The sequence below is a fragment of the Pleurodeles waltl genome, chromosome 8 (assembly GCF_031143425.1).
Source record: "Pleurodeles waltl isolate 20211129_DDA chromosome 8, aPleWal1.hap1.20221129, whole genome shotgun sequence".
NCBI lineage: Eukaryota > Metazoa > Chordata > Amphibia > Caudata > Salamandridae > Pleurodeles > Pleurodeles waltl.
Genome location: NC_090447.1, coordinates 664571916 through 664644004, shown reverse-complemented (window position 1 = coordinate 664644004; position 72089 = coordinate 664571916).

Sequence of the window (72089 nt, the reverse complement as noted above, 5' to 3'; positions counted from 1 at the left end):
TTGCAGCTACCCCTGTGCTACCTTGGTAAGTATCCACCATTTGATAGAACCACCAATTGGAGTTTACATGGATCACAAAGGATTTGTGTCGATGAGTATGTTTTCTACGTCACAAAGTGTGCTTCCAGACTTGGTATTGTGGGGAAATTTTTAGGTCGGACTGCAGTGTGATGTTCAGGGACATCTTTGAAGATGAGGTCTTGTTAACACTCTTGTCTTCTTGACTTCATAACTGACATAGATCATTTGTGCAAAAAATCAGCATGATTACCTATTTGGATGTTTACTCAGAAAGGTTGATTGATGCTGTGTTTAGTTGTGTTTGCTTAGATTAGACTGCATAATTCAATGTATTAGTATTGCATGTTGACAACATTTATCAGCCCCCATTAGTTGACTTTGATTTCTCTTGATGAAGCATTATTCTGTCTAACACAGCATGATTGTGTGTGGTTTCTCACTTCAGCAGTTATTCTCCTCAGGATGGGCAGGCTATGATGCAATCCTGGCCACTGCACAGATGTATCTGACTACATGATGTCAGGACAGTTGTATTGACAAGCTACATGGTTGTCACACAGGCACTTTTGTGTTATCTACTGCACAGTTGAGAGACATATTTGTTGTGCAAGTGTTATTTATTGATAGGTGCTGTAGTGCAATATGTACATTGTCCATGTTTGCTGAGTCCGTTCTAGTGAAATCTTACATGGTGATCCTACAGAAGGGGTGTGGATAATGCTCCTGACATGCTGGGGTGATGTTACAGACAGTGCAGAGGGACAGGATTTGCCAATTAGTAGGAGAGAGACATTCACTGGCAATGCTGACAAGTTATACAGTGGTTAGCAGAACAGTCATTGAGTATAGTTGTAGTGAGACTGGCATTTGACAAAACGTAGGACCTTGGTCGAAGTAGGCCATGGTGCAGGGACTAGTGCTTCCGGGTACTCTTCCGTGTGAATGTGATCTGTTCCATGTCTTCATCTTCTGATGTGTGTGTTGCCTGCTTCGTCCTTGTTGTTGTTGGTTGTGATGGGGCAACACACACCTCAGTGTTAGAAAACGTGGAGTCAGACATCCCGGTGGCTGCTCCGTGTGAAGTTCTTAAGGGCAGTACTGCAGCAAGGAGGGTCTGCTGGTTTTTGAGAATAGCAGCCACATCACGATGGTAGGCAGCCAGGTCGGCCCTGAGGGAGTCATGATTGCATTCGCGCATGCAGTGGAAAGTTTGGGGTGCGAGGTGTTGTGGCAACTCCCTTACTGCAGTGGTGAATTCCTTGACAGTTTCTTGTAGTCCTTGCAGTATGGATATTAAGGCTTGCATAGCTGCTGCCTGATCTGCAGATGACATCATGCACGAGCGCACCCCCTCAAGGCTGGCTGCCATAGTTTGCATCCCCACCCGCACCTCCTTGGCCAGCTCACGCTGTACTCCAACTACAGTTCTTTCAAAGCTGGTGCCAGTGTCGTCAGAGTCCTCAGCTGTATAGGAGCTGGCAGGTCTTGCAATTGAGGTGGTGGGTGGTTCTTCTGTGATGGCTGCTTGTTCTGTGCTCCTCCTTGTGACTGAAGGTGGGGTCTGGAGGGTTTCTAGGACCTTTTGGATGGTCTCCTGGGGAATGTTTATTGGCTCGTCATCCATGTCATCAGGGAAATCTGGGACAGGCATATCGGCAGGAGATCCATCTTCCTCTGCAATGAAACAGGGTACAATTAGTGTGTCTGTGTTGTGACAATTTTGACGTGACATGCCTGCCTTTTGATGAATTCACTTTGTGATCTTGTTTGGTATTGGTATCTGCTGTCCTTCAGATGGGCATTGTTTTAGGCCTATGGCCCACCTGTGTGTCACATGTATGATATTGAGTTATCAGACTTGTCTGCCTGATCGCCTCTAGGTGTTGCTTTATACCAAATAGAGAATTGCCACCTTTTTGTCCTACTCGACCCTCCGTGTATATCCATTCTCATGGTTAGACCTTTCACTGGCTGTGGGTGTTCTGATGGTCCTGGCAGCACAATTGCCTCTCAGGACCTGCCCCAATCCCTGATTGTTCCCATTGACTTAAATTTAATTGACATGTAGCATATCCTATGCATGGCAATGTTATGATGTGATATGGATGTTGACTTTGTTAATGTGTCCTGCTGATGTTGGGTAATGTGTGTTACATTGGATTGCCCTGATTATCGTATCAGTGTCCTATTTCCCCCTCTGACAGTGCAGGTGTATTTCAGTGACCAGTTCCATAGCTCCCCTCCTCAATGCTGTTGTCTGAGCAGTATGACTTTTGTGATGTTGCCTTGTTTGCCAGGCACAGGATAGACCCTGGCATATGCAGCATGGGTGTGTCCTTAGTGCTGTGTCGCTCCTATTGTTGTTTACATCGGCTAATGTTTGCGGCAACTATGGGCATTGACATTTGAGTGTACTGGGTGCTTTGTCTTGTTTCTGGAGATTGTTGCAGATGTCATCCTCACCCCCTAATTTATGTATGTATGTTCCATGGGGAGGTTGCTGCCATTGGCTTCTTGAGCTGCACACAGATCAGAAGTGGTAGTGTCAACTGTTGTGGCAGTTACATTGCAGTTGTCGTTTTGGCTAGAGGATTGCTGATACGGCCCTAGTTAATGTAGGAGATATGTTGGCTGACGAGTGCCAGGATGTAAGTTTGACGTAGTGGCCTTCCCTCCTTTCGAGGCTTTCCCTTTGCTCCATTGTTGGCATGACAGCATGCCCCCAGGGGACTGTTGTTGGTGTAGTGTAATGTTGTGCCCCAACTTCTGTTTGTGAAGGCCATGCCCCCCTGCCGTGCCCCTTTACCCATGCCACTCCATGTATATGATGACTTACATGCAATGTGTAGTAGGTATTTCCCTCCCTGCTTACAGTCAACATTATTGTATTTTATTTCCCCATGCAACTTACCCTGCATGTGCGTTGTCCCCTGGTAGTCTGCGCTGTCCTGTCCTTGAAACCCTGTGACGATCTCCTCAGGGATGACTGCTGCGACCATCTCCTCCATGTGGTCCAGGGCCTCCTGGTGTGCTGGACTCCCACCTTCAGTCTGCAGTGCCGCCTTCCTGTTCCTGGCCATTTTTTCCTTTGTCCTACGTTTGCAGTCATGCCAGCATTTCTTACACTCGGTGACTGTCCTGCGTACTTCAGCCACACTGTTAATCTTGTCAACAATTTGTTGCCATATGGCCTCTCTCCTACTGATTGGCAACTTAGAGGTGATAAACAGTTGGTGCTGGTGTTCCTTCACCTCTTTAACAAGGATTTTCTGCTCCTCTGCACTGAAGTGATACTTTCTTTTCTTTCTATAAATGTCCTGGTTGTTGTATGGATCGTCCTGGCTGGTTCCTGGTCTGCTGTCATCTTCCTGGGGTCTGTAGTGGCATCTAGGATCCATTTTGGCTCTCCTCTGCTGAAATGGCAGTGTTTGCGGGTATTTTTGACGCTAGTGCGTCAAAAAAAACGGCGCATATCCGGGTTGCGGTGTTGTAAATTGACCCACAGTCATTTACACCGCGTTAACGTAATTTTCCTTTACGACTTGATGCCGCGATGTGCATCAAAAATAATGACTCCCACCTGTTGATTGCGCCGCCGTGCGTCAAAGTATAAATTTGACGCCCGCACGGCGCTACGAAATGGCGTTAGCCGGCAGTAAATTTTTTGACGCAAAACTGCGGCGGCGCAGTTTTGCGTCAAAAAGTATAAATATGGCCCTTAATTTTTAGGCTTAATGGGCATAACTGTGTCCAATTTTAAATGTAATTAGGCCATCGTCCTGCCAAGCATAGCTTGCTTTCCCCCTGGTCAAAAGATGGACTTCTTTCCTCCTTGGATGTGGAAAGGGCAGTTCAGAGTTACTTGGATGTCATGCCTATGGTCATCGACTCTCAACCATTGTTTGCTCCCTTATGTGGGGAGCAAAATTGTTAGAAACCTCTAATTAAACTTTTGCATAAGTCAGTGCATTTATCAGCATCAAAGTTTTATGAGTAAATAGGATTTTAATTAGCAAGTTTAATCTGCGTTTGCTGTATTGAACAATAGGGCCACGTCAGTGAAACTTCAGTACATGGCTATGACAGATGTAAGTAATGATATTAACATCCAATAATATTTCACTTATTAACTGTAGAACTGCATTGGTCCAGCATAATTTGGGATCCCTGTCCTGGAGGTAGCGTCTGTCCGAGTGTTATTAAAATGTACCATATGGGTGAATAAATAGCAGTAAAGTATAGTAGATTTTTAGTGTTAGGGTATCTTCAGGTGAATGTTGTATTTTATTTTTTCAAAATACTAAAAATGAAATGAAAAGTATACCTTGATAAAGCTTGTAGAGTCTGCTTGATATGCTCTTATAGATAAATGCAAGAGTGAGGAAGAGGGAGAAGTGGGAATGCCTGGATTTTAATCTTTATTACACACAGACCTACTCCTCTTCGTCCTTTATTCACATATCATGCAAGTGTGCTGGCATTGCTGTTTGTTGAGAGATTGTTCACATTATAGGTCTAGAGAAAGTGAGCTCTTATTCTAGGATAACCAGAATAACCATTTTTAGGCTTGTCGGTAGACAGATTGACCTATCTGACGGACCTCATGTCATCAATTCTCCAAAACATTAAGGCCCTCATTACACCCCTTGCGGTAAATCCTGCTTTCCGCCGTGCAGAAGACCGCCAACATACCGCTGCGGCCACGAAATTCCACTACAGGTATTACGACCCACAGCTCGGAATCCACCACAATACAGACACCCACACAACTCCGCCACACCAAAGGTCAGTGATAAACTGGTGATCCCAAAACCGACACCGTCACGCCAACAGGAATACGCCCACAGTATCATGACCCACAAATCAACGCAGCGGTCTTTCAACCACGGTATTCCATTGGCGGTACACCCTGCCGCGCTCAAAATACACACACATTTACAAAACACAACCACATTGGACAATTCGAAATACACACACTTGACACACATACACATACCCACACACCCAATACAATATAAAGCACACACCCACATCACCCACAAACCCTTACTACCAAACTTTTGAAAGAAGGCCAGAGAGAGACACTACCTAAAACAACACCAGCATCCACAGACACACAACACCATCACTTACACAACATCCACGAACCTCAAACAACACACACCAACACATCCCCTCACACATCACAACAGACACCACCTCACATATCACCCACACCACATCATGGCACCTCAAAGACACCCCAGGTTCTCTGAGGAGGAGCTCAGGATCATGGTGGAGGAAATTGTCTGGGTAGAGCCACAGCTATTCGGATCACAGGTGCAGCAGACATGCACTGCAAGGAAGATGGAGCTATGGTGCAGAGTTGTTGACAGGTTTAATGCAGTGGGACAGCATCCAAGAACACGGGATGACATCAGGAAGAGGTGGAACGACCTAAGGGGGAAGGTACGTTCCGTAGTATCCAGACACTAGAATGCTGTACAGAGGACTGGCGGTGGACCCCCACCTCCTCCCCCACAACTAACAACATGGGAGGAGCAAGTCTTGGCTATTATGCATCCTGAGGGTCTCACAGGAGTAGCAGGACGACTGGACTCTGGTAAGACATATCTTTACTACTTTATCCCCCACACCCCAGCTGCATGCCATCACATACTGCCATCCTTACCCTCACACCCATCACCCCAACAACCCACAGATACTCCACTAACACAACCCACACATCCCAAAACCAAGCCCTGTATGTAACACCAATGCATGGACACCCATCACCAAAGCAAAGCATGTCCAGTAGAGAGACTCACTCATGTCCCAAAATCACCAATCACACAAGGGCCACAGCAATAATGCAAGCACAGGAGTACAGGGTCACTCACCCATTGCACAAGATGGCACACACAGATACAATACCCATGCATTTACACCCCAACAGGACCCATACCCAACGTCACCAGACATAAGGGGCCAGACATATCCAATCCCCCCACAGAAGAGACCCACAGTGATGACAGCAGTTCTGCACGCCTGGATCAAGATGACCAGCCCGGCCCACCAGGGACCTCAGGACAGTTGGTTCCCCTGACACAGTCACAAACCACCACAGAGTCTCCCCCCTCAGGAAACACCACCACAGCACCCACCCAGTGGGCCCATCCCTCTGTCCCCAGGACATGTCTATCAGCAGTGTGTCGACCACTACATGGAACCCAGGCAACCCCCCTAACACAGGACGATCAGGTACCTGGAGGCAGTGGCAGTGGGCACACGGTTCAAGGGACAGAGGCACAGGATAACAGGGAAGCTGGGAGGACTGCTGTGCGACAGGGGGAGGACAGGCCCAGGGAACCCACTCTCCACGAGGCACTCTCCAGCATCATGGGAGCTTACCACCATTCCCAGGAGACCATGGGCATGCTACTAGCCAAGTTTCAGGAGACCCAGCAGCTGAAGGAGGAACACTACCTGGGGATCAGGGAGGACTTGAAGTCCATTAACACCACCCTGGTCACCATTGCAGGGGTGCTGGCAGACCTTCTCAACACCAGGAGGGACACAGTGGCACACCAACGGGCCCCTGACACTAGCATGGACGATGAACAGCCCTCCACCTCCGCCGGTGCTAGTGGACAGGAGGCACCGCCACAGGAACAACAGGACACCTGCACCCCACCCCCTGCAGATGGAGAACCACCCCACAAACGGTCCCTGAGATCCAGGAACCAGACAGAGAATGTTGCCAAGACCCCCGCCAGGAAATAAGACCCCCCTGAATGTCACCCTTCTGTCCCACTATGTCACCCTGCCCATCCTTAAACTGCCATTGCTCCACTTCCTATGCCCCTTTGGACAATGCACCTGTGAAACAAATAGACTGGACTCTGCCATGGACATACCTCCATCATCACCCTAGCCCATTTGACAACCCTCTACACTTATTTGCACAGGAATAAACACACTTCAATCACAAAACAATCTGGAGTCAGTCTGTGCTTTTACAAATGTGTAATTGCAATATCTATGGAATATAGCAATGTCAATTTACTTGTTCACATACCAATGTAACACAGCTGTAGGCCAGGAGTAAACATAGAGGAGGGCACAAAGTGGGAACCAGATCTGTGAAATGGAAAGTCAAAGTAACAAGTCAGTGTCCATACACTGAGTGAAAATGACAGACTTATGCTAGCTCCAACAATAGAATGAGATGTGGGAAGCACTGACATCGTCTTACCTGTGTCTCACTGGAAGTATTGTATGATGATGTTGTTTCGGTTGTCGATATCCACTTCTTCTGCCTCCTCTTCTTCACTGTCCACAGGCTCCACAGGTGCCACAAGACCACCATCTGGCCCATCCTCCTGCAGAAAAGGCACATGGCATCACAAAGCCAGGTTGTGTAGCATACAGCAGGCCACGATTATCTGGCACAACTTCTTCGGTGAGTAATATAGGGAACCACCTGTCAGATGGAGGCACCGGAATCTGGCCTTCAGGAAGCTGAAGGTGCGTTTTATTATCCTCCTAGTTCGCCCTTGTGCTTCATTGTAGCGTTCCTCTGCCCTTGTCCTAGGATTCCTCACTGGGGTCAGTAGCCATGACAGGTTGGGGTAACCAGAGTCCCTCAAATGTCGAGGGACAACTGTTAGACACACACTAACCCTTAGGGACAACCCCATTCCCAGACACCTATGTCAACTGTATTGGGACCTTGGCCTCACCTATTAGCCACACACAGTGCCTCAGGAGTTGCCCCATCACATAAGGGATGCTGCTATTTCTCAAAATGTAAGTGCCATGCACAGAGCCAGGATACTTGGCATTGACATGGGAGATGTACTGGTCTGCCAAACACACCACATTCATAGAATGGTAGCTATTCCGGTTTCTGTACACCTGTTCATTCCTGCGGTGGGTGGGGGGGTGGGGGGACAAATGCCACATGTGTACCATCAATGGCACCAATGATGTTGGGGATATGTCCCAGGGCATAGAAGTCACCTTTCACTGTGGTCAAATCCTCCACCTGAGGGAAAACGATGTAGCTGCGCATGTGTTCCAGCAGGGCAGACAACGCTCTGGACAAAACGTTATAGAACATTGGCTGGGACATCCCTGATGCCATGGCCACTGTTGTTTGAAAAGACCCACTGGCCAGGAAATGGAGTACAGACAGGACCTGCACTAGAGGGGGTATCCCTGTGGGATGGCAGATAGCTGAAATCAGGTCTGGCTCCAACTGGGCACACAGTTCCAGGATTGTTGCACGATCAAGTCTGTATGTGATTATGATGTGTCTCTCTTCCATTGTCGACAGGTCCCCCAGGGGTCTGTACACCGGAGGATGCCGTCATCTCATCACCTGCCCCAGCAGACGTGCCCTATGGAGGAGAACAGCGAGCAGAGAGTCATCCAACACTGAGGTATCACAATGTGTTATTTTCAGAAACGTTATTAATCCGCAATGTGCCGGTATCTGTCTGTATTCCCGGCCTAGATAGGTGTGACGCAGTTATTATCCATCCCATGTGGCCCCCTGAAATGGCGGCTGCCTGACCTGTAAGGGGATATGAGGTAACTGCGTTGGCATTGTACACCGTCGCGGTGGGCGGTCGAAGACTGCAGCGCAATTCTGCATTGGTTAACATTGGGCCCTATGGGTACCAGGAGCTAATGACGATGTACACAGGCGGTGACGGTACGCACCGCTGCGGACATGACCGTCATTATCTGTCTGTTCACTCACTTGATACCTGACCTTCAACAGGAGAGGACCTACTCTGCAAGTGCTGCTGTGACCTGTATCTGGAAGCGACGATGGCTACAGTGTCTGGGGAAAGGGCCCCTGCCTTCACTGCGGAGGAGTTGGAGAAACTAGTGGATGGGGTCCTCCCCCAGTACATGCAACTGTACGGTCCTCCAGACAAACAGGTGAGTATACTGTGAGCATGCTGCATGGGCAATGCCTGCTTTGAGTGGTGTGGATGGAAGATACATGGGGGGGGTCAGGCCTGCATGTGCGGATGCTGAGTGTATGTGCGTCAGGTGCATGGGTAGGAACAGGTGGGCAATGAGTATGATGGTCCAGACGGGTAAGTAATTTCCTTTACCCCTGTACCATTCCTCTAGGTCAGCGCCCACCAGAAGAAGGGTATTTGGTGTGCCATCGCCAAGGACGTCCGGACCCTCGGGATCTACCACAGACGGAGCACCCACTGCCATAAAAGATGGGAGGACCTGCGCCGCTGGAGCAAGAAGAGGACGGAGGCCCAGCTGGGGATGGCCTCCCAACGTGGAAGGGGTGCCCGTTGCACCATGACCTCCCTGATGTCCCGGATGTAGGAGGCTGGCCTGGTTTGTAGTGGTACCAAGGGGTACTTACACTCTGCACCAGGTCCAGTTATCCCTTATTAGTGTAGAAGAGGTGTCTAGCAGCTTAGGCTGATAGAAAAGGGTAGCTTAGCAGAGCAGCTGAGGCTGAACTAGGAGACGTGTAAAGCTCCTACTATACCACTGGTGTCATATGCACAATATCATAAGAAAACACAATACACAGATATACTAAAAATAAAGGTACTTTATTTTTATGACAATATGCCAAAAGTATCTCAGTGAGTACCCTCAGTATGAGGATAGCAAATATACACAAGATATATGTACACAATACCAAAAATATGCAGTAATAGCAATAGAAAGCAATGCAAGCAATGTACAGTCACAATAGATTGCAATGAGAGCACATAGGTATAGGGGCAACACAAACCATATACTCTAGAAGTGGAATGCAAACCACAAACGGACCCCAAACCTATGTGAGCTTGTAGAGGGTCGCTGGGACTGTAAGAAAACAGTGAGGGTTAGAAAAATAGCCCACCCCAAGACCCTGAAAAGTAGGTGTAAAGTGCACCTAAGTTCCCCAGAGAGCACAGAAGTCGTGATAGGGGAATTCTGCATGGAAGACCAACACCAGCAATGCAACAACGATGGATTTCCAGACGAGAGTACCTGTGGAACAAGGGGACCAAGTCCAAGAGTCACACTCAAGTCGGGAGTGGGCAGATGCCCAGGAAATGCCAGCTGTGGGTGCAAAGAAGCTGCCACCAGATGGTAGAAGCTGTGGATTCCGCAAGAATGAAGAGGACTAGGAACTTCCCGTTTGGAGGATGGATGTCCCACGTCGTGAAGAAGCTTGCAGAGGTGTTTCTGTGCAGAAAGACCGCAAACAAGCCTTGTTAGCTGCAAGGGTTGCGTTTAGGGTTTTTGGATGCTGCTGTAGCCCAGGAGGGACCAGGATGTCGCCAATTGTGTGAGAAGACAGAGGGGGCAACCAGCAAGACAAAGAGTCCACTCAGAAGCAAGCAGCACCCGCAGAAGTGCCAGAACAGGCACTACGAAGAAGAGTGAACCGGAGCTCACCCAAAGTCACAAAAGAAGGTCCCACGACGCTGGAGGACAACTCAGGAGGTCATGCACTGCAGGTTAGAGTGTTGGGGACCCAGGCTTGGCTGTGCACAAAGGAAATCCGGGAAGAGTGCACAGGAGCCGCAGCAGCTGCAAATCACGCAGTACCCAGCAATGCAGTCTAGCGTGGGGAGGCAAGTACTTACCTCCACCAAACGTGGACTGAAGAGTCACTGGACTGTGGGAGTCACTTGGACAGAGTTTCTGAGTTCCAGGGACCACGCTCGTCGTGCTGAGAGGGGACCCAGAGGACCGGTGATGCAGTCTTTTGGTGCCTGCGGTTGCAGGGGGAAGATTCCGTCGACCCACAGGAGATTTCTTCGGAGCTAATAGTGCAGAGAGGAGGCAGACTACCCCCACAGCATGCACCACCAGGAAAACAGTCGATAAGGCGGCCGGATCAGCGTTACAAGGTCGCAGTAGTCGTCTTTGCTACTTTGTTGCAGTTTTGCAGGCTTCCAGAGCGGTCAGCGGTCGATTCCTTGGCAGAAGGTGAAGAGAGAGATACAGAGGAACTCTGATGAGCTCTTGCATTTGTTATCTAAAGAATTCCCCAAAGCAGAGACCCTAAATAGCCAGAAAAGGAGGTTTGGCTACCTAGGAAGGAGGATAGGCTAGCAACACAGGTAAGAGCCTATCAGAAGGAGTCTCTGACGTCACCTGTTGGCCCTGGCCACTCAGAGCAGTCCAGTGTGCCAGCAGCACCTCTGTTTCCAAGATGGCACAGGTCTGGAGCACACTGGAGGAGCTCTGGGCACCTCCCAGGGGAGGTGCAGGTCAGGGGAGTGGTCACTCCCCTTTCCTTTGTCCAGTTTCGCGCCAGAGCAGGGCTGGGGGATCCCTGAACCGGTGTAGACTGGCTTATGCAGAGATGGGCACCATCAAAGCATTTCCAGAGGCTGGGGGAGGCTACTCCTCCCCAGCCCTGACACGTTTTTCCAAAGGGAGAGGGTGTAACACCCTCTCTCTGAGGAAGTCCTTTGTTCTGCCTTCCTGGGCCAAGCCTGGCCGGACCCCAGGAGGGCAGAAACCTGTCTGAGGCGTTGGCAGCAGCAGCAGCTGCAGTGAAACCCCGGGAAAGGTAGATTGGCAGTACCCGGGTCTGTGCTAGAGACTCGGGGGATCAGAATGGCATTGGGGTGACAATTCCATGATCTTAGACATGTTACATGGCCATGTTCAGAGTTACCATTGTGACGCTATACATATGTTGTGACATATGTATAGTGCACGTGTGTAATGGTGTCCCCGCACTCACAAAGGCTGGGGAATTTGCCCTGAACAATGTGGGAGCACCTTGGCTAGTGCCAGGGTGCCCACACACTAAGTAACTTAGCACCCAACCTTTACCAGGTAAAGGTTAGACATATAGGTGACTTATAAGTTACTTAAGTGCAGTGGTAAATTGCTGTGAAATAACGTGGACGTTATTTCACTCAGGCTGCAATGGCAGGCCTGTGTAAGAATTGTCAGGGCTCCCTATGGGTGGCAAAAGAAATGCTGCAGCCCATAGGGATCTCCTGGAACCCCAATACCCTGGGTACCTCAGTACCGTATACTAGGGAATTATAAGGGTGTTCCAGTATGCCAATGTGAATTGGTGAAAATGGTCACTAGCCTGTTAGTGACAATTTGGAAAGAAATGAGAGAGCATAACCACTGAGGTTCTGGTTAGCAGAGCCTCAGTTAGACAGTTAGTCAGAACACAGGTAACACATACAGGGCACACTTATGAGCACTGGGGCCCTGGCTGGCAGGGTCCAAGTGACACATACAACTAAAACAACATATATACAGTGAAATATGGGGGTAACATGCCAGGCAAGATGGTACTTTCCTACACCGGATCCTGGCGGTGGCATATCCGGAGTTGGATGGGCACTTGAGGGCATCACAGCAGCCACAAGGGGGTGAGTTCAGCTGACTCTGCACGCATAACGAGGTGTCTGGGTGGAGGAGGTGAGCAGTGGGTTCCCATAGGCCAGGGTGAACTTGGTAGTCAAGGTCCCTTGTGAGGCAGACTATGTGGCACCCCAACCCCACTAGTGGTAATAGCTATCTACACCTAGTCAGGTTCCTGTGACTTCCAGGTGTGCAGCAATTGGGCTTAGGCCTCGTACCCCATGGTCAGGTGAAATTGCTAGGAACTGTTAGTGCATGGCGTAGTGCAGAGGGCTGCTCCATGTGTGTTGTGTCCGCCAACGGTAGTGGTGTTGCATACACTGAACATGTTTTTCTTCTGTCTCCCCCCCACCTTTTTGTGGTCTCCCTGTTCTTGTTTGAAATAGCATCATAAGGCGGAGGAGCATTGGCACCAGAGCAGGAGGGAGCTGCAACCCACTTGGCCCTGGAGGGTGAAGCAACGGAGTCTGAAGCCATCAGTTGGACAGAGGGTGAGGGGAGCTCCACAGCAGGGACAGGAGCAGACACCAGTGACAGCGACTCCTCCACTTATGGGAGCTCCCTTGCGGTGGTGGGCACCTCTGTGCCCACCGCAACAACAGGTACAGCTGCCACCCCCCCTACCAGCACAGCCCTCTCAGCAGCCCTTCAGCGTGTGTCTCGTGCCCGCTCACCGAGGAGGGTGGGCATCTGCTTCGCCTCAGGCACCTCAGCCCCTGCCCCAGTCAGCCCTGCTGCCCTCAGTGAGGAGGCTATTGACCTCCTGAGATCCCTCACTGTTGGGCAATCTACCATTTTGAATGCCATCCAGGGTGTTGAGAGGCATTTGCAACAAACAAATGCATACCTGGAGGGCATTCATTCTGGGCAGGCTGCCCAACAGAGAGCATTTTAGGCTCTGGCATCAGCACTGATGGCAGCCATTGTCCCTGTGTCCAGCCTCCCCCCTCCAACTTCCTCCACCCACACCCAATCCCCTGTACCTCAGCCTATCCCAAGCACACCATCAGACCAGCATGCACACACATCAACTAACAAGAGTGGCTCAGGCAAACATAAGCACCACACATCCCACAGGCACTCACACAAGCACCATCCCCATGCGGACACAGCAACATCCACAGCCTCCACTGTGTCTCCCTCCTCCACGTCCTCCTCCTCCCTCCCTGTCTCATCTCCACTCACACCTGCATGCACTACATCCTCAGCCACCACCTCCAAAACCAGCACGCCCGTCACCACATACCCCTCAATGCAATCACCACCCCACTACCATTCACACATCCCCTGTGTCCTCTCCCAGTGTGTCTGTGAGCCCTCCTCCCAAAGTACACAAACGCAGGCACACAACCACCCAACAGCCATCCACCTCACAACAGCCTCCGGCCCATTCACCTTCACCCAAATTCAGCAGACATACACCTCCTACACCCATTACCTCTTCCTCCACTCCCAAACCCCCTCCATCTTCCCATCCCAGTGTGTCTAAGAAACTCTACCTGGCTAACATTGACCTCTTCCCTACACCTCCCCCCGTCCTTCCCCTAGGGCCAGGCTTTCCAGTTCCCAGCCCAGCACCTCAGCCATCAAATCTCCAGGCAGAGTGGTGCCAGCAACTGCGGGGTCATCGAGTGTGCCACCCATCAGGGCTGCCAGTGTGTCACCTAGCGAGGGCAAGGACATTCCGTCACCTGCCAAGGTGAAAAAGGTGCCCCCATTCCGGAGGGAGAAGCCAAAACTACCAGCCACCAAGGGCTCAGCAAAAACAAAAAGGGATAGTGGCAAGACAACTGCGGCACCATCAAAGGTGGGGAAGGGCCAAAAGCAGAAGAGCAGGTCAGGAGAGGGCATGGTGGCACCGACTGAGGGACCAGTGTCACACCTTCTGTCCACGACCACACCAACCTGTGCGGCGGCGAGCACTGCTAGCTGCCCCGCCACCACAACCGCCACCTGCACTGCCACCTGCACTGCCACCGGCACGTCTACAGCCTCAGCGACAGTCCACAGCCTCTTCCCCAGTGGGCAGCCGTCCGAGGCTGTAGGAGACGTCCTGCTTTGTCCCTCAGCAGGTGCTGACCCATGCACCGCTGCCACAGACACCGCCGCAAGCACCACCACCGGCCCCGGGACGTACTCGGACAGTGGCATCACCGCTGACATGGCTACCATCCCCAGTGGTCAGTCGTCCGAGGATGGAGGAGAGTTCCTGGACCCTGGGCAGGTTCCATGAGGCATGACTTCCATCACTGTTTGCACATGCAGGTAGAAGGCAAAGCCGCAGCAGTTTGGGGTATGTCGCTGCCTCCATGGCGTATCATGCTACCTGTTCCCCTGCAATCTCGTGGCACACACACCCAGGTGAGGGAATTGTACCGGCCACACTGCACGTGGAGCACTCTGGGCACCATGCCCCCTCCAGAACCAGTGGAGAGATACATCCACTACCTCAGTCCTTGGCAGGATGAAGCACTCTGGGCACCAGGCCCCCTCCAGAACCAGTGGAAAATGACATCCACTAACTCAGTCCTTGGCAGGATGAAGCACTCTGGGCACCAGGCCCCCTCCAGAACCAGTGGAGAGATACATCCACTACCTCAATCCTTGGCAGGATGAAGCACTCTGGGCAGCAAGCCCCCTCCAGAACCAGTGGAGAATGACATCAACTACCTCAGTCCTTGGCAGGATGAAGCACTCTGGGCACCAGGCCCCCTCCAGAACCAGTGGAGACTGTTATCCACTTGAGAGACTGTGGCTTTGCACTCCCCAGGATACAGCAGTGGGCAAACCACCCACTGGAGAGACTTGAGAGACTGTGGCTTTGCACTCCCCAGGATAAAGCGGTGGGCAAACCACCCACTGGAGAGACTTGAGAGACTGTGGCTTTACACTCCCCAGGATAAAGCAGTGGGCAAACCACCCACTCGAGAGACTTGAGAAACTGTGGCTTTGCACTCCCCAGGATACAGCAATGGGCATGGAGCCCCCTCGTGCAGCAGTGGCGTTGTGCGTTCATCTGGCTGAGGTGCCACCCCTCCCCCTGAGGTGCCTGTATATTTTCAGTCTGATGCCCAAGCAGTGTTCTTTCCGTTTCCAGTCAGGTATCTAGTGGGCTTCGCCAATGCATTTTGGGACCAGTGGTCCACGGACAATGATTGGTACACTATCCGGACTTGTGTAATTGGTGTACATATTTGTATATACTGAATTTTGATTTTTGACTATTAGATTTTTCATGATTACACTGGTTACAATCATTTACTTTTTGTCGATGCGTTCTTCCAGGGGGTGGGGGGTGTATATGTAATGTTGCTGCATGTATTTGTGTGTATGGTGTTGTGGGTGAGGGTAGGGGTATTGCGTGTTGCGTGTGTGTGTCACTCTCTTCTCCCGTATTGTAGGTGCTGTACTCACTGTGGTCGTCGTCCCTGCCATTCGTACTCCTGGTAGATGAGAAGATACACCAACGTTGGTAACACCTGTAGTTTGGGCTCCATGGTGTCCTGGTTTCTCGTTGGGTGTTGAGAGGTGAGTGTTTTCCCTTCTGTGTACTGTTTCCGCCGTGCTTTTGATTGCGTTGGTTCTGCCCCGGAAAAGGTGGCGGATAGGCGTCTTGAAATTCAGTGGGCGGTACTTTGTCTTCGCCTGTCTGTTGGCGGTTACCGCCGCGGTGTTTGTTTCTACTGCCGTGGCGGTCGGAGTGTTAAGGTGGCTGTCTATTTTGGTGGTTTCTGGCATGGTCGTGATTCCATTTTTTCCGCCGGCCTGTTGGCGGTATTACCGCCGCTTTAACACCGACCTCCAGGATTATAATGAGGGCCTAAATAGCTACCATCAGAGGGCCGCCTTTGAGTCAGCCACCTTCAGCCATTGTTTTCTATGGGTTTATTTTCGTTTGTAAATTGTTGCACTGGCTGTCCATCGAGGCTGTGACATTTCACGGGGGTTTACTTTCTCCCATTTACGCTCCAATTGGGATTTGTGGATAGAGCTCCTCTTTGTTGTATTTACTTTGCTGACAGAATTTAAATTGCTGGTCTATGTCTTTTTTATTTGGAAGTGAACGCAGTTGGATGCCTTAGCCTGTTATAAAGACTCAGTGCTAATAAATAATTGCTCTTGCACGTTCATTGACTTGTCCAGGAGTATTAAAAGCCTATCAGCTAAAAATGCCTCACAGTTTTAAGAAAAAACATGAATACGATTAAGACATATTCTGCTTGGCCGAGATGAGAAATTTAAGATTCTCACACTATTATAGAATATAACAACTGCACTAAGAAACAGCAAATATTCGTTTATCGCTTTGATAATGTAACAGAACAAAGAGAGATAAGGCATGCATGAGCAGAAAAATGACGAGCAATTTAAAGCAATCCTGAAACTGAGAAAATGGCTAATAAAAGGACATGAATACAAAGGGTTATGAATGCAATACGGTTTTAAAACAGCACTTTGGGGCCCCCTTTGTGGAAAAAACACAAATTTCAGAACTCAATTCCCCATAATGTTCTTTCACAAATAAATGTGCAGTATTTGCATACTTCTGATATTGGATGGGAGCATGCAAGGTATTTAATGCATCAGTTCTATGTCATCAGCGGATGGCTTATGTAAGAATGGGATGCTCAATACTTCAGAAAGTAAAATAATTTTTTGTACACACGTTCATAGTCAGCAATAATCAACATGTCAAACTCATCACACCATGAATGTACAATTGCCAAAGCTGAACACAGACTGTATTAAGCTCAGGTGGTAAAAACTTACTTATGAATTTTTATACGAGAAGTTCTCTCTTTCATTAATGAAGGAAATTATACAAAATATGACGAAGTGTTCGTGGCAATCATTCAACAAGAAGTAAAATAAATCAATTTTTTTAAAGGAATTTTTCAGCTGCAAAATCAAAAATCGAAAAAACACTCTGGATATAAGGAACCCTATTGAACATTGAGGAAACCAAACAGGATTTTGTAGGACAGATTATGACCAAGCCAAGGACGATCAGAGCCAAACGTCTCATTTTTGTGACTGCTTGTGTAAACAACAAGAGCCATCAAGTAAGTGTTCTGAAAAGAAAAATGATTATATTTTGTTTAAGAGTGGAGCCCTGCAAGGGTCATCTGGTGTCATTCGTGAATGATCTTGCCCTATAAATGTGATTTACCCACCCCGAGGCAACCTGAAGGTGAGTAGCTGCACAAAAGTTCAGTATAAGCAACCGCCGAGATATCAGATGGCAAGATAATGCACATATCGTCGTATTTTCCTGCTAATTAAACGAGTCATTTAAGAGGATATTGTAGCAACTGTGTAGCTGCTGTTGTACGGCACAAGAAACAACCCCACGGGGAATACTTTACTATATCAAAATGCTGTCGTCCACAACTCCACTCGACGATATTATAACAGCTATTTGTGCCTTGCTGTCAGACTGGTACAAGAAGTAAACAAGTGAGATGACGCTGTGAACAAAAGATAAAAAGTAGTCCACAAACGTGACAGGAAACAGTGAGCCTCACATATTTTCAGTACTTGCCCGCTGCGCTCGTGGAGTGCTAACCACCGGAAAAGGCATGACGTATGCGTGCCTTCCACTAATGAAAGCAAGCAGATTTTAACAGGCAGGCCCACGAACCAATGAAAGACACTGACGTGACGTGGACAGGGCTCCAAGCCCTTTTCTAACTACTAAAGCTTCTTGCAAGCGAAACGCATGCGCAAGCGCATGCGACTCAGGCTCAACCCTAAAAATGGCAGCAAAAAGTTAGGGGGCTTCTGCATTCAGACCAGTTTTCCCACTATTATAAGGTGAGACTAGGGATGAGTAAAGGAGAGATGGAGGAGGGAAGAGTTTATGGAAAGGGATTAGGGAGATCATAGTAGTAGAAGGGGTTTTGGATGAGTCAAAGGAGAGATAAGTGAGGGAGAATTTAGTAGGGTTGTTTGTGAGGTCATAGTAGTAAACCAAGGTTTGGGGTGAGCTAGGAGCGGTAGAGGAGGGAAGAGCTTAGAAAGGGTTATTTTGGAGATCATAGTAGTAGAATGGGTTTGGGATGAGTCAGAGAGTGGAGATGGAAGATAGACTGATAGAGGTATAGGGTGATGGTGAGACAGAGTAAAGCTTATGAGAGAGTATGTTTTGTTCTCGTGTACAGTGGAACTAATGAAATAAATAGATATGTGATTGCATAATAAGGAAATATATACGTGTAAGGAATATAACAGTGGATATAATATTTTGAGATTTAAAGTTGTAAATAATTAAAGTTAATTTATTTGAGTCCCTTTCTAACATTATGTTTTATTTCCTCAATATTTCAAAATTAAGTTAACATTTACACATTGCGATAGATAAAATGAAAACAGAAACTCATAAGTATCTAATCAAAATATATAAAAACTATGCAATAACCTATGAAGATGTGAAGCATAGAATAATGTACACATATATATATATATACACACACATATACATGCAAATATACATATTTATATATACATATATATATGCACATATATATATATATATATATATATATATATATATATATATATATATATACACATATATACATACACATTCATACACACACATATACATTTATATATTTAACCATGAGTAAAATAAACGTTTGTTAAACAGGCCTAAAGAGTATGCATACACATTTTAGTATTATAATACATAATTATACAAAGAAATACATGTATCTAGATACATACACATAATCACATTTTGCATGTTTACCAACACACGCACATGCTGTCCATTGCTGTCTGGATATGATGGTTATGTAAGAAAGAGCCAACACTTGAACAGTCTTCTGAATATAAGACAGTTATCAGTGGATCTTATTTTTCAGGGTAATGAATTCCATAGTTTGATCACTTGAACAGAGAAGGATGTACCATCTATTATCTTTATCTTGTATAGCAGTGTCTTGAGGCCGGTGCCAACCTTGAGCGGAGGGTTCTTTGTTGAATGTATTTGGTGATTTTATTCTTGATGAAAAGGGGTCCCATTCCATGTATTGCTTTGTGTGTGATACAAAGCAGCTTGAAGGTGGATCTTCTGGCAACCGATAACCAATGTAGTGCCCTTGAGGCATGGGAGATATGGGCTTGTGGCTTTACCTGTAGGAGTAGTCTGGTAGCCGAGTTCTGAATGTGTTGTAGTTTTTTTCATAGTAAATAGAGATGATCCATGGTAGAGGCCATTGGTGTGATCCAATTTGGGGAACATGCATCACAGACTTTTCATGATGAAGAAACTTAATTTTGCTAATTTGTCTACTTGGGCATTCATTGTTAACTTGGAGTCTATGGTAATTACAAGGTTTCTAACTTCATTAGGTACTTGAGGAGGTGGTCCTAGAACATCAGGCCAGGTGCAGAGTGGGTCATAATTTTTCCATTTGCCACGTGTGAGTCTTTCTGATTTCGAAGCATTCAGTTTGAGATGACTCTTTGTTATCCACTGATCAAGGGCTCTGAGGCAACTGAAAATGTGTGAGTTTCGAATATATTTGGGGCATTCCAGTTTGGGTCATTCTACATAATGCACCCCATTTCCTCCCACCAACGTTGCAGCCTGACAGATGTCCAGGACTGGAAAAACGTGTGCTAACACAGTGGTCACAGCCTTTGATCTGGAGGATCTTGACCAGTGCATTGCAGGTCTTAGTATTGAGCACAATCCAGTGTAAGATGGTTTGTTGCAACATTGGCCTTCCCTTTATTAGATCTGACATATCCCACCAACAGTTGATCGTCCACCCTGTATGGTTGTGTGGTAGAGGTAGAACTTCAACTTGTTATTTGGGTCCAGCCAGTCAAGTCTCTCCTCTTCCTTAGAGGGATGCAGCAGTGCGTAAAAGGTAGGGAAGGTGGCAAACTGGTCTATGTGGAATGGGGTGACTACCTTTGGCAAGAAGGATGCCGAAGACAGAAAGACCAGTTTGTGTGGCTAAACGAAATGTACAGAGGCTGAAAAGACAATGCCTGCAGTTCATTGACCCTCTGGGAAGTTGTAATTGCCACCAGAAAGGCCGTCTTGATGGTGAGGATCCTAAGAGGGCAGTTATAAAGCAGCTCAAAGGGATCGCACATTAGAAAAGTAAGAACCAAATTGAGGTCCCATTGAGGCATAATGAAGGGAGCTGGAGGAAACATATACTGACATAACTTTAAAGCATCTATTTACAATAGAGGACTTGAAAAGGGAGGGCTGATGTGGCAGCTGTAGAAAAGCTGAGATAGCAGACAAATAATCCTTTACCATACCCAACACAGAACCCTGCTGGGGCAGGGTAAAAATAAACAAAAGAACTTGGAAAAGGGGTGCAGGTAAAGGATCAACCTGTTTTGTGTGTGCACCATATCTTAATGCAGGGACCCCTGACAGCCAAGATAACATTGCATACTTTGGGGAGAAGGATGAAAGAGGTCAACTGTTGCAGCTCAATCTCCATGCATGAAGGTGGAGCTTTGACAGGTTGGGGTGGAGAACCCTCCCCTGCTGCTGTGACAGAAGATCCTCCCAAAGGGGTAGCCTGATTGAAGGACCAATGGCCATGCTTAACAACTTGGGGTTTTAAACTCCCCAAGACCAGTCCAGAGCTGCAAAGATGACTTGGTCCCAGTGTAGGAGGCTGGCCTGGTTTGTAGTGGGTGCCAGAGGTACTTACAGCTTATACCAGGACCAGTTATCCCTTATTAGTGAAATGTAGTCTGTGTCTAGAAGCCACGCTGTCTAGGGGTAGCTGTAGCTGAGCAGCCAAGGCTCCCACTAGGAGACATGCAAAGCTCATGAAATGCCACTGTAGTCACACAGTACTTACACACATGAAAGAAAATACTCAGTGTTACAAAAATAAAGGTAATTTATTTTGGTGACAAATGCCAAAAATACCTTAGAGACTATACTCCCTTAGGAGGTAAGTAGTATGCACAGTATATATACTAGAATGCAGTAATAGTTCTAAATAAAAAGAAGGAAAACAGTACAAACAGTGAAAATCACAGTAGATAGCAATGGGCCTAGGGGGAACACAAACCATACACTAAAATAGTGGAATGTGAAAGTCAGTTTACTACCTGGGCAAGTGTAGTGTGTAGAGGGGTGCTGGGAGTGTAAGAAAACACCAAAGGTAAGTAAAGGAACTTACCCCAGAGCACAGAAAAGCAGGAGTGAATCACAGTAAGTTTCCTAGAAACACACAAGAACATGTGATAGAAGATTATAAAGAACCAGAAGAAACTGCAAGACACCAATGATGGATTCCTGGACCTAAAGACCTGTGGGAGAAGGGGACCAAGTCCAAGAAGCACTGAAGAGTCCAGGGAGAACAGGAGCTCCTGCTAACCTGGATAAAGGTGCAAAAGAAGAACCAATGGTGAAGAAGAACAGTCAGTACTGCACCCAAGAAGATGGATGCAGGTTCCTGGCTAGTGCAGATGATGTCCCACGCCGGATGGACGATTCCAGTCTGGTTTGTGTCTCTGGATTCCTCCAACAAGCCTTGGCACACGGCAGCTCGTGGTTAGCAAAAATGGTGCTGCCCCAGACCAGGAGGGACCTGGTGGCCTCTACCCAGAAGGGAGAGACAGAGGGGGCTCACTGCAACTCAGAGAGCCCTCAGAAGACCAGGCAGCATGCACAGGAGTCCCGCAGCATGGGGACAAAGAAGGTGCAAATGGAGGCCCATGCAGCATGACACAAAGGGATCCCACACAGCCAGAGAACCACTCAGGAAGCTGTGCGTCACAGGAAGGAGCGCTGGGGGCCAGAGCTGTGCTGTGCATGAAAACCTCAGATGGCGTGTATGGCAGTTCTGGGGGTCCACTGTGGAGCCCCCAGAGTGCATGGAATTGTACAATTAATACTACAATCAGTATTGGGGTACAATTCCATGATGTTAGACACCTTACATGGCCATATTCAGAGTTACCATTGTGGAGCTGGACATAGGTATTGACCTATTTCCAGTGCAAGCGTAAAATGGCAACCCTGCACTCACGAAGTCCAGAAAAATGGTCCTGGATGATGTGGGAGCACCTGTGCTGGTGCAGGGGTGCCCTCACACACAGGTACTTTGCACCCAGCCTTCAAGGTTGGAAAGCCTGACATATAGGTGACTTCTAAGTGACCTGGTGCAAGTGGCTGTGAAATAGTGCATGCCCCATTTAATACCAGCTGCAATGACGGTACTGCAGAAGCCTTTGCATGGGCTCCCTATGGGTGGCAAAAGTAATGCTGCAGCCCATAGGGATCCCCTGGAACCTCAATGCCCTGGGTACCCCAGTACCATATACTAGGGACTTATAGGGGGTGACCAGTATGCCAATTTGGAATTAAATACTGGGTTACCAGTATGCAGTGACAAAATTGAGAGGAGAGAGAGCATAAGCACTGGGGTCCAGGTTAGCAGGTTCCCAGTGACACAGTCAAACACACTGACATCAGGCAGAAATTGGGGATAACATGCCAAAAAGAGGGTACTTTCCTACACCTGGCCATTATTGATCTCATTGAGAACTCTGGGCAGGAGTGGTATGGTCAAAAAGTCCTGCAGGAGCCCTAAGTTCCACTTGAGATGAAAAGCGTCTCCAAGCGAGAGCCACTTTGGAAACTCCAGCGTGCAGGACTACAGTTGACTACAATTGAATACAATGCAATTGCTGTGACCAATTTTATGAGAATACCTAACCCATTTCACCCTTCTCACCATTATTATTTCATGATACTAAAAGTTAGGGTCACAAATACGGTCCGACATGCAATGTACAAAGTTGTCTTTTAAGTCACCCCAATTTTCTATGGATTGTGAATCAAGCTTGGGGATATTTTTCAAGATGTTGATGTAGGGAGTAGCATCGGTCAGTAGATGTAATGTGTCCAGGGGGTTCACCGGGGCTCCTGAACTGGTTTCACCCTGATGTTGTACAGTGCCACCCCCCAAGATATTAAAGGAATGATTAATGGAATAATAGGTGCACCTCAGGAATGTCACTAATATGGTGCACTTTATTGGCCCTGATGGAAGATGGCATATATTCTGGGTCCTTTGGTGCTGGATGCTTTATTTCATTAACAGCTTTCTCTATGATAGCCTTGGGTTCAATTTGCAATTTAACTCCATTCTGAATATTGTCAGAAAAAGCTTTAACAGTACTCTCCAATGTTGTACCTCTTTCCTTAGTTTCTCTTATCTCAAGTAAGAGCTTCCTTTCTATGTTATCCAGTTTTGGGTGGACTCTTTTTATCATCGACTCCAAATCCTAACCAAATTCTGCTCCTTTTCAAGACCTTTATGATTGCTACCCTTTACATTAGTACCTGCTAGCCTAGTAGACTTCTTTAGATGGAGGTCGTATTTCCTGCAGGCTACCTTAGGTGGTGGTGATTGAGACTCAAGATTAGGAGAGAGTTCAGTTATTTCCAATGCATATTTTAGACATGGGGTGTCTGTTCAATATTAATTTGATTCTTTGTGCTTGGACTGTCAGTAAAGTTAACCTCTCTATGATGGATGTAAATAATTTGCCAGTTCCTTTTATACAGTAATAGTACTGCACAAGGCTTCATGTTTGGTCGCGACCATTTTTTTTCCACGTTGACAATCTCATTATTTATTAATCCCATTGCATCAGTTAAATAATTAGTTGTAGCATTAGTCATTTTTAAGGACTTCAAACATTTCCCAGGCAAGCCTTGAGTTAATTTCTGCTTACCCATAGTTGGATTCCCATTGGTTATTAAACCAGACACTTTACCCTTAAATATAACAAAAGAAAGTTCTTACCGCAGTCACAAGTCCTTGGGCTAAAAGGGGGACTCAGCCCAGCCTCGTTCAGGTGCAAATGGGTGTAGATGGGCCTGCTCTTGCCAAGGCATATCCCATACGTGTCCGGCCTGTGGGAGCACAGCTGGTAATTTATTTGCCTGTCTGGTCCGCTGGGCAGCCTTCTCTTGCTGCAGGTGCTACTGGTAGATAAAGATGAAGTGGCCCTCATACACAGCCACTGCCTGGAAAACAACAGACAAAATCCTTACCTTTTAAAACAACATATACCACAAAAACAGTTCTTTCAATGACTGATGACTAGTACTGGCCCTACTGGCTGCACGGCCTAATGACAGATTCAGCCACATAGTAAAATAAAGGAATATTGCAAATGTAACAAATATGGAGAAAATGTATTGAACTGTGCAACATTTTTCCTTTTGAAAAAATGAAAAATTTAATTAACAAAAAATTAACTAGACACCTACTGAAACTCCAGGCCACCCACCAAAAATACAATCAAATTTAAACATTGAATAAAAGTACAAATAAATACTGGTGCATGCCCTCTATCAAACAAACAACACCCTTATATAACAGTTTTTAAACTTAGTTCTGATATCAGAAAAGTCCTTAAACCAATGGTATATATGCAGGAGACAAAAGAGTGATCTGCCCACCTCATAATCTGAGTAAAACGTGATAGGAGATGGCCAAAGCAGAGGGAGGAGTCTGTTAGACAGGATCAAGAAGTCAGAGTCTCTGGGACACTTCCTTCTTCTTGAAAAATAATAAAATAAAAAATGTGTTCTTCCACAAAAAAACAACTTGAACTGTCTGTTGGAGTACAATATCAACTCGAAAACATCTTTTTGAGTAGAGTTTCCTGCTTCTCGAGAATCTGCTCTTTGTAAAGCCGTGTTCTCTCGCACACGCAAGTAGCGCAAAAAAGGCTGCAGAAGGTGCCGTTGTGGCTGGAAGCTGTACTAGTGGCCGCCAAATCTTGCATGCACTCACTAGGAACCAAAAAGTATTGTGGTACTTGGCAATGTGCATGAAAAAAAGTCATGCACATGTCAAAAGAGAACAAAAATCCACTACGTGCCAGATGGAAGAATTGAGCTGAACTTCCACATTACACACATTAAGCAGGTTCCCGAATTTTGCTAACTCCGCAAAGGGGGTGGTGAATTTTTCTGCCCACTGTGATAGATAGATAGATAGATAGATAGATAGATAGATAGATAGATAGATAGATAGATAGAAGGATAGATAGATAGATATTACCTAGTAGAAGTCCCCACTAGGTAGATATAGTTCTTCTACAAGAAAAAAACTTGTATTGTGGAACAGATGACTTACCTATAACTACCTAGGTAATGTGTGTGTATGTGTGTGTGTGAGTGGCAGTGCGTGTGCCTGTGTGTGTGTATATATATATATCCGAACAGTCTCTACTGGTGCCGAGAATTGTCTCATGTTCCGCAATCTTTGAATATTGAACATTCTTACACGCTGTCTCCTTTCAATTTTTAATTACCATCATGATCTTCAGACACTAAAATACCGAACAAATTTTTAGGATTGAAATACTCAATTGATGTCTAATTGAATTACAGGTGACCAACATGAGATCTGTAAATCATTGCAGAACGCAGAGCACTTTGGGAACAAGTGGCAGCGGAAGTATTTGATGTAACTAGGGAGGTCCACGCACCCCAAGGCACTCATGCTCGTACAACATCCATTATCATTCATGAGCTAGAAAAAGCTTGCATTTCAGAATTAGAGAAGTGGTGGGAGATTACTTCACTGACTAAATATTTAGAAAATGGAAGGGTACCACGAGGTCTACGAATCTTGATATTACCAACTTTAGGTGACATGGACCTGGAACTGCTAGAACAATGGAATATCCATACAGCTGACTGCTCTTTCAAACTCATGGGCACCTTGATTACTCAAGTGACAAGACGCATGGAGGAACAGAGTAAAATTATTGAATTGTTGATTAAAGAACTTGAGAGAGCAATTGATCAGCAAGAAGCACAACACCTATTAATGAAGATGGAGAAATGAATCAAGAAAAAAGAAGATGAGATTAAAACATGCAAAGCACACAAATTCAACAGAGACAAAATGGATTATGAACATGGGAGAATACACGTTTGCGCGTAAATTTGATACATTAAGACTAAAAGACAAAATAAATAATGGAGGAGATGTGAACATACAGCCGAATCAGACTGATGATGGCTCCAATCCGGTTTCCTTGGCTGATGAGGCACCATTCAACAAATTGGGTTTTCGTGTGGAAATGCGACTCATGCAAATGGCTAAGCCACAATCAGGCAGAAGCAGAGGATGAGGTCAGGGAGGCACAAGACGAGGCGGGGGAAGAGGAAGAGACAACAGACACAAAGAATAGACACAGATTTGATTAATGCTAACATCATTGTAAACATTTCTAAAATCAGTTTGACCCCGAATCAAGAACGCATTCTCAATTTAGGACTCAGCTTTTGTCCTACTATTCATTGGGACTATGTAAAGACATGTAGTGAATTGTACAAATTTGCCTGCAAATTGCGTCTGATGAAACACTTTTCTAGTAAACCCCCAACTACACAAAGCCACAGTGTAAACAGTGAGGCCACGTTTTCAGGATTTAACATTGATGACACTTCTGAATTAGTTATAATCAATGAATTAACTAATGAAGGGGCCACTGATATACATCAGACAATTGAGAGTGGATGTAGAGATGTTATCACTTTAACTGAGATGGGGTTTACCACTAATCGGTGTGTCACTAGTTCCTTAAAACCCACTAGCAAATTCAATCCTCAGCTACCAAGTGGCAATTTGATTGACACCTTTTACGAACTAGTAGTTGGTGATATTGATAAATTCCGGACTAACCCACGTTCTAACAAATGCATGGCCACTAATTTTACGGCTAACAATTGGATAGAGTTGAATTCCCTCGTGTCCAATTCTACCATTATCATTAAACCTTCAGATAAAGGTGGAAATATTGTCATCATGGATGCATACAATTATGACAAAGAAGCCAACTGACAGCTAACTGATGCAGACCATTATGACAAATTACGTAGTAATCTCATAGCCCAATACCTGCAGATTTATTGGGAAATTTTAGATGGCTGGCTTGGTGAACAACTCACTGATCATGATGAATATCTATATTTAAAAATAGATTTTCCTAAAATTCCGTGCATCTATTTCTTACCTAAGATACATAAGAACAAAGGCAATCCTCCTGGTAGACCTATTGTCAGCATGAACCAATCATTGTTGGAAAACACCTCCAGATATTTGGATCTGTTCCTATGTCCGTATTTCACTGAACTACCTCCCTATTTATGTGACACCAATGACTTTCTATCTAAAATAGACAATATTCCATGGCATGAAAATTACATGTTGGTTATTATGGATGTAACTTCCCTGTATACATCGATCAAACATCACTATGGGATGGAAGCCTGTAGATACTTTTTAGGGACTAGACCCATTGAGTTCTTCCAACATACCAATATGCTCATGTCCATGTTAGAGTTCTGACTCACACACAATGTCTTTCTCTTCAACAATGAATATTACCTTCAGAAATAGGGTACAGCTCTCGGGCATATTTTGCTCCCACATATGCCAATCTCTATAGGGGATGGTGGGAGAAAGAAGTAGCCTGGCCTGAGGCCCTTGATATCTATACAGACAAAGTAGTATTATGTGTGCAATATATTGATGATCTCCTTCTCATATGGGACGGTCATGAACAGTCTCATGTTGGAATACATTGGTGTGTTAAATAATAACGAGCTAAATATCCATCTTGAATTATCCTACAGTAGACATATCATTGAATTTTTGGATGTTAAGTCAGAAAAGACAAGTTGGAGACCACAGTAGACCGCAAACCAACTGCATGTAATTCTATATTGCATGGGAACAGCGGGCACCCTAAGGCATTAAAATGGAGCATACCATATAGCCAATTCCTGCGGGCTCGCAGGATGTGTTCAGATGATGAGGGGTTTGAAGCTGAAATTTCAACAATGTTTGAAAGATTTGTGAAGAGATGATATCCACTCAAAAATGTAATTGATGCACATAATAGAGTTAGAAGCAAAACTAGAGAACTACTTTTCAAAAATCTTGACAGTGAAGAAAATTCTAACATCAATAGATCTCCCCCGCGATTATTCCTAGAATTCAATCAACAGCATGTGGCACTCAAAAAAATTATAAGACGTAATTGGCATGTTCTGCAGCGAGATCCACACATTAAGGACCTTATTGGTCAACATCCCCAAATTACATAGTGGAAATTCATTAGGTGATTATTTGACTAGGAGTCTTTTCATTATGAAGGATAGTACATCTTGGCTAACAAAAAGAAGCTTAGGCTTATGGAAGTGTGGTCATTGCAAAGCCTGCAAATACGCCTTTAATACACAGAACTACAAAATATTTGATGGAAAAGAATGTGAGATTACTGATCAAATATCCTGTGAAACGGACCACATTATCTATGTTATTGAATGTGGCTGTCAGAAAAAATATATAGGCAGCACCATTCACAAACTTAAGATCAGATTCCTACAACACTTCAGAGCAATTAAAAATCAGGATAGATCATATCCTCTGGCTAAACATTTTTGGGACATACACACAGGAGATTGCAGTACTTTGACATTTTATGGAATCAGATCTGTCAAACTAAGTCCTAGGGCAGGTGACAGAACATTAGAACTAAGAAGGGTTAAATCTAGAATGATAGTATTACTTGGTTCAGAGTACCCGTGGGCACACGACATAGATGCAGAATTGTGTGTTCATTTATGATCCTCTCCTCGATGCAGTTGAAATGAGTTCACACTATGGCTGTCTATAGTTCCCCCTTCTCTCTAGCCATTGAGCTAACGAAAAGAGCCTTAGGCTTCTGGAAGTGTGGTCATTGCAAAGCATGCAAATATGCCTTTAATACACAGAACTACAAAACATTTGATGGAAAAGATTGTGAGATTACTGATCGAATAACCTGTGAAACGGACCACGTTTTCTATGTTATTGAATGTGGCTGCCAGAAAAAATATATAGGCAGCACCATTCACAAACTTAAGATCAGATTCCTACAACACTTTATAGCGATTAAAAATCAGGATACATCATATACTCTAGCTAAACATTTTTGGGACATACACGCAAGAGATTGCAGTACTTTGACATTTTATGGAATCAGATCTGTCAAACTAAGTCTTAGGGCAGGTGACAGACCATTAGAACTAAGACGGGTTAAATCTAGAATGATATTATTACTTGGTTCAGAGTACCCGTGGGGACACAACTTAGATGCAGAATTGTATGTTCATTTTTTATCCTCCCCTCGATGCAGTTGAAATGAGTTCACACTATGGCTTTCTATAGTTCCCCCTTCTCTCTAGCCATTGAGATAAATGATTAGAATGAATTTGCATATTGCTACTGTCACTCAGAGACGATGTACCTCATTGAGTATTTTTCGATAACATGTGGAATTGTGTATTTATGAAGATGTTGGAAAACTTGAATTGATATATATAGTTTGTTTTCATAGTCTTTTTTCAAATTTTTTTATCTTTAGAATTTTAGTTGGGTTAGCACTTTTACACTAGACTCTTTAGATAATATGGCCATCATTTGATACTTCGACATCGTAATAATTATTTATATATTTCATCAACATGTATGTTCAAATGCCTGTCATATGGTGATCTATTGATTACTATTTTATATCTTGAGTGACTGTTTTTTTATACACTGCTGCTATTCAACATTGTGCTTTTTTTAACAATTGCACAGATGATTGATACACTAGGCACTTTAGCGACCTGATTATTTGTGACAAGATTGATTTTTTTAGGTTTAAAATTATTCATAACACCAATTATGTAAATATTAATAAATGTGGTTTGACCTAAATATTATTCAAAAGGTAGTATTATGCTAAAGAATGACTGATAAGTGACCCTAGTGCGTTTCTGTTTAAACATATGTCGCCTCTGTCACAGTGCTGCAATCTATTATTATTGATTGTAGGCTGTGTTTGCAACAACTTACATGTTTCAAGATGGCCGCCACAGAATTTTTCACTAGTGTGTCACTGTAACAAATGAAAGACAATTATTATATTTAAAGATGTGTTAAAGATGGTTGTCAATGTCCAGTAGAAGGCGGTAAACGCTTAGACATTTCTGTGGAGACAGTGTTGTTTTGACTTTAATCAACAATAAAGCGGATGAATTATAATTGAAGAAATTGTTTTTTTTTGGCGTCCTTGGTGCAGCCGTTTGATGAGTATCCTCTCGTCTTTTGTGGATCATATATATATATATATATATATATATATATATATATATATATATATATTTCACCAGGTGCAAATTATTCAAGAATATTATAGAATATTTGCAAAAATAGTGCCTGGTAAAAAAAAAATATTCACAGACTAATTCATACACTAATTCATTTACTCATACATGCACCCAGAGACTCATGCGTCCACTCACACACCCACTCAAACATTCATGCACCCACTGAGACCCACTCAAAGACTCACACACCCACTGAGACCCACTCAAAGACTCACACACCCACTTTCAGACCGACTCAGACATTCACACCCCCACTCACAGATCCACTGACAGAGACAGGTCCTATTGCCTAACCTCGCTGCGCACAGCCAAAGGCCTTCTGTAGAGCAGGTTTGGGTGTTTATAAGGAGTTGATTGCAGGGCCTGCCCCAGGCCAGGCCCTGCGGCCAATCCCCGCGGTGCACTGGCAGTGGTTGGATTAACGTATAGTAATTAAAATTACTTTACGCTAAAAAAACATAGAAGTTCTCTGAAAAAGCCAAAGGTAACAGGGAGATATAGATAGGTTCTGAGTTTAGTTGTACAAAATCATAGAAATTCAGCAGTTATACTTAGAATTATTTAAAGTAACTCTAACTTGCACCCTAAGGTAGCTGGAAAGTTTTGTGAAGATTTGTCAAACGGCACAAAAATGTAGGGTTGTCAAAAAATGCTTTTTGTGGAAACATTGTCCTAACTATAACTACCTACTTGTGACCGCCAGTAGGTAAGATATATAAATATATATATCCTCCTATGGCTTATTAATGCCCCAGGAATCACAATCTCTCTGGGGAAAGTATATTTATAATGATATGGGGCAAATCTTTGTAAAAATATTTGGGGGTCCTGCATGGCCCACCCCACGCCCTGGGGGCCGTCATTTCCCTGTGGCAATAACTATAGGTGCAGTGGTGGCTAAGGGGATTTGTACATGCACCTGGCACATGTCACAGGTCCTGGGAAGGAGTATCTATAAGGAAGAAACACACAAACAGACTATCTGTTAGTTATCTGTTAGATGGTGTGCGGCGGCCCAGAGGTGCACTCCACCAGGTGCCCCAGTGTGTCTGCCGTTCACAGCCCTAGGGGCCATAGGAAGGTAGGGGGGCCAGGGTAGTGCTGGCCAAGGAGCCCAGTTTCTTCTCGGGCATGCTGAAGTTCAGCCACGTGCCTCCAGTCACCAGCTTCGGCCGCCTCCTGAGACATCTGCTCTACTTTGCAATGAGATGACTCAGAAGAAGGATCTCCATTCCCTGCCAAGCTGCAGTCCCCCTGGGTGCTTCCTGCACATCAAGGGGGAGGGTGACACAGCTGGTGGGCTGCAGCAGGTCCACTAGCAGCTGGCCCGGGAGCAAGAGCAGCAGTCCTGGCAGCTGGCCACGAGCACCAGGAACAGTTCACCCAAGCTCGTTAGGACCATTGTGCTCCGGAGCAGTGGGTCCAGGAGCAGCAGCGTGCCCTGGAACAGCTGAGATTCAAGGAGCAGCACTGCCAACCATTCAGTGGTGGGACACCTCAGAAGGAGGGTGGCATTGTGCAGGTGATGGTGGGAAACCACAATATGGCACAAGACCTAGCCTTGGGCAAGGAAATGCCTGTCATATGGTGATCTATTGATTACCATTTTATATCTTGAGTGACTGTTTTTTTGATACACTGCTGCTATTCAACATCGTGCTTTTTTTAACAATTGCACAGATGATTGACACACTAGGCACTTTAGCGACCTGATTATTTGTGACAAGATTGATATTTTTAGGTTTAAAATTAGTCATATCACCAATTATGTATATATTAATAAATGTGGTTTGACCTAAAAATTATTCAATATGTAGTATTATGCTAAAGAATGACTGATAAGTGACCCTAGTGCATTTCTGTTTAAACATATGTCGCCTCTGTCACAGTGCTGCAATCTATTATTATTGAGTGTAGGCTGTGTTTGCAAAAACTTACATGTTTCAAGATGGCCGCCACAGAATTTTTCACTAGTGTGTCACTGTAACAAATGAAGGACAATGATTATATTTATAGATGTGTTAAAGATGGTTGTTAATGTCCAGTAGAAGGCAGTAAACACTTAGACATTTCTGTGGAGACAGGTTTGTTTTGACTTTAATCAACAATAAAGCGGATGAATTATAATTGAAGAAATTGTTTTTTCTTGGCGTCCTTTGGAGCCGCATTCGACTTGGTGCAGCCGTTTGATGAGTATCCTCTCGTCTTTTGTGGATCATTCATATATATATATATATATATATATATATATATATATATATATATATATATATGAATTTAATTTTTTTTTCACCAGGTGCAAATTATTCAAGAATATTATAGAATATTTGCAAAAATTGCACCTGGTGAAAAAAAAATATTCACAGACTAATTCATACACTAATTCATTCACTCATACATGCACCCAGAGACTCATGCCTCCACTCACACACCCACTCAGACATTCATGCACCCACTGAGACCCACTCAAAGACTCACACACCCACTTTCAGACCGACTCAGACATTCCCACCCCCACTCACAGATCCACTGACAGAGACAGGTCCTATTGCCTAACCTCGCTGCGCACAGCCAAAGGCCTACTGCAGAGCAGGTTTGGGTGTTTATAAGGAGTTGATTGCAGGGCCTGCCCCAGGCGAGGCCCTGCGACCAATTCCCGTGGTGCACTGGCGGTGGTTGGATGGATTAACGTATAGTAATTAAAATTACTTTACGCTAAAAAAACATAGAAGTTCTCTGAAAAAGCCAAAGGTAACAGGGAGTTATAGATAGGTTCTGAATTTAGTTGTACAAAATCATAGAAATTCAGCAGTTATAGTTAGGATTATTTAAAGTAACTCTAACTTGCACCCTAAGGTAGCTGGAAAGTTTTGTGAAGATTTGTCAAACGGCACCAAAATGTAGGGATGTCAAAAAATGCTTTTTTGTGAAAACATTGTCCTAACTATAACTACCTACTTGTGACTGCCAGTAGGTAGGATATATAAATATATATATCTTCCTAGGGCTTATTAAAGCCCCAGGAATCACAATCTCTCTGGGGAAAGTATATTTATAACGATATGGGGCAAATCTTTGTAATAATATTTGGGGGTCCTGCATGGCCCACCCCACGCCCTGGGGGGGGCGCCATTTCCCTGTGGCAATAACTATAGGTGCAGTGGTGGCTAAGGGGATTTGTGCATGCACCTGGCCCATGTCACAGGTGCTGGTAAGGAGTATCTATAAGGAAGAAGCACACAAACAGACTATCTGTTAGTTATCTGTTAGATGGTGTGCGGCGGCCCAGATATGCACTCCACCAGGTGCCCCAGTTTTTCTGCCGTTCACAGCCCTTGGGGCCATAGGAAGGTAGGGGGGCCAGGGTAGTGCTGGCCAAGGAGCCCAGTTTCTTCTCTGGCATGCTGAAGTTCAGCCACGTGCCTCCAGTCACCAGCTTCGGCCACCTCCTGAGACATCTGCTCTACTTTGCAATGAGATGGCTCAGAAAAAGGATCAACAAAGAGAGGGATTGGGAGAACTAGAGGTCCAGTGTACATACTCCCAATACGTATAATCAATAACAAAAGTACACTGTTCCTGACTCTAGGGTGAACAATTAAAGTTTAGGAGCTAGAGCCCTCACACACCCGAAAGGGTGTCATGCTTCATCATCGGGAAGCTCCTCGTCAGACCGGCTGGTGCAATATCTGACGGGCTCCCCTTTCGGGGGCTCTTTGCCGGAGATCTTTTTATATATGGTGGCTGCCGTTAAATCATGAAGGTCAGACACTCAATATGGCAGGAGAGTGGAAAAAATTAAGATTGATTAGAAACCCCTAAACTTGTTCTGTTTAATGTCTATCCAGAGGGGTTACGATCAAGATTAAAAACATAATTAAGTGGAAAATGAGAGTAATGCTCAACCACTTTAAAAGCCTGGAGTACTGGGAAATTGTCACCTGCCCCCTAGGGTCTGGTCAACATGTTTCGCGTTATATTGGTCGTGAAAGATCCTCTAACGCTTCATCAGGACCTACATCAAACTAGACTTCTCTTGGCTATATACAAAAGAAAACACTATCTAATTGTGTGTGTGAGAGATAAATAACAGTCACTTACATTTGTGTGAACTGTCTCGTCAAAGGTCTGAAACAAAAAATGGTCGCCCTAGAAAACAAAAATAAAATGCAAACAAATCTAAAAGCACGGTTACTTGACCTTCACCCCCAATGTGAATCTGTGCATCAAGTGGTGTCAAACACATAAAGAACATCTGCTTACCCGCCCTCTTCGTGTGGGGGGCCCCTTGGGGAGTAGCACGATCCAGCCTATAGCTTCTAGCGGGGGTTAAATGTTATTAGCAAAAGGATCTCAATTCCCTGCCAAGCTGCAGCCCCCCTGGGGGCTTCCTGCACATCAAAGGGGAGGGTGACACAGCTGGTGGGCTGCAGCAGGTCCACTAGTAGCTGGCCCGGGAGCAAGAGCAGCAGTCCTGGCAGCTGGTCACGAGCACCAGGAACAGTTCACCCAAGCTCGTTAGGACCATTGTGCTCAGGAGCAGTGGGTCCAGGAGCAGCAGCATGCCCTGGAACAGCTGAGATTCAAGGAGCAGCACTGCCAACCGTTCAGTGGTGGGGCACCTCAGAAAGAGGGTGGCATTGTGCAGGTGATGGTGGGAAACCACACTATGGCACAAGACCTAGCCTTGGGCAAGAAAATGAGTCCCCAGATGTTTGGTGATTATACGGAAGCACTAGACACTCTAGTCTGCAATGAGAATGTTTGCAATCCTCTGTTAAGATGCCTTTATGAATGAAGTCATCACACTCCCTAAACCGTTACTTTGTTTCGAATCCTCTCCTCGATGGTAGCTAAATATACTGATGATTCTCCTCACTCCAAACCCCATCCCTTTGTATGTGTCTGCTCAGGGAAAACAACTCACTCTGCAAGGTGTCTCCGTACTGTCTGTAGCTAGTACACCAGAAACACTAGGTACTCTTTCAGCAGGTTTTTACATTTACGGAGTAGTTCAATACGGGAAACGAAAGGGCATCTCAGTCTGCCCTGAACATGTCAGTCTAGTCCCATCAAATCTGTCAATGTAAAAAAATAAAGGAACCCTCTGCCATTGCTGGTTTTAATCCAAAAGTTACAATGAACTCTAAATAAGCAGCTTTATTTTAATTTTGCGTTCTTCCCATGGCGTAAATTTCAAGAAAGTGAGATGCCTGTGGCATCAGGATATTTGCATAATAACTTTGTAAGCTTATAGAATAATATGGATCTTTAAAGGTAAATAGAGTACCATGTGGTTGTCTGATGCAGGCCTGACCTGCTTTTTCAGCCAAGGTGGCCCTTACCATTGGTTTGTTATGTCCCCCTCCTGTGTGACATGAGGAGAATACAGCGTCATGTGCTGACCAAAACTTATTTTGTACGGTAGCCTTTTACAAACCCATGCTTGTGCCTTCTCCAGCCAGGGAGCAAAAGGTAAAATCTCTGCTGTCACAATTGATGCTTAAGTCAACAAAAAGTGTTTGGTTGTAAACTTTCCACTTCTCAATAACCGAATGCTACAAACACCACACCCTTCCTCTGGTTTTAACTTATGTATGTATGTATGTATGTATGTATGTATTAAGTATTTATAATGCGCATTCCGGCCCCAAGGACATCGAAGCGCTAACTGGGTGAGTCGGGGAGACTAACCAAGAAACTCCCGAGCTTATTGAGGAAACAGCCAAGTCTTGACCAATTTCCTAAATGTTAGATAGTTATGTTCTTGCCGTATGTTCAATGGTAGAGAGTTCCAGATTTTTGCCGCCGCATTGGTAAATGCTCTGTCTCCCCACTTTACTTTCTTAGTGCGGGATGTTTGAATTTGATAGGCATAGGCCGAGCGCAGCAGCCGCATAGGCCTGTGCCATTGCAGCTTTGTGGTTAGAGCCTTAGGCCCAATCCCATGGACAGCCTTGTGGGTGATACAGAGAGCTTTGAAAGAAAGCCGCTGAATTACCGGAAGCCAGTGTAAATCTTTAAGGCACTTCTTAACAGAGGCCCCGCGAGTTAAATTTAATAGTAGCCTAGCAGCAGTATTCTGCATCAACTGCAGTTTGTGCAGAGATTCTTTGTCCAGATTGAGTAAAAGCGCATTTCCATAGTCCAATCTGGAAATGACTAGAGCCAAAATGACAGTAGTTCTGCAGGTTTGAGGAATAAAAGGAAATATATTTTTTAATTTCTTCATAGTCCATAGACAGGTCTTAATTATCAGATTGACTTGAGGTTTAAATGACAGTTGCTCATCAAATAATATTCCTAAATTTCTTGAGGTAGACCGTGGAACAGGAAGCGTCCCACATTCCTCAGGCCACCAGCTAGAAGACCAATGTATCCTTCCAATACCAAAACACAGAATCTCAGTTTTTTCACAGTTGAGTTTCAACCAGTTGGTCTTCATCCAGTGATTCACTGCTGTCATACAGGCGTTGAAGCGGCTAGCCACTTCTTCAAGATCTTTGTCAATAGGGATAATAATTTGAGTATCGTCTGCATATGAAGTAGGAATAAAGCCAAAAGAGCGGACCAGATCTGCCAGCGGAGCTACATACACGTTAAATAGTGTCGGGCTTAATGAGGAGCCCTGCGGAACCCCACACGGCAAGAGATAGGCAGGGGATCTAAAGTCACCACTGCTAACTGTGGCCCACCTGTCAGATAGAAAAGATTCGATCAATTTCAGAGCCTGGTCTCTAATACCTGCCTGATATAAACAGTCTAACAGGATGTGGGGAGCAACGGTGTCAAAAGCTGCCGACAGGTCCAATAGCACCAGAAAAACTCCCTGCCCCTTATCCACCAGTCTGCGTATGGTGTCTGATGATGCAATGAGAGCTGATTCAGTGCTATGGGACCTCCGAAAGCCATGTTGCGAGCTATCCAAGCCCTTAGAGACTGACAAGAAATCAACCAATTCTTTATTAAGATGTTTTTCTAAAAGTTTGGCCGCATAAGGAAGAAGGGCTATTGGGCGTAGGTTCGTCAGGTCATCGGGTTTGCCAGCTACCTTCTTTTTTAACGGAATAATAGTGGTTTCCTTCCATACCCTGGGGTATAGGCCCGTTACGAGCACTTCCTGAAAAATAGGGGCAAGCATAGAAACCACTAGTTCAGGTGCTAATTGGAGGATAGCAGGGGGGCAAGGATCCATAGGGGAACCCGATTTACCTTCCAAGAGCAGTTTACACAAAACTTCATGGGAGGGCATCTTGAACTTTGAGAGTAAGAGTGGCTTGTCTGGCACCCCATTCATTGTCACCCCTGGGTGCAGATGCGTAGTTAGCCAGGGGGACAAGTTAGCTGGTTTCTTGTCCAACCTAAAGCTAGAGTAAATGTCAAGAACTTTACATTAAAAAAATTTGGCTACTTTATTACAGAAGTCTTGAGAGTTTTCAACTTTGGGAGTGCCTAAGGGAGTGGTAAGAACGTTAACGGTTCTAAACAGCTCTCTAGAAGAGTTGGCTGCTTCGCTAATTTTACGTGTAAAATAGTCCAATTTGGCTACCCGACAAGCTTCTTTATAACTGTTAAGTGCGAGCTTAAGATCCACCCTCTCAGCTTCACACAGGCTGAGTTTCCAGCAGCGTTCCTTCTGCCGGTATCTCCTCTGTAAAATTTTGAGGGCTTGAGAGTACCAAGGTTGATTGGGTTTCTTCCTAGTACCGGAAACAGAAAACCTCGCCGGCGCTAGCATGTCCATAGCTTGACTAATGCCCAGATTAAATCTAGCAAGTGGTGACAACATGGACACCTTTGGATCATTCCAATTATGTATGAGAGTAACTTTCAGTTGTTCGAAAGGGAAATGTGTACACATTTGCTATTCACTTTCTAGAGATAAACCATTTGTTAGAAATGGGGTCTCTAGTTGGCAGAGGTATACACCCTTGTCTAAGTAGGGACCACAATCCTAGTCAGGGTAAGTCACACACAATCCAAATTATCCTGTGCCCACCCTCTGGTAACTTGACACTGAGCCATCAGGCTTCCCTTGGAATGCAATGTTTAAAGTATTTGTGCAATAAATCATACAGTAACTCAGTAAAAACACCACAAACATACACCACACAGGTTTAGGAAAATAGATAATATTTATCTGGATAAAATAAGGTCAAAACAATAAAGATAAAATAAGCAAAAGTTGAAATATCACTTTTTAAAATGTTTAAGAGTCTTAGGGGGTCATTCTGACCCTGGCGGTCCAAGACCGCCAGGGCCAACGACCGCGGAAGCACCGCCAACAGGCTGGCAGTGCTTCCATGGGCATTCTGACCGCGGCGGTACAGCTGCGGTCAGAAACGGGAAACCGGCGGTGTCCCGCCGGTTTCCCGCCGGTTTCCCGCTGGTTTCCCGCTGCCCCAGGGAATCCTCCACGGCGGCGCTGCTTGCAGCGCCGCCATGAGGATTCCGACCCCCTTACCGACATCCTGTTCCTGGCGGGTTTCCCTGCCAGGAACAGGATGGCGGTAACGGGTGTCGTGGGGCCCCTGGGGGCCCCACAAAGATTTTCAGTGTCTGCATAGCAGACACTGAAAATCGCGACGGGTGCAACTGCACCCGTCGCACCCTTTCCACTCCGCCGGCTCCATTCGGAGCCGGCATCCTCGTGGAAGGGGGTTTCCCGCTGGGCGGGCGGGCGGCCTTCTGGCGGTCGCCCGCCGGCCCAGCGGGAAACTCAGAATTACTGCGGCGGTCTTTTGACCGCGCAGCGGTATTCTGTCGGGGGAACTTCGGCGGGCGGCCTCCGCCGCCCGCCGAAGTCAGAATTACCCCCTTAATCCTTAGAAATGAACATTTGTCTCTTTGTTACCCACAGTACCTGGTATGCGTCAAAAATATCACGGACGAGACTGCAGAGGAGGAGATGGGTTGAAAAATAAGATGTTGCGTCAGATTTTCCGACGCGGCACAGACGATGCGTAATTTCATTCCATGCGGCAAAGGGTTTTCGTCATTTTTTGACATGCAGTCATTGTTCCTCACTGCGTTACGGGGTTCTTTTGATACCTAGGGACAATGCAGGGAAAATCCTTGACGTGCTGGAAGTAGGCATGGGCGTTGTGTTGCTCTAGCAGGAGATGCGTTGAATTTTCCTTTGCAAGGCAGGCGGTGAATCGAATTTCCGGTCGGGAAGTCGGGCTGCATCGTTACGGTTGGCTGTGTGACAGTTTTTTGGTCACAATGCAGGCTTTGTGTCGATTCACGTAGGGGGTGTGTCGATTTTCAATGCACAAGGCGTTTCCTTAAGAGATGACGTCGTTTTGGCCCTGAGACTTCAGAAAACAGGAGTCAAGCTCAATCTAAGACCTTGGAGAGCACGTTTTGGAAAGGCAAAGTCCTTCTCAGCACAGTCAGAGACCAGCAGGGCAGCAGGGCAACAGCAGGCAGCAGTTATTCTCAGCAAAGCAGTCCAGATGAGTTATTGGGGCTGCCAGGCAGTTCCTCTTGACAGGGTGCAGGTGTAGGTCCAGAAGTGTATGATTCATTGGGATCAGAGACCTAGTTTATATACCCACAAATGTATTTGAAGTGGGGGAGATTTCAAAGAGTGGTTTTGAATTGCACAAGTTCTCCCTTCTGCAAAGTCACGTCTGCCAGGGCCCCAGTATGGGGTTTGGCAGTCCATTGTGTGAGGGCAGATCACTGGCCTGTGAAATGTAAGTGTCAGGCCCTCTACCCTTCCAGCCCAGGAAGACCAATTCCATATGCAGACAAATGCAGATGTGACTAAGTATCCTGTGTTTGTGTATGTCTGGGTGAAATGCACAAGGGGGCTGCCAACCAACACAGACCAGATGTTGATTGGAGACGGGCTGTATGGCACAGATGGTTTTAAGTGCAGAGAAATGCTCACTTTCTAAAAGTGGCATTTCTAAAATAGTAATATTAAATCCAACCTCACCAATAAGCATGATTTTCTATTACCATTCTGGCCATGCTAAACATGGCCTGGATATCCCTTTCAGATCAGAATCTACCACTCAAAAAGTAAATGAAGGCAGTCCTAATGCTAGTCTATAAAAGGAGCAGGGCTAACAGTAGTGGAAAACAAATTTAGGAGTTTTTGACTACCAGGACAAATAAAACAGAGGTACATGTCCTGCCTTTTACCTACATAACACCCTGCCCTATGGGTTTCCTAGCCCCTACCTTAGGGGTGGCTTATATATGGAAAAAGTGGAGTTTAAGGCTAGGCAATGACTTTTCATGCCAAGTCAAAGTGGCAGTGTAAATGCACACAAAGTCCTTGCAATGGCAGGCTTGAGACATGGTTAAGGTGCTACTTATGTGGGTGGCAGGATCAGTGCTGCAGACCCACTAGTAGTATTTGACTTACAGACCCTGGGCACATGTAGTGCACTTTACTAAGGTCTTATAAGTAAATCAAATATGCCAATTGGGGATGAACCAATGTTACCATGTTTAAGAGGAGAGAGCATATGCACTCTAAGCATTGGTTACCAGTGGTAAAGTGTGCAGAGTCCTAAAACCAACAAAGTCAGAAAAGTGGAGGGAGGCAGGCAAAACGTTACTTGTGGGATGACCACCCTAAGGTTGTTAGGTCTACCACCATTGTCTTAAATTCTTTGGTCTTTTTCCCTATAAGGGAGGACCAACCATGTATGAGCCTAACTGCATGCCAGGGAAGAAGCAGGCTGTTCCAGTCTGCTAGGTCAGTGGTGCGCAAGAACTAGATGGGCTCAGCAGCACAGGGGGGGGTTTCCTAGCTGCTTTCCTGTCCAAGTGGCAGTCTTTCACATGGCAGATTTTGAATTTTAAAGATTGATGGTAAATAAGTATAGGGATTTGATAGCAACATCAATAACTTTGCTTTTCACTCACTGGACATTATAGTGATACTGCAAAATTACACTTCTAGGTACCATGGTGGTAACTTAGCAACAGGGTGGATAGTGGTTGCTATGCAACAGCGCGGAACATAGTGGCGGAATGTTTTTTAAACCATTGGATTGGACTGTTACAGCAGTCAGGGCCACCCTTTAGAATGGGCGAGGGGTGCCTGGAGCTGTGTGCATTAAGGTTATACCAACAGCCCCAACCTTCTCATCTTGCTCCAGCCTTACGTGTAGTTTTCTGTTTGATTTGACATTTTACAGTGACTTTAGTCCTTCATTATCGTACTGCGGCTAACGTTTTAGCACCCTTTTAGCCCCCTTCCGTGCCCGCCCTTCACCAACTGAAAGGGAAGAAGGACAAGGGGCTTGTACCCCCCATCCCTAAGAACTTCCTGTTCTTTTCTTGTGCCCACTCGTCACCGATGGGCTGTAGGTGCTGCTTGAGCGCCCTTCCGAGCATATGGCGTTAAGGTATGTGTTTTTTTCTCAACTTATACTTTTCCTATCTTGATGCCGGTGCGGCTGCTTAGACACGCAGTTTTTCTCTTTATTTGTTTTACAGCTGCTATGGTGCCACATTTCTGTTTTTCGTTATGTGTGGGGGTGGTGTTCGGGCGGGGTGTGCCTCGGGTGGTTCCCTCCTCGCTGATCGTGGTTGTGGTTCCTTGTAGCCCTCGGAAGGAGGATTACCACTTGGCCCCATGCCTGTCTCTCCCTGTGGCTGCCTCTCCCTGTACTGGGCTCAGAGGAGTGCCCATGCTCATCTGTGTGGCTGCCTTGGTGCCGCCTCTATATGCTTTCCCAGGGTTGTTTGGCTGCTGTGATGCCGTTGTTGCTCACCCTGAGGCCTTTCACTTTTTATCCCCTGTGCCTCGCATGTGTTCTACTGCTGTGTGGCAGGCACAGGTACTGGCTTTAGAAGGTAGTCCCTGCCTGTGAGAAAATAGCCTCTTTCTAGCATGGTTACCCCCACTTTTGGCCTGTTTGTGAGTGTATGTCAGTGTGTTTTTACTGTGTCACTTGGATCCTGCCAGCCAGGACCCCAGTGCTCGTAGATAAAAACCTATATGTTAGTGTGTTTTGCCTGTCTCACTGGGATCCTGCTAGTCAGGACCCCAGTGCTCATAGTTTGTGGTCTAATGTGTGTGTTGTCAGTAGTGCTTACCTGTGTCACTGAGGCTCTGCTAATCAGAACCTCAGTGCTTATGCTCTCCCTGCTTTTAAATTTGTCACTATAGGCTAGTGACTTCATTTACCAGTTTCAATTGGTACACTAGACCCCCTCTTATAAGTCCCTAGTATATGGTACCTAGGTACCCAGGGCATTGGGGTTCCAGGAGATCCTTATGGGCTGCTGCATTTCTTTTGCCACCCATAAGGAGATCAGAAAAACCCTTTCACAGGACTGCCACTGCAGCCTGTGTGAAATAGTGCACACACTATTTCAGAGCCATTTTCACTGCACTTAAATAACTTATAAGTCACCTATATGTCTAACCTTTATTTAATGAAGGCTAGGTGCAAAGTTACTAAGTGTGAGGGCACCCTTGCACTAGCAAAGATAGCCCCACATAGTTCAGGGCCTAGTCCCGGGACTTTGTGAGTGTGGGGACCCCATTACACGCGTGCATTACATATAGGTCAATACCTATATACAGATTCACAATGGTAACTCCGAATATGGCCATGTAAGATGTCTAAGATCATGGAATTGTCCCCCATTCCGAATCTGGTATTGGGGAGCCAATTCCATGCATCCCGGGGGCTCCACCATGGGCCCCCAGTACTGTCAAACCAGCTCTTTGAGGCTAGCAATGCAGCTACAGCTGCTGCCACCTCACAGACAGGGTTCTGCCCTCTTGGGGTCTGGGCAGCTCAGTCCCAGTAATGCAGAACATAGCATGTCCTTTGGGAGCAAGGTGTTACACCCTCTCCCTTTGGAAATAGGTATTTCATGCTAGGGAGGGGTAGCCTCCCCCAGCCTCTGGAAATGCTTTGAAGGGCACAGATGGTGCCCTCCTTGCATTAGCCAGTCTACACTGGTTCAGGGACCCACAGTCCCTGCTCTGGTGGGAAACTGGACAAAGGAAAGGGGATTGACCACTCCCCTGTCAATCACCACCCCAGGGGTGGTGCCCAGAGCTCCTACAGTGTATCCCAGACTTTAGCCATCTTGTTTTTCAAAGGTGTGGGGACTCTCTGGAGGCCTCTGAGTGGCCAATGCCAGCAGGTGATGTCAGAGACCCTTCCTGATAAGTCTATACCTGATAAGGTAGCCAATCCCCATCTCAGGGCTATTTAGGGTCTCTCCTGTGGGTTCTCTTCAGATTCTACTTGCAAGTTTCCAGCAGGAATCATCTACAACTACTATTTCATCCTCTGACCTCGTATCGACCGCAAACTTCTCCAGGAACTGCTGTAACAGCAACAAAGTATCCAGAAGGGCTACTTTTCCTCTGCAACTTCAGCTCCAGCCAGCAACTGCAATAGTTTCCATGGTGTGCACGCTCTGGGGACTCCCTGTCTTCACCCTGCACCAGAAGGACCAAAGAAATCTCCTGTGGAGTGACAGAGTCACTCCCCTGCTCAAGCAGGCAACTTCTAAGTCAACGACCGGTTCTCCTGGCAACAAGCATGCTCTTTGGAACACAGAGGGTGGACCCCGTCGACACAGACTGTCCTGAGGTCCTGCTGTTCCAATTTGGAGGAGGTAAGACCTTGCCTTCCCGAGAAGAATAGTATCCCTGTGCACCACGTCATTTTCACCTCCTGAGGCACCTGTGCGCTATTTGTAAAATTCCTTCATGCACAGCCTGGCCCAGGTCCCCAGCACTCTATCCTGCGACGCTCAACTTGCTGAGTTGATCTTCGGTGGTGCTGGACCTTCTTTTGTAGTGCTGCACTAACCGCATTTTGCACCTCCTTTGTCCCCATGTCCTGGGACTCCCATGGGTGCTATCTGGTGTCCTGAGGGCTCTCTGAAGTGCTGAGAGCCCCCTCTTCTTCCTCACACAGGGTTGAGGTCCCCAGGTCCCTCCTGGGTCCAGATAGCACCAACTTGATACAAAACACAGCTTTTCCAGAATCAAGGCTTGTTGGAGGAATCCAGCACCAAAACTCACCTGCATCAAACTTCTCTCTGTGAGACATCCAGTGCATCATGCAGGAAGCTGCTGACATCTTCCTTGAGTGCATTTCTGCAGTCTTCATCTAACCAGGGACTCTTCTTTTGCACTCTCTTCTGGGTTGACAGGGGTTCCTGTCCTTCCTGGAACTTCTTTTGACTTCTGGACTTGGTCTCCTTCCTTTGCAGGTCTTGAGGTCCAGAAACCACCACTTGTTGTTTGCAGTCTTGCAACAACTCTAATCACTACTTGTAGTGTGTCCTAAGGAAACGTGCAGTACTTTACTCCTGCTTCTCTGGGATGGGGTATTTTACTTACCTTTACTGTATTCTTACTCTCCCAGAGATTCTCTACACACTACACTTGTCGAGGGGGAATTTGTGATTCGCGTTCCACTTTCTTAGTATATGGTTTGTGTTGCCCCTAGACCTATTTTCTCCCATTGCATTCTTTTGCATTTCCTATTGTTTGCACTATCCTATGTCTAATTACTTACCTTATTTTGGTGTCTAGTGTATTTATTATGTATAATACTTACCTCCAGAAGGAGTATTGCCTCTAAGATATTTTTGGCCTTGTGTCACCCACATAAACTACCTTTATTTTTGTTAACACTGAGTATTGTCTTTACTTGTGTATAAGTACTGTGTAACTATAAGTGGTATTGCAGGAGCTTTGCATGTCTCCTAGTTCAGCCTAAGCTTCTCTGCTACAGCTACCTCTATCAGCCTAAGCTGCTAGAACACTACTACATTTCACTAATAAGGGACAACTGGACTTGGTGTAAGGTGTTAGTACCCAGGGTACCCACTACAAACCAGGCCAGCCTCCTACACTGCCAAGTCTGACCCTCTGTTCCTTGCTCATTCTGTGCTCTGACATCACACAATAGGCGCCACTAGCAACATATTTTGGTTTGGTCAACTGTGTTGGGAGTGGCCTCCAGTGGTTTCCTTTACTTTATCCTGTAGGGTTGGGGGTTACAGTCTGGGCTCCTCCTTCTGCCCTGGCCCCTGTGTTTCCTTGCATTCTTGGTGAGTGAGCTGGTGCTGTTTTTTCTTCTTGGCCACTTACCTAGAGGTTTGTTCTCTCTGCCACTGGTGACTTCTTGTCTGGTGGCAAGTTACAGGTTTCCAACCTGCTGACAAACCTGAGGTCTTGCCAGGAGTCACCTGTGGCCTAATGGTTGAGGTCACGAACGGTTACACTGAAAGACAAGGGTTCTACTCCAGGTGTGTCCATAGTTATTCCCCTTCTTTATTTTTGGGGGAGCTGACAGCTTTTTGTGGACTTTCTTTGGGCCCCTTTCTCCTGGTATTGTCTTCTTCTGTTGTGTTCCATCATGGGGACTGACTCAGAAGTGGCGCCATCTTTCACCTGCCATACGCCCTACAGGGGTGAGTGATGGTTGGGTTGGACATTGTAACCTCCCTGTCTCTAGTGAGCGTATCCAGGCTATGGTTCATCAGCTGTGGGTCGCTTCTGGTTCTGCCTGGTCTGTTCTTCTCCTTCCTTTGTGTCCTCCTGGCAGTCTTGTGTTTATATTGAGGATGAGCTTGGGTTCCAGGCTTACACGCTGGCTAAGGGGAAGTATATTCTTAAGGAAGACTTGACTTCCAATATGCAGCTGCCTATGGATTTGGAGCAACCTTCACCTAGTGGGATGGTTCTTTCAATTCCAGCGTCCTTCTGTTTCCGTCATTCCAATTATCCCTGCTGTTCACTTCTTTTTGCAGAGTGAGTGGTGGGATCATGAGAGGGTCTCTGTTCCTACTGATTACAGGTGGAGGCTGCTCTCAAGGGCTCTCATGCTGGCCTCCGCCTATCCTTGCGTTCTGTTATTTATGGAGTTTGTACTTCTCAGTCTTTGGTCAAGGTTTTCCATCCCTCTCTGCTGCCGTTCAGGATGGTCTTGATTTTTCTGATTTGCTGCCCTGTATAGAGGTACAGGCAAAGGGGCATATTTATAATCCCCTAGTGCCATCTTGCGCCACATTAGTGTCATTATGTGTTATGTTAATGTGGCCCAACGAGGCGAAAATCCCTGCATCATATTTACAGAGTGGTGCAATACATGCATTGCGCAACACTGTAACTCTTTGTGCTACATTATGCCTGCTCCAGGCATAATGTATGCAAAGGGGACTTTCCCCCATTAGGGGGGTCAAAAAGATAGTGTAAGGAAATCTATAAGATTTCCTTGCATCATTCTTTATGGCACTTTCAACGCCTGCTCAGGGCAAGCATTAAAAGGGGGCTTCCATTATTTTTAATGGGCCCCTGTGTACTCTGCACAAGAATAGTGCCAATGTTTTGGCGCTACTCCTGCAGAGTACATCAATAGCGTCATGAAAAATGATGTTATTGCCCCCTACCTTGGTGCACCGTATTTTAAATGTGGCGCACACATAGTGGCAGTAGGGGGGCGCTAAGGGGTGCAGGGAAAGTGGTGCTGCTCTCGGGGCAGCGCCACTTTCCATAAATCGGCCCTACGTTTCTTTCTCATATTGCCTGTGGTCCCTTCGGGGTTTGGCTATGGCCACTGCCAGTTCTGTTTAAGCACGGCTTCATCTTTATTTTTGGGGTTAGAAGGTTATTTCCTCACACTTGCCCTTTGGGGATTCTAAGCACTTTGGAGATGCACTGGTGGAGTTCCTCGGAAGTCCTTCAAAAGTCAAACACATGTTCACCCCTTCTGTCAGAAGCCTAAGTTCTGGGATGGTGGTAGGAGGTATATGGATCAATTTAGAGCATGTCAGCCTGATTCCCAGTCCGCTTTATGTTTCAGCATAAGGGTCCTCAGTCAGGGGGTACCCCTGTCAGTTTGGTGTTCTGGGAGGTCCTAAACATCCTTCCTGATTTGTCCACCTTCCCCCCCTTTGTCCAGTAAATGGCCCCCTAGGGCTGTTTTTTCATGTTTGGAAAGTTTCAGTCACTGTCATCTGGGTTCTTCTGGTGGTGTCCCAGGATGTTTTTATGGACGTTCTACGGAGATCCGGTTCCTCACTTCCTTCGGACTACCTGGCCTGGGAATCCTGTGTAGAAGTTATTGATGACGGATGGTATAACATCGCTGGTCCTCCAACAGGCCTGACTCGCTATTCCTCTGCTGGTGAGGGGTTGTGGTTAATATTCCCATGTCTTCTTGGTCAGAAATGTCATGGGGGATTGTCAGTCAATCATCGACCTGTGGTTCCTGATCCAATATGTCCTGACCTTTCACTTCTGGGTAACCACTTTGGATTTGGTGATTTTGCTGATCTCTCTTGAGATTTCCTGCCCGTGATTGATCTTCAGGAAGCCTGTCTCCATGTTCCGTGGCTCTTGCTTTCCAGACATTTCTGAGGTTTGCTGTTGGCTCCCTACACTGGCAGTTCAGGTACTTCAGTTTAGTCTACAGTTCTCCCCCAGATTTTCACCAAGGTCCTAGCCCCAGCGATGTGATTTCTTTGTTCCAGGGGTATCTTGGTTCATCCATATCTCGCCATTATTCTCATCTGTGCCCCCTCTCTGGAGTATTCTCTGGCAGACATGGCCTCCACGGTGTCTCTGTTGCAAGACTTCAGTTCCTGTTTCATCTCTCCAAGTCTCACCTGGCTCCTTCTCTGCAACAGAAGTATGTTGGTGCTTTCTTTGATACGACTCTGGGACGGTGTCCCTTCCTGCCTCCAGGTGTGCCCGGCTGCTTCTGTCTCTTCGGCATCTGCTGATGGTACGGGAGGCCTCTGCAAGAGTGTGGCTACAACTTCAGGGTTTAATGGTAAGGTGGAGTTTTTTGTGTTGGTCAACCCCATTTTTTTTCCTTACTTGTTTGCTGGTTGTCCTTGTTGTTGATTTCGGTTGTGCTACTTTGTTACCTCTTTGTTTTTCTTGCATTTATTTCATTCAGACCTTGGACGTTGTGCCTTGGGTGTGCCTTCGCTTGGGTCAGTTTGTGCATCATGTCCTGTTTCACTGGGTCCCTGTCAGTGGCAACAATACAACCTTTATTGCTGTTTCTGCTTCTATTAGCCTGGTTCTCCACTCGTGGTTGCATCAGCCTTCCCTGGACTGCAGCTTTCCTCTCCAATTTCTGGATCCTCTGGTCCTCATTACCGATGCCAGCAACCTGGCCTGGGGGTGGTCCTGAGGGACCCTTACTACTCAGGGTCACTGGGCTGTGGAAGAAAGCTTGATGTCTTCCCTCACCTCCTTGTCTACCTCTTGTGTCTTGGGTGGGGTCATTTATCCTCTATTTGCAGGCTGTTCACATTCGGTGGGTGTTCAGTAGTCCAGTGGTTCTTCTGAGTCGGGTGTTTTCATCCTCCCTGAAGTTTGTTCTGGCTCCTTCGGTGTTCACTCGGCTTTGAGACATCTGGGGTGTGGTCCAATGGTGGATCTCTTCCTTACTCCCCTGAATGCATAGCTTTGACTTTTCTTCTCCTGGATCCTCGCTCTGGGGACTGATGCACTATCTAGTCCTTGGCCTCCGTGTCTTGTTTACGCTTTTACTCCCATTTCCTTAATCCAGCATTACCTGACTCACCTGCTGCAGGAGGTGGTGGAGGTGGTGATGGTCCTTCCTTTCCAGCCTTGGGTGCCTTGGTTCCCTCTTCTTTGTCTCCTAGCTGTGGAGTCAGAGTGGTTTCTTCTTCTGGAACCATCCCCTCTCTCCGTCCCTCTGCTTCCTCTGCAGTCTCTGACCTGGTTCCATCTTTCGGCTTGATGGTTGAGAGGACGGGTCTTGCCTTTTGGTTCTTTCTCTACGGGTGTCCCATCCCTCCAGTCTTCTAAGCAGGTTTCCACTGACTAGGTATATGCGTGTCATTTGGAGCTCCTTTAGTACTTGGTGCCAGGTATAGGAGGCTGGTCTGGTTTGTAGTGGGTACCTTGGGTACTTACACCTTATACCAGTTCCAGTTATCCCTTATAAGTGAAATGTAGTAGTGTTCTAGCAGCTTAGGGTGATAGAGGTAGCTATAGCAGAGCAGCTTAGGCTGAACTAGAAGATATGCAAAACTCCTGCAGTACCACTTATAGTTACACAGTACTTATACACAAGTAAAGACAATACTCTGTGTGACCAAAAATAAAGGTAGTTTATTTGGGTGACACAAGCCCAAAAATATCTTAGAGGCAATACTCCTTCTAGAGATAAGTATTATACACAATATATAGACTAGACACCAAAATAAGGTAAGTAATTAGACATAGGATAGTGCAAACAATAGGAAATGCTACAGAATGCAATGGGTGAAAATAGGTATAGGGGCAACACAATCCATATATCAAGAAAGTGGAATGGTAATCACGGATTCCCCCCTAGACACGTGTAGTGTGTAGAGAATCGCTGTGAGAGTAAGAATACCACAAAGGTGAGTAAAATACCCAACCCCGGAGCCCAGAAAAGTAGGAGTAAAATACTGCAAGTTTCCTTAGGACACACCACAAGTCGTGATTAGAGTTATTGCAAGAACCAAGCAAGACTGCAAACAACAAATGGTGGATTCCTGGACCTGAAGACCTGCAAAGTGAGGAGACCAAGTCCAGAAGCTGGAAGAAGTTCCAGGAAGGACAGGAGCCCCTGCCAACCTAGAAGAGGGTGCAAAAGAAGAGTCCCTGGTTAGATGAAGACTGCAGAAATGCACCAAAGGAAGATGGCCGCGAGTTCTTGCATGATGCAATGGATGTCCCAAGAAGAGCTGTTGGATGCAGGCGAAGTTTCGGTGCTGGATTCGTCCAACAAGCCTTGGTTCAAACAAAGTCGCAGATTGCATCAAAATGGCACTGCCTGGACCCAGGACGGACCTGGGGGCCTCAACTCAGACTAAGGAGGTAGAGGGGTCTCCCAACACTGGAGGGAACCCACAGTTGACCAGGCAGCACCCACGGAGGTCCCAGGATACGCAAACGAAGAAGGTGCAAATTGCGGTTGCTGCAGCACTACAAAAGAAGGTCCCACGCCGCCGGAGGACAACTCAGCAAGTTGAGTATCGCAGGATACAGAGCTGGGGACCTGGACCAGGCTGTGCATGAAGGATTCTTGCAAATAGTGCACAGAGGCCTCAGGAGGTGAAGATGACGCAGAGCACAGGGGTCCTGTCGCAAATGGGGAAGGCAAGCTCTTACCTCCTCCAAATCTGGACAGCAGGACCATAGGACAGTCTGTGTCAAAGGGGTCCACCACCTGTGTTCCAAGGAGCACGCTCATTGCCAGGAGAGGAGTCCAAGAGAACCTGTCGTCGACTTAGAAGTTGCCTGCTTGAGCAGGGGAGTGACTCTGTCACTCCACAGGAGATTTCTTCGGTCCTTCTTGTGCAGGGTGAAGATAGGGAGTCCCCAGAGCGTGGATACAATGGAAACTGTTGCAGTTGCTGGCTGGAGCTGAAGTTGCAGAGGAAGAGTAGCCCTTCTAGATACCTTGTTGCTGTTACAGCGGTTCCTGGAGCAGTCTACGGTCGATACAAGGTCAGAGGATGAAGTAGTAGTTGCAGAGGATTTCTGCTAGAAACTTGCAAGTAGAATCTGAAGAGAAACCCACAGCAGAGACCCTAAATAGCCCTGAGATGGGGATTGGCTACCTTATCAGGTATGGACCTATCAGGAGGGGTCTCTGACATCACCTGCTGGCACTGGCCATTCAGAGGCTTCCAGAGAGTCCCCACACCTTTGAAAACAAGATGGCTGAAATCTGGGACACACTGGAGGAGATCTGGGCACCACCCCTGGGGTGGTGGTTGACAGGGGAGTGGTCACTCCCCTTTCCTTTGTCCAGTTTCGTGCCAGAGCAGGGACTGGGGGTTCCTGAACTGGTGTAGCCTGGCCCTTCAAAGCATTTCCAGAGCCTGGTGGAGGCTACCCCTCCCCAGCCTGTAACACATATTTCCAAAGGGAGAGGGTGCAACACCCTCCTCCCAAAGGAAATACCTTTTCTGCCTTCCTGGGACTGAGTTGCTCAGACCGGAGGAGGGCAGAACCCTGTCTGTGAGGTGGCAGCAGCTGTAGCTGCAGTGCAAGCCTCAGAGAGCTGGTTTGGCAGTATTGAGGGTCCATGGTGGAGCCCCCCAGGATGCATGGAATTGGCTCCTCAATACCAAATTAGGAATGGGGGGACAATTTCATGATCTTAGACAACTTACATGGCTATATTCGGGGTTACCATTGTGAAGCTACATATAGGTATTGATCTATATGTAGTGCACGCATGAAATGATGTCCCCGCACTCACAAAGTCCAGGGAATTGGCCCTGGACTACATGGGGGCACCTTTGCTAGTACAAGGGTGCCCTCACACTTAGTAACTTTGCACATGAAGGTTAGACACATAGGTGACTTATAAGTTACTTAAGTGCAGTGAAAATGGCTGTGAAATAGTGTGTGCGCTATTTCACGCAAGCTGCAGTTGCAGTCCTGTGAAAGGGTTTGTCTGAGTTCCTTATGGGTGGCAAAAGAAATGCTGCAGCCCATAAGGATCTCCTGAACCCCAATGCCCTGGGTACCTAGGTACCATGTATATTATGGACTTATAAGAGGGGTCCAGTTTGCCAATTGAAATTGGTAAACGAAGTCACTAGCCTATAGTGACAAATATAAAATCAGAGAGAGCATAAGAACTGAGGTTCTGATTAGCAGAGCCCCAGTGATACAGTCAAGCACTAGTCACAACACACACATTAGGCCACAAACTGTGAGCACTGGGGTCCTGACCAGCAGGATCTCAGTGAGACAGGCAAAAACACACTGATATACAGGTAAAAATGGGGGTAACATGCCAAGAAAGATCGTACTTTCCTACACCGGGCAAGGTGTGTGTGTGTACTGGTTCTTCCCTTGCCTGCTATTTTTCAGTTTCTTCAGGAGGGTTTTGATAAGGTCTTTTCCATTACTGCCCTGGAGCTTCAGCGGTTCTCTATTGGGACTTTGTTCCGGCTCCATGGGATGATTTATCTGGCTGCTCAGTTGTTTGGGGGTTTCCGCCTTCTTCGTCCTCCAATTCAGGGCCCCTTTTCCACTTGGCACCTTCCCCTTGTGCTTCCCATTTGAAGACCCCTCTGTATGAGCCGCTGGAGTCAGTGTCCCTTAAATTCCTGACCTTGGAGTGGGTTTTTTTGGTGTCCAGTACCACTGCCAGGTATTTGGGGAAGTTTAATAAGCTGGTTTGCCGTCATCCTTACCCCCGTGTTTTTGATGACCAGGTCATCATTTCCTTGGATCCTCAGTTCCTCCTGAAGGTATATTCTTCCTTTCTCCATGACCAGGAGATTTTTCTCCCTGTTTGGCCTCAGGAGGCTTTGATCTCTGATCCTTCTTTGTCTCATTGAGATGTAGTCCATTCTTTGCAGACTAGGTCTTCCGAGTTTTGACACTATGACCGCCTGTATCTCAACTTTGCTCCTGTCCAGGAGAGTGAGAAGCCCACACCTTCTTCTTTGTTTCACTGGATTAGGTCTGTACTTTTTTTTCTATTACCATGCCCTGGGCAAGAAGATCCAGGGTAGAGTTACGGCCCATTCCACATGGGGTATGGTTGCCTCGTGGTCGGAATGGTCTGGACGTTTGCAATGCTGCCACGTCATTCTCTCCCTCCAATTTCATTACCCATTAGAGCATGCATGTGGCTCAGGGTTCTGAGTTGTCTGTTGGTTTGATACTCCTGGTGGCTGATAATTCTTTCTCCTGTCTGGTTTCCTTTAGGTTAGGTCTGTTCCTGTCCCTGGTGTGAGGGTAGTTTATGTTTGGCCCTTGGCTTTTGCTCTGTTGGTTCACTAACATTGGTGTTGCACTACTTTGTGGTCTTTGTGGTTTCTTGGGGGCTGCTGAAAGTGATCTTGCTTTGGCATTCATCCATAATGTTATGAATGGGACGAGGAAGGATGATGAGGAGGTAATGCTCGATTCCTTTCTGGTAATCTTCATTACTCCGATTCTTCCTTCCTCATCCCATTCTGTATGTCCCTCACATCCTCCCTATTCTTTCATCAGTTAGTGTTGTGGTGCTTGGTGATACACAGGAAGTTCGTAGGGATGAGAGGGGCTATAAGCTCCTTGTCCTTCTTCCCTTTCCTGGAAAGGGAAGAAGTAGTTTTCTAAGGGTGAAGTGAGGAGTGAATAGGCACATCAACTCCATAACGTTAGGAATGGGACAAGGAAGGAAGAATCGGAGTAATGAAAATGACCGGTAAGCAATCCAAGCATATCCACATAACCCAAAAACACTTGAATTTGAGGGACAAGTTTAACTGTTTGAGGGGAGCCAATCGTGATTCAACAGCATCCCATTTCAAGTGTCATAATTTGGCATCCAGCTCATTTTGCATTATCCAACTGGATACTGTAATCTTGGATATGATTATGGCAGGACCAAACTGAAGAACTATTTTTAATATGGTGCTCTTCCATGCTTTTCCCCTTCCTAAAGGAAAACATTTAACGCTTCTTGAATGTAAAATATTTGCTAATAATTCCATAGAGGCACGTTACTATCCCCTGCACAATTAGATCTGCTAAGAGACTTGCATCTCTACAGAATTGATGAAGCACCACCTTTATGGAAGATCTTTTCTAGTATGAGCTAAGAATTTTAGAAAGGTATGTGCAAGGAGTAACTCTGTAACACTGTTGCAAATACTATAGATGCTCCTCAAATCTTCGGTTGTTCTTCAGCAGCTATAGCAAGGCGTGCATATATACACCACTCCTTGCCTTTTGCTACTGAGCAGCTGTTTTTTTATTATCCCTTATTTTTGTACATAAGCAGTGTCTCAAACAAGTGGGTATTCCACAGTTCTCTTAGTCTCCTATATATATTCAGATCAATGTCACATCACTTCCAAAATAAATCAAATTGCCTTTCTCACTCTCAGGGCTAGATTTACAAGAAAGTGGCGCATTGGTCTTGATGCACCACTTTTCTTGCAAACCCCTATCACCACCTAACAACACCAGGATTGTGCCGTATTTACAGTACAGAGTACCATGGTGCACGTTAGGACAATGGCATCAACATTTTTGACGTTATTGTGGCGCTTTGCTGCACTAGCATCAAAACGTTTAATGCTAGTGCAGCAAAGTGCAAGACGGCCAATTGATTACAATGGGTGTGTCACTTTAATGCCTGCATTAAGCAGGCCATAAAAATGACGCCAAAAATGGAGCAATGAAATCTTGTAGATTTCACTGCTCTATTTTTAGGGGCCTCCTAATGCTGGAACGCCCCCTTGCATACATTATGCCAGACGCAGGCATAATGTGGCGCAAGGGGTCCCAAAGTGGCGTAATGCATGCATTGTGCCATTTTGATAATAATGTTGCAGCAAAAATTGCCTCCTTGTGCCACATTAGCATGAAACAAATACCCTAATGTGGCACAAGGAGGTGCTAGGGCCTTGTAAATCTTGCCCTTAGTATGCTAGCACTATTCTCCTCATTCTTTTATTTTTAATTTCACTCTTTCTCCTACCCCCTTCCTACCCATCCCTTTTCCTTTCCTCTTGTGCTTCTCAGTTTTTTCCTTCCTTGCTCATTCTCATTTCCTCACCCACAAGTGTCTCCCTCCCCTAGACGTTCCTCTGCTTGTCTTAAGTTTCCTAGTAACTCATTTCTGTCAGTGCTGATAGTCATCAGATGAGCAGATAGTCATGTGATGTGGTGTGTTGGTACCTCTAGTCAGAGGCTGGGCAGTGAAGACTCTCATAAGTGAACTGAAGACTGCACGTATAATCACCCCAAGCATAACATCAAAGCTAAATTTGACTCACCTGTAGCCCATTTGAGTCAAAACAAAAGCAAGCCACTTTTCAGAGCTGTCATATATTGCGTTAACTGTTGCCTCTCACATTTAGTACAAGAGTCCACTGACATTAAAAAATATTTTATTAGCAAAATCACTATAATAAGGCAGAGGTGCACCAGCAACCCCCTAGCCACCTTCGGGACCCCCTTACTTCACTTGGCAGTACCCATGGGTTGCTTTCGATTCTCCCTAAAAATGGGTTGAATCCTGGCCTTTCTCAAGACAATCAACTCTATCCTTACAAACCATAAGATTCAAATTCTTTCTCCTTCATGGAAAAAAAACATTGATTAAACCGCCTCCATCTGGCCTCAACAACACATTAATAGGCACAATCTCCTCCAGGCATTTAAGGCTGCTGTTGGGAGGATTGTGAACAATTGTATTAGCACCCTGTACCTCATCATGCTCTGACCATTGTGAATCTTGTCTCACCATTGATGACCGGTCTCCTAGATACTCATTGCCTACACAGAGACTAGCATGAACATTTTCACTATTTTTCTCTGACACAGCAGTATATCCTAGTGCTTGCTTAAAGATCTATGCCCCTTCCAGTCATTTATAGCATGGGATAAGTCTTAGTGTGTGACCCCCCCCCGTTCTATTCACTCTTCATGACACCACAAGGTGCACTGTATATCAAGGTGTCATTTGCCAATGACCTTAATCACCACAAGACCTGCCTTGACACAATCCAAACATGGATGCCTGCTCTCAGTCAAAAACTAATTCTGACCAAGTATACATTTGTTTGTAATAGCACATTCAGTCACATTAATGTTAAGGTTCAGAGTATGAATCTTAGTAGCTTCTCATCTTCCATATCATCCAGTGCTATGCCCGTTAGTTTCTACATAGACACTTAACTGGACTTCAAGAAAAATGTGAAGATCAAGCTTCTTGTTCTAAATTTACGCATCTGTAGGAGGATCAAGGCATTACTCCCCGCCAGCAAAAATCTGATGCCTTGTTCAATTTCACACAACTCTCAAATTACCTCATATTTCCCTATACTACTCCACCACTCATCCTTTTTGGGTTACTGAGTAGCGTGCAACTTGTCAAAAGGTGCTTCAAAACCTCATCAAGGGTAGTAAGCACTACATTAATACAGTTACAATTACAACTTAAATTTAAAAAAAAATAGAAATACACTGTAAAAAAAAACAAAGGTTACTGCGGTGTCATAGTTAGGTTCTGAATTTATTCACACAAAACTATAGAAATTCATCAGTTATAGTTAGCTAAAGTATCTCTGATTTTCACCCTAAGGTATTTACAAATCGCACCCTCGTCATGAACTGCTAATTACCCCACACATTACCTAATTTATGACATCTTTGATAACATCATTTATAATATCAATGTAACATATGCAGTAAAATTATTGAGGACAAAACTGTGCATGGTGGGGGAACAAGTTATAGTTACCTTAGGGCACAAGCTATAGTTTATTCAGCTAACCACAGCTATAACTGGAGAATTTTTTATGGTTTTGTGCGAGTAAATTTAGAATCTAACTATAACGTCCCTGTAACCTTTGTTTTTTTAGTGAATAAATACATGTATCCATATATATTTATATATACACACACACACACATACAGACACACTACCTACACTACCTAGGTAATTATAGTTAGGTCAGCTGTTCCATGGGAAAAGTGTTTTTGTATTGCTGATTACTTTGCCAGTGTTTGACAAGTCTCCACAAATCTTTCCAAAAAGGTGCTACTTTTTAACTAGTTTATGTATGGAAAGTTTTGGGGTGATCCATAAAGGAGGAGCAAAAAAAAAAGTGGGGTCCCAAAATGCAGAACTCCATTCCTTTCCCATAAACGTTTTAAGACGGTCTGTAGCAAAATCTGCTAAACCAAATTACACCAAATTTAGCAGGAAGCTAGGCTTTGGTCCACAGTGATGTGATATAAAACTGTTCAGTAGTTCTTGAGAAATTAAGATTAAAAACTTATTGTATATGTGGACAATTGAGTCTGCAAGAGTCTCAAGAGCATCCTGCAAGAGCGCAAATTTAAAAATGGAAGACTGTGATTATTCTGGGGTTCTATTTTTCCAATGAGCCTTCACACTATCACAGGTGGGAGAGACTCCCCAAAGTTCCACAAGAGTGAGCACTCTGATTGGCTGACTTTTGGAGGTTTAAAAATGAAGTGCCAGCCATTACTGTTTATTTAGAAAAACTGGAGGTGTTGTGGAAATGAAGTAAAAAAGTTATATAAGGGGCAGAAGGAAGGTATCCAGCCACCTTAGATTTGGAGAGGTCACTAAGGCATAAAAAAATCACTTAACGATCTCGCAGAATGTTAATTCTTTTTTTTTTAAAGTTACAATGTTACGAGACTCACAGGATTGCGAAAAAGTAGTAGGTGTTCTTTGAATACCCTCTGGTATACACACTGTAGGAAGGAGTGTTAGTGGAGATGGTGCTCATCAGAGTCTACTATATAACCCTATTGGTTCAGGAAGAGTTCTGAGTAGAGCGTTAAGACTCACTCCACACCCTACTCTGTATATTAGAGAGGTGTCAGCAGAGAGGCAAGTCCCTCTGCATACTCTTCTACAGACACACATCATATTAGAGAGAGATCTCATTGGATTCGTCAGTCACTCCATATACACTGCTTCACATACTTCTTATACAAGAGAGAAGACTGAAAGGAGAGGCCAGTCCCTCCCCTCGTCATCTGAAAGAGAAGCCTCAAAGAAGAAGCCAGTCCATCCACACTGACTGCAATGCGTGCACGTCATCCAAGAGAAAGGTCTCAGTGAAGGGGCCAGTCCTTCCCCAAACCCCACTACATACCTCTGTCATCCAAGAGAGAGGTTCAAGAATAGGCCAGTCCCTCCCCACACCCTACTATGCATACAATTTATACAAGTGGACGATCTCAGTGGAGAGGCCAGTTCCTTCTCACAGTCTACTATGCACACTCATTTTAAGAGAGTGGTCTCAAGTAAAATGGCACTCTCTCTACACCCTGTTTTGAACTCCTGTAACATTGGGGAGATATCTCAGCAAAGAAGCCAGTACCTCAGCACACCCTCATGGGCACACTCGTCATCTTACAGAGATGTCTCAGAGGAGTGGTCAGTCTCTTCACAGAACCTACTATGTATACTCACCATCTAAGAGAGTGGTCTCAATTGAGAGAGCAGTCCCTCTGCACACTCTACTATGCACATCCTTCATGTGATAGTGAGATCTCTTTGGAGATGCCAATCCCTCCACACACCCTACTATGTACACCCATTATCCAAGAGAGGGAAGTCAGCGGAGTGGAAAGTTCCTTCTCTTACCCTACTATGCACATCCATTATCCAAGACAGAGGTGTCACGTAATAGTGGACTCCCTCTCTACACCTTCTTGTGCACACCTGTAACATAACAGAGATGTCTCAAGAGAGACACCAGCCCTACCACACATGCTGCTGCACATACCTCTCATCTCACAGAGAGACAAGTCTCTCCACACACCCTATTATTGTTAAAGACATAAGGGCCAGATTTACAAGAAAGTGGTGCATCAGTTGTGATGCACAACTTTTCTTAAGCCCCCTGGCACCCCCCTAACGACACCATGTGTGCGCCGTATTTACAATACAGTGCACCACGGCACATGTTAGGACAATAACATCATAATTGATGATGCTACTGTGATACTTTTCAGGATTAGCACCATAAATTGTGCTGCTAATCCTGCAAAGTAAAGGGAGGCCCATTGAAAGTATTGGGTTCATCATTTTAAAGTCTGCTCTGAGCAGGCACTACAAATGACGCTACAAATAGTGCAGTGAAATGGTGTAAATTGCACTGTGCCATTTTTACAGGTCTTCCTGTTGGGAAACACCCCCTTTGCATAAATTATGCCTGGTGCAGGTATAATGTGGCGCAAGGGTTTACAAAGTGGCGCAATGCAAGCATTGCACCACTTTGTAAATATGATGAAAAAAATGGCCTCCTTAACGCCACATTAGCGTAAAAAAATGACATTAATGTGGTGCTATGAGGTGCTAGGGCCTTGCATATCTGGCTCTATGACCCATATTTATACTTTTTGACGCAAAACTGCGCAAATGCAGTTTTGAATCAAAAAGTATAATGCCGGCTTGCGTCATTCAAGAGCACCATCCGGGCACCAAATTTATGGAATGCCGCAAGCCAGCGCAAAGCATGGGCTAGCATTAAAAAAATTACGTTAGCTGGGTGGGGGTGTCGGTATGAGAGAAAGGGGTTTTGCACCAAAAAATGATGTTAGGCTGGTTAGAGGCAACAAAAATGTCATTAACCAGCCTAGCATCTTTTTCTGACGCAAAACCATCAATACCACATGACTCCTGTCTTATAAAAGACAGGAGTCATGCCCACCACCCCAATGGCCAGCACAGGGGACAAGGGTTCCCTGGGAATGGCCATTGCACCCTGTGCCATGTAGGGGATTCCATTTCAGGGCCCCCAATGGCACTATAAGAAAGTTTTAAAGATACTTACCTCCACTTACCCTACTTACCTGGGATGTGGTCTCCCATCCTCCGGTGTCCCTCTGGTGGGACTGTCTGTGTTCCTGAGGCTTGGGAAAGGCACCTGTGGACCCATTCCATGGTGTCTGACCATGGAAATGAGTACACAAGTCCCCTAACGCCTCTTCTGACCCAGGCGTTAAATAATGGTGCAAAGCAAGCTCTGCAACATTATTTGGCCCCTTCTCCCACCTGTGCGTCATTTTAGCATGGGGGGATAAATATGGGGCCATGAGGATAGCACAATTTTTTAGATGGGAACGCCTACCTTGCACCTCAGTGACACAAGGTAGGTTCACACATCTAAAAAATGGCGCAAACGCTAATATTTTGAAGTTAGACATGTCTGATGTCAAAATATAAATATTGAGTTAAGTTTGCACCGCATTTGCGTAAGACAAATTATACAAATGTGGCACAAAAAAAGGGGCATACTTATACTCTGTTTGCGCCGGATTTGTGTAATTTATTTCACGCAAGTCTGGCGCAAACTTAACTCCATATTTATATTTTGACGCTAGACATGTCTAGCGCCAAAATATTCGAGTAAAAGTCATTTTTTGCTTGTGCAAACTACCTTGCATCAATGAGATGCAAGGTAGGCGTTTCCGGGCAAAAAAATGACTCTAAGGCCCTAGCGCTTTATTTATCCTCCCATGCAAAGATCACGCACAGGGGGAGGAGGGGTCAAAAAATGGTGCAAAACTTGCTTTGCACCATTTTTTAACGCCTGGGTCAGGGCAGGTGTTAGGGGACCTGTGGGCCTATTTCAATGGTGGAACACCATAGATGAAGCTCACATGTGTTCTCCCCGGGCCCCAGGGACATCCCCACCCACACCAGAGGGACAGCGGAGGATAGGGACCCCATCTCAGGTAAGTATAGGTAAGTACAGGTACGTTTTTTTTTAAGTGCCATTGGGGGCCCTGAAATGGGCCCCCCTACATGGCACTGGGTGCAATGGCCATGCCCAGGTGGCCCTGGTCCCCTGTGCTGGCCATTGGGGTGGTGGGCATGACTCCAGTCTTCTCTAAGACAGAAGTCATGTGGTATGGATGGTTTTGCGTCAGAAAATGACTCTAGACAGGTTAGAGTCATTTTTTTTTTTTTACTCGAACCTACCTAACTTCATTTTTTGGTGCAAAACCCCCTTCTCTCATACCGCCAGCTCCACCTGACTAACGTCATTTTTTTTACGCTAGCCTACCCTTTGCACCAGCTTGCATCATTTCATAAATATGATGCCTGGCTGGTGCACAGAAATGGTGCAAGCTAATACTAAACATTTTGGTGCAAAACTGCGTTTGCGCAGTTTTGCCCCAAAAAATATAAAACAGGGCCTAAGTGTTCAACCTATACACAGGTGTAATTAAAGGAAGCAGTGTTTCTCAAATTATAAAACAAAGGCCCCGGCGTTTACAAGGCCAAGGGCCAGATTTAAAAAGCCCCTTGCACCACCTTGTGGCAGATTAGCATCATTTTTCAGACACTTTGTGGCATTAGCTTGGCAAAAACGCCACGCCATATTTACAAAGTGCTGCATTGCACGCATTGCGCCACTTTGTAAACCGTTTGCCACATTATGCATGCGCCAGGCATAATGTATGGAAGGGAGTGTTCCACACTAGGAGGTCCAGAAAAATGGCACAATGGAATCTATCAGATCCCACTGTGCCATTTCTAGCATAATTTTGAACACCTGCCTTTTCAGTGGGCTTCCTTTCACTTTGCAGAATTTGCATCAATATTTTTGCCACTAATCCTGCAAAGTGCCAAACTAGCATGGTATGCCATGGTGCACCATACTGTATCATAAATACAACACACACATAGGCCCATATTTATACTTTTTTAGCGCCGAATTTGCGCCGCTTTTTGACGCAAAAACGGCGCACACTTACAAAATACAATTGTATTTTGTAAGTTTGCGCCGTTTTTTGCATCAAAAAGCGGCGCAAACGCTGCGCTAAAAAAGTATAAATAAGGGCCATAGTGTGCTTTGTGGAGCTATCCTGCAGTTGCTGCTTCTGCCAGAGTAAGATGACAAAGACTGGACTTTGTGTGCCTTCCATCTTGTGAAGATCTCCAAGGGCTTGATTTACAGCTTGCCCCCTGTTGTTTGAAGTCTCAGGGACAGAAAAGACTTCTCTCTACCAGGACCTGGAGTCTCTGGAGAGACTCCTACTCTACCAAGTGGTGCCCATCCAGTTCCTGGGGCCCTGAAAGAAGAAGCTGGCAGCCTAACAGGAAGAAATCCACTCACAGAACGCCATCCGGGGAAAAAATCGACGCAACTCTGATCTACAGCTGGGAAATCAACGCGCCGCCGGCTTCGTGGTTGAAAATCGATACTCGCCGGTAATTCTACCGAAGAATTGACGCACGGAGGTGGAGAAACGACGTACAGCATCGCTGACAGAGGTGGGTGAGATCGCAACCCGCACTGTGTGGTTTTCGGATCATCGTGCAGCTGGATTTCTGACTAAAACACCACTGGGCATGTAAAAACAACACAAGGCCTGCCCGGACCTGAGAATGCTGACCGGATCGACGCATAGCTCTCCTGCGGAGAGAAGAAACGACGCGGCACAACCCGACAAAAGGAGAAACGATGCAAGGTCTCGCTCGTGAGTGAAATCAACTCATCGCCAGCCCTTTTTGACACACACTCGCCCGTGCGGGGTTATGTTTGATGCACCGAAGGTACATTTTAACACTAACAGTGAAGACTCTTTTTGCTTTTTAATTGATAACTTGACTTGCGTATTGTGGATTTCTGTTGTTTTGGTCTTGTTTTGTTTAGATAAATATTTCCTATTTTTCTAAACCTGTGCTGTGTCATTTTCGTAGTGTTTCACTAAGTTACTATGTGTGTTGGTACAACTACTTTACACCTAGCACTCTGAAGTTAAGCCTACTGCTCGTGCCAAGCTACCAAGGGCAGGGGTTAGCTGAGGGTGATTCTCTTTTACCCTGACTAAAGTGAGGGTCCTTGCTTGGACAGGGGGTAACCTGACTGCCAACCAAAGACCCCATTTCTAACACTGGTGATCAGCGGATGGGATTGGACATGTATTTGTACTTGACATACAGTAATTAAGTGTACACTACTGTTTTGAGTTCAGACCACTACGTGACCACATATTACTTGTCTTCTGATTTTTGCTTTTCTCTCTAGGACTTCTTTTTGTGCTATTTCTTGCTGATCCCTGAGGCAAAAAGATTGGGGATGACCCTGCAAAAGGGCAAAAGTCCAAGACTACTAGTGGGCCAGCAGCACTGATTGTGCCACCCTCAGAAGTAGCCGCTTAACCATGTCTCAGGCCTGCCATTGCAAGGACTGTGTGTGCAGTTTTACTGCCATTTCGACTTGGCATTTAAAGGTACTTGCCAAGCCTTAAAGTCCCATTTTTCTGTATTTATAAATAACCCTTAAGGTAGGCCCTAGGTAACCTATAGGGCAGGGTGCTATGTAGGTAAAAGGCAGGATATGTACATATGTGTTTTATATGTCCTGGTATTGAAAATATTCCTAAATTCGTTTTCCACTACTGTGAGGTCTGCTCCTTTCATAGATTAGCATTAGGACTGCCCTCATATACTTTTTGAGTGGTAGATTCTGATCTGAAAGGGGTAACCAGGTCATATTTAGTATGACCAGAATGGTAATAGAAAATCCTGCTTATTGGTGAGGTTGGATTTTATATTACTATGTTAGAAATGCCTCTTTTAGAAAGTGAGCATTTCTCTGCACTTAAAACCATCTGTGCCTTACAGCCTGTCTCCATCAACATCTGGTCTGTGCTGGTTGATAGCTCCCATGTACATTTCACCCAGGTAACCAAAAACACAGCCAATCGGTCACATCTGCATTAATCTGCACACCGTATGGGTCTACCTGGGCTAGAAGTGGGAGGGCCTGACACTTACATTTCAAAGGTCAGTGGCCTGCGCTCACACAAAGGACTGATAACCGCCCTACTGGGACCCTGACAGACAGGACTGGGTTGAAAGGGGAACTTGTGCAAAACCACTCTTTAAAGTGTCCCCCACTTCAAAGGCATTTTTAGATGTATAAACTGGGTCTCTGACCCCTCCAAGTCAGACACTTCTTGACCCACACCTGCACCCTGTCAGAGGAGCTGCCTGGCAGCCAAAAGGACTCATCTAGACTGCTTTCCTGGGAAGGACTGCTACCCTTCTGTTGCCTAGCTGCCCTGCGGGCATCTGACTTTGTTGGAAGGACTCTGCCTTCCCCAAAAGTGCTTTCCAAGGGCTTGAACTGAGCTTGCCTCCTGTTTTTGAAGCCTCGGGCCAACAAAGACTTCACCTCTTCAAGAAATCCTTATGCATCGAGAATCAATGCAAAGCCTATAGAAATCGATGCAAAGCCTGCATTGCAGCTGAGAAATCATCACACACCCGATAGGAACGATGCAGCACCGGCTTCCAGACTGGAAATTTGACACATTGCCTACCTTGCGATGGAAAATTCAATGCATTGCCTACCGAATCGACACAAGGCCTGCTCCTTCTTCCAGCGTATCAGGGGTTTTCAACACATCATCCCTGGGTGGGGAGATATCCCCGCATCGCAGTGATGAACCAAGACAGTCCATTGAAAAATAATGCAGACCCCTTGTACCGTGGAAAGAAATGACACATTGTCTGTGCTGTGTCAGAAAATGGGACGCAACACCTTATTTTTCCAAGCATCTCCTCCTCTGCAGTCTCTGTGCATCCTTATTTTTGATACGTCCTAGGCACTGTGTGTAACAAAGAGACAACTGTTTATTTTTAAGGATTGAGACTCTTTTACACCTTTTAAAATTGATATTCCAATCATGCTTATTGGTTCTTTGTTGCTTTGACCTTATTTTATTCAGATAAATGCTATCTATTTTCTAAACTGGTGTGGTGAATTTTTGTGTTTTTTTTCAATGTTTTACTGTATGATGTCTTGCACAAATACTTTACACATTGCCTTCTAAGTTTAGCCTGACTCCTTAGTGCAAAGCTACCAAAGGGTGGGCACAGGATAATTTGGATTGTGTTGTGACTTACCCTGACTAGGATTGTGGTCCCTACATGGACAAGGGTGTATACCACTGCCTATTAGAGACCCAATTTCTAACAACATCTAACACACAGTTCCAGAATATGTTCTCCTCAGGGCACTTATGTCCTCTCTTTGCGCCGTGCTGAGTCTAAAGTCCTGTGGTCAGTGATGGCATTTTCTCTGTGACTCTTCTCAGATTCAAAGTCTGAGCTGAGGTTCTGGTGTCAGGGGAGACCCTTGAGTCATAGTTTATGGGGCATTAAGGGCATGAGGGACAATGGTTAATGGTCAATGGGCCCCTGTGGCTAGTCCACCTCTGAGTTGCCATAGTCACTTTTCTGCCTAAAACCCACTAGTTCAAGGTTTGCCAAGATGGCAGAACCTTTCCTAGGCTGTACAGACCACCTAGCTCACTGTAAAGGTGTGGCTAGCCTCTTGGAGGTATATACATAACTCATTTTCTTGCCTGGACATGGTGGGAAGGGCTTTGTCCTTGATTGGGGAATAAGAGATTACATATTAAGGGCAGTGGAAGCCTTTAAGGCTCACTGCCTTGATTACTGTAAGCACAAGCCATCCTGGGAAGGGGGAGGTATCACCTTCTTCATGTCCAGGTCTTTTGTATCTGTCCTGAGAGAAGTGTTAGCACAACCAGCGGGAGTGAGACTCTAAGGATGCCACGAGGGTACATACTAGATAACCTTGAAGAATTGTGCTTGAGGTTAAAAAGCACAGTGTTTGACACCACACATGGGGGGAATCAGTTGGGCCATCATGGAGCTGGATGTCTGGGGATTGACCGGATGCCAGCCCACGTTATCCTAGGGACCACTGGCCACTTGTGGTAGCAATATATTTAAAATACTATCACAGGGTCATATATGCAAGTGCATGTATGTTCTCACTCATACCCCAGAACACCATGTCTCCTGGGCTACAGTAAGCCTGCTTTAGGGATGATTGACCTGTGCTATGGGCAGAGTCAAACTCAAGCAGACAAGCTGCTTTTGCAGGCTGGTATGGCAGCTCTGCAGGCTTTACTTTAACTCGGGCCAAGCAGGGTGGGACAATCAGTGCTGCAACCCTGTTGGCCACTTTTCCATCTCTGCCCTGGGTACCACTGGTACCATATACTAGGGCCTTACAGGGGTGGTAAAGTTCTTGCCAATTGGGTTTACAAAATCATAGTACAATTTAAGGGAAAAAGCATGGGAACTGAGGTCTGATTAGCAGGCCTCAGTGCACCTTCAGATCAAAACCAACAGGATCAAGCAGCGAAAAGCGAGGGGTGCGCATCCAAACAGGGGACATTACAACAATGGTCAACATCTTTGAGAACGGTGATGAGGATTATTGGTAAAGAAGGTGAGCTAGATGGGAGGTTAAGTAATGATTTAGGAAAGCTAAGCTCTTTTGTCACCAGGATTCTTACATTGGAGATGCCCTACAACTCAGCTCCATGTAGTTTAGTTGACTGGGGGTTGGCCCTACGTACTTTTAAGGCTGGGAAGATTGCCTTATTTATGAGGATCTATGCATTTTTAAGATAGCATCAGCTCTATGGTGAATTATCAGACTACTTTTTTTGTATTTCTGGAGACCATGAGAGTGAATAACTAACCCTTAAACCTAAATAATCAAAGATCTGAACTGATTCATAGGGTTCATTTCCCAATTGAGATTCCCTAGAGCTGTTTTGATGGGGTCTATAATTCATGAATTTGTTCTTTAGGATACTGATTTTCAGCCCTCTATCACTACAGAATTTCTAAAACATAAACAAAAGGTTTTGAAGACCAGAATGAGTTCTTGACAAAAGCAAGTTGTCATCCAGAAAAAAAGTGTGTGAACCTTTTTGCCTCCCACGTTTTGGGGTATTGGTATTACCACAATTGAGATAATCCATGATCCCTTTGATGTATAATAAGAATAAAGGTTGGGGCCAGACCACATCTTGATGAACCTCCCTATTGATTTCAATATTATTACAACAATGTTGACTTAAACTGTCAGTTCCATCCTCAGGAACTGCAGAGATGCTACTACAGTGGTTTAAACTTGTTCTTTATTTGATAGTTAAAGATCAATTTGACTTGTGCATTATGCAAATTGCCTGTAAATATTGTATAGACAAATTGGACAATAATAAAATACCTGCAAGAGGTGTTCATAACAAATTGAAGCTTTCCTCTATTCCTGCGGAGTTTCAACACCTGGACTACTACAAGTGTATTCTCATGCAGAGAGTGCATCCTTCCAAACAATTATTAGAATAGAGTCCAAAAATCTAAAAGATCTGAATGTTAAAGTTGGGTTTTTGCCTTTGAATATGAAGTAGAATATTGAAATGATACGGGTAGATCGGGAAGAAGAATAACCACTAGTTGTTCTAATAACTAGAGTACCTACTAAAGAGAAAAACATTGGCAGCAACTTGGAAGCATAGATAGGGTTAAGAGATCTTTGCAATATCTCAAAATAGAAAATGTGATTTACAGAGATGTTGATGTAGAGGAATATGTTACTGTCTTATAACTGGAAGTTCCACCACAGCCCCTTCAGCTGAGTTTGGGAACTTTACTGCATTCATCCTCTACATTCAAAAGGTATGATGAGTGATGCTTTAGAATTGTGCCAAATAAAACAAGTAAAAGGAGAACCAATAAGTATGTGGGAAAAGATTTAAGAAGCAAGGTGTTTTCCAATGTTGTTTCCTACAGAAAAAGGTGATTGTTATGATAAACATCCACTACAGATTCCTGCATCTAGATATCGATCCAGTAGATTATGGCCCTCATCATGACATTGGCGGTAAATCCCACTTACTGCAATGGTGGCGGCTGCCATCATACCTACATGGAGGCGAACATCCGTTCGCCAAATTATGACATACACACACCAGTCCGACAGAATACAGCCACATACACAAATCCACCAGCCTAAAGGTCAGTGCTAAAGTGGCAGTACCAACACCCATATCGTTGCGCCAACAAAACAACGCCCACCGCATTATGACCCATGAATCACAACAGTGGACATTCAATGGCGGTAAATCATTGGTGGTACACACTGGTGCACTAAAAATGGACACCCAAATACTAAACTACACAACATTGGCCAATATCAAAAACACACACCTGACACTCATACACACACCACACCCATCCACCCACAGCACTATAAAACACCCCCCACATTAACCACAACCCTTTATGAATTCAAATTATTACACCAGACTGACAACAAGACCACTGCGACAACTAGAAACACACACCACATACACCCATACATCCCTCACACACCCCACTTCACACACCCAACTACAGTACTCAACTCCCACACACTTACACACACCACACAACACCCATGTTCCCACAAAGCCACCCCCGTTTCACAGATGAGGAGTTGCGGGTAACGCTGGAGGAAATAGTCAGGGCAGAGCCACAGCAGTTTGGAGCACAGGTACAGCAACTATACATTGCCAGGAAGATGGAGCTATGGCGAAGAATCATGGACAGGGTGAACGCAGTGGGACAGCATCCAAGAACAAGGGACGACACCAGAGAGAGGTGGAATGGCCTACGGGGAAGGTACACTCCATGGCAGCATGGCACCAGCTCGCTATAAAGAGGACTGGCGGTGGACCCCCACCTCCTTCCCCACAGCTCACAGCATGGGAGAAACAAGTCTTGGCATTACTGCATCCTGAGGAACTCACTGGAGTTGCCGGAGGACTGGACACTGGTGAGCCAACATTTACTACTTAACACCCCCCCCCCATACCTGCATGCCATCTCACCCCCTCACCCGCACTCCCATCACTCAACTCCATCCCACACAATGCACCTACACATAAGACCATCCCCAATACCAAGCCCTGCATGCTATACCAATGTATGGACAGCCCTCCCAGCCCTGCATGAACACCCATCACAAAAGCATGCACAGCATAGGGGAACTAACAATCCCACAATACTTCACCATACATAAACCAAGGTGGCAGGGCAACAGCAACGATAGAGGGGAAGCTAGGGATGTACAATATGTCACAGACATAAAGCATAATATATCACTTACATCCCCACAGGTGCCCCAACCAATGTCAGTGGAAAGGAGGTGCCACAACAAACCAGTCCCCCAACAGAAGATGCCCCCATTGATGACAGTAACTCTGGACTTCATGATCTAGATGATCTACCTGGCCCATCAGGGACCACTGGTCAGTCAGTCACCCCAGCCCAATCCCAGTCAACCACAGAGCCTCCCCATCAGTAACCAACACCACAGCACCCACCCAGAGTCCCCACACCTCTGTCCCCAGGACACATCAATCACCAGTGTGCTCACCTGTACAGGGTCCCCAGTCTACACCTTGCCCCAAAGACAATCAGGGACCTGGGCCCAGTGGCAGTGGGCACACAGTTCAGGGGACAAAGGCACAGGGCAACCAGGACACTGGGAGGACCGATGTGCTCCAGGGGAAGGACAGGCCCAGGGAACCGACTCTGCAGGAGGCACTCACCAAGACCATGGGGGCCTACCAACAATCCTAGGACACAATGGGCCAGATCTTTAGCAGCATACAGGAGAACAAGCGGCTGCAGGAGGAACACTATCAGGAGATCAGGGAGGACTTGCAGTCTCTCAACACCACCGTGATCTCCATAGCAGGGGTGCTTGCAGACATGGCCAACATCATGAGGAAATTGACAGCACACCAGTGGGCCCCTACCACTAGCCAGTCTATTAACCAGCCCTCTACTTCCGCTGCAGCTAGTGGGCAGGAGGTCCTGCCACAGGACCCACAGGCCACCACCAGCCCTCCCCCTCCAGAAGGTGAACCACCCCACAAACGTTCCCTGCGACCCAGACAGAAGCCAGAGACACTTGCCAAGACCAAGACCACTGCCAGGAGGTTAGACTCTCCTGATTGTCCCCCATTTGTCCCACCCTGTCACCTTGTCCACTTTGAACTGCCTTTGCTCCCCTTCCTATGGCCCCTTGGACACTGGACCTGTGCTACAAATAGACTGGAACAATACCCTGGACTTTCCTCTACCATCACCCCATTCCATTGCACTTTTCAGTCAATTATTTGCACTACAATAAACATCCTTGAGTAACACCGTTTTATGTGTTGAAAATGTGCATTTATGGGAACAGTCATATCTAGTGCAAATGATCTGAACACTGTGATAGAATACAAATAATGACCTGTAGCTGTCTGCAGTAAACACATCAGGACACTGTTGTCATATCACCAACATCTGTAAAAGGACAAGCCATAGGTGACAGCAAGTTGAGATGCAAAGGAAGTGAATGCCTTCATGCTACAGCCACACAGAAAACATCAATAGTCAGAGTAATGGTCAGTTCCACTATCTCACCTGTGTGTCATTGGAAGTATTGCCGTATAACTGATGTTCTGTTGTCCTAATCCTCATCCTCTGCCTTCTCATACTCACTGTCCTCAAGGTCCACTGCTGCCACAGGATCATCTCCAGACCCCTCCTCCTGCAGAAAAGGCACATGTCATCTGAGGGCCAGGTTGTGCAACATACAGCATGCCACTACTATCTGGCAGACCTTCTCGGGTGAGTAGCAGAGGGATCCACCTGTCAGATGCAGGCATCTGGACCTGGCCTTCAGGAGGCCGAAGGTCCTCTCAAATATTCTCCTGGTTCGCCCATGTGCATCATTATAATGGTTCTCAGCCCCTATCCTGGCATTCCTCACAGGGGTCAGGGGCCACAATAGGTTTGGATAGCCAAAGACATCTGCAAGTATTGAAGGATAAAATTTAGCCTCACACAATGCTATGGGAAAAACACCTGAAGGCATACACTGATACACAGTGCTTGGGGACTCTGGGGTCTGTATACGGGTGTTTGTCTGCTCCTCCTATTCATCCACAGTGGTAGGTATCTAAGGGACACAAGAGTGAGTAAGCTGTCACAATTTGAACAATGAAACCACCACCACCTCAGTGTGCATACAGCATTAATGTGATGGGACAGTGAGAGTGGCAATGTATGTGCAATTTTCGGCAATGATGCAGCTATGGAAGATATGTATGTAGTCTACCACCATGAAATGGTGACCACCTTTCCTGTAGCTAGGGACGGGTGGAAGTGAGGTAACTCCTCAGACGTTGGGCGTTGTGGCGGAAGGCGGTCTTGCACTGCCGTGCAATTCCTCATTGGCTAATATGGGGCTCCATGGGGTACAGTGACGGTGTACACCGCCGTGGATGTGACAGCCATTTTTTGTCTATAACCTCACTTGGTTCCTGGCTTTCCACAGGACAACACCTACACTGCGTATGCTGCTGTGACTGGAGTCTGGAAACTACCATGGCCCGTGCGACCGGGGAAAGGGCCCCTTCCTTCACTTCAATGGAATTGGACCGCTTGATGAATGGGGTCCTGCCCCAATAAGGACAGCTGTATGGGCCTCCAGACCAACAGGTGAGTACACCTTGAGCACGATGCATGTGGGAGGGTTTCATGGAGATGTGTGTGCAGGCATTGTGTCATATGTGGGGTGGTATGTCTGGTGGTAGTGTACATGGTGTGTGCCAGGCGATGTGTGTGCCAATGGATTTGGAAACGTGATTTGTGGACCATATGTGTGACAGGCTGGATTGTATGTGTAATGCTGTCCTCCTGTCTGTATTACCTCTGCAGGTCAGCGCCCATCAAAAGAAGTGGATTGTGGTGTGCCATCGCCAAGGACATGCGGACACTGGTGGTCTACAGCAGGCAAAGCACTCACTGCAGGAAATGGTGGGAAGACCTGAGACGCAAGGCACTAAAGACTGTGGAGGCCCAGCTGGGGTTGGCCTCCCAGTGAGGAAGGGGTGCCAGTCGGAACCTGACCCCACTGATTGCCCGCATACTGTAGGTGGCCTACCTAGAGCTGGACGGGCGCTTGAGGGCATCACAGCAGCCACAAGGGAGTGAGTACAGTCGGCATTACTACTATAATTGGTAGGTGGCATGGGATCGGGTGGTGAGTGTTAGTTAGTGCCAGGACAGACATTGTAGAGTGATCCAGCTCAAGGGTGATGGGTGTATGG